Source organism: Sarcophilus harrisii, chromosome 2 (genome assembly GCF_902635505.1).
Source record: "Sarcophilus harrisii chromosome 2, mSarHar1.11, whole genome shotgun sequence".
Classification (NCBI taxonomy): domain Eukaryota; kingdom Metazoa; phylum Chordata; class Mammalia; order Dasyuromorphia; family Dasyuridae; genus Sarcophilus; species Sarcophilus harrisii.
This window is the reverse complement of record NC_045427.1, coordinates 425,720,628-425,792,716: the sequence shown is the minus strand read 5'-3', so window position 1 is coordinate 425,792,716 and position 72,089 is coordinate 425,720,628.

Here is a 72,089-nt window from a genome sequence, read left to right as displayed (position 1 = left end):
TTATTAGGTTTTTCTCCTTAATTCCTTTCTGAGAAAAAAAAAAAAACACCATAGTCCAGAGGTATAGGCATAAAGTTTGTCTAACCTTGTCCTTTCTTGATTGCTTTAGTCTCAATTAAATGTTTCTTTACAAAATACATGTTTCTTGTCACATCTCTAAGTAAGAAGAAAACTGGTTTTATATGGTTTTAGACAGTCCTAATTAAGCTGGGATAGAGACTCCAGCTAACTGAGGTATAATTATCATCCAATACACCCTGCATTGAACCTAATAGTTAATGTGAATTCAGATTTGAATAGAATGTGGCTGTTGAAGGAAATAAAGACTTCCTGTTCACTCTTCTGTGCTATTTTCCACCTAATCTTGGCTATTATGAGGATTGGGAAAGGTTTCTAAATGAGTAATCACATCCTTCTCCCCTCCATCTTCCAAAAAAAGTATTTCTGATGAATATTATGGGATGTAGAACAAAATCAAAGAATATGGAGCCTAGAAGGGACCTTAGAGGTCAGCTAATCAAATCTTTTCATTTTGTGTTGTTAACTAAAACAAGGTAGGGAGATTCTTTTCCTCTCTTTTTCTGTCCTCTCCTTTCTTCATTTTCCCTTCTCCTTTCTGTTTTTCTCTCAATTGAATATTGAAGAGCATATTTGGAGTTAGGGAATAGATAATGTTTTGAGCTAGCATCAAAGAATCAGTGTGAGAAAAGATCTTAGAAATGACTAGTCTATTTCTCTGTTCAGTGTAGGAATTTCCTCTGTGGCATCACCTACAAATAGTCAATTTAGACAATTTTTAGAGACAATATTGGTATATTAAAAAGAATATTAGCCTTGGAATCAAAAACCCTAGATTACTAAATGTGCAACTTTGGGCAAGTTATCTCCCTTCTCTGGGCCTCAATTTATTTATCTGTCCTAAAAGGTAAAGGTGGCTTAGGTTGCTAAGATCCTTTAAAAATTCTAATATTTTATAATTCTTTTGAAATTGGAATAGGTTGATGGAATAAAGATGGTGGAGCAGCAGGAAAAAAAAATTTCCGCTCCTCCCAACATCTCCAAATTGATCTGAAAAAAAGGAACTTATTGAGTCCTGATTGAGAATTTTTAAAATTACAGTCATTTTCCAGCCCAGGTTGATATAAGGATGACAGAGAGGACCATGGAACTTAGAAATGGGGAGCTAGTCAATAATAGCTGAGAGGAGAAAAAGAGAGGTGGGGAGGGAAGGTGGAAGAGACAGAAGGAGAATGAGAATGAGTACATGATAGTAAAAATAGGTTCAAAATCCATTAAAGAGGGCTTCACTGTTAATGCAGGGTGCAGGAATAGACAACAATCAGCAATTCTGTTGCTAACTACCTAATTATGAGGCATTAATCTAGGTTTTACTGAAGAAGGAACTGCCTAGGTAAAGTATTGTGGAATAAGAATATTCATAAGGCCTAGACTCTGTACTGAGCAAGAAGCAAGTTCAGAAACAAATAATAGCTGTGTAAGACTAACTCCAAGAGCAAAGCAGGATTCCAGTTTCAACCTTCAGGCCAGTCTGAAATCTGCAGTATAATAAGTAGGACAGGATTCCTTAAACAAAGGGAACCATCTTTCCAATTTGCTGCTAATACAAGAGTTCATTGGTAGTCTATTGGTATTTCAATTGGGGCAAGCCCATCGGTGAGTTGCTCAAACTCAAACAGGTGTAGAATTTGCAGAACTAAATATATGGGAATCTACCTACTAAGAAAAACCTATCAACCATATGAAAATAATTGCAAAACATTTTTTCACAGAAGACATCTTCACAACTAGAGAGATATTAATTGCTCATTGGTAGGGTGAAATAATATAAAAATAATAACAATTCTATTTAAATTACTCTACTTATTCAATGTTATACCAATCAAATCATCCAAGAATTATAGATTTGGGAAAAATTAACAAAATTCAACTGGAAGAAGAAAAAATCAAGAATATCAAGGGAATCTATTTAAAATGTAAAAAACGTTGTAATTTTTCATCGAGTCCTTTGGAATTTTCTTGATCATTGTATTACTGAGAAGTTGTCATTCATAGTTGATCATTATGTTGTATTGATTTTACTGTGTACAGTGTTCTCCTGGTTCTGCTCACTTCATTTTGCCTCAATTTATGTAAGTCTTTTCATATTTTTCTGAAATCACCCTACCTGTAATTTCTAATGGCATAATAGCAATACATTACAATTATATACCACAGTTTATTCAACTATCCAATTGATGGGTATCCCCTCATTTCTAGTTCTTTATCACCACAAAAAGAATTGCAATAAATATTTTGATACAAATAGATCCTTTTCTCTCTTAAAAAAATCTCTTTAGGATAAAGATTTAGTAGTGGTATTCCTGTATCAAAAGGCATACAGAGTTTTATAGACCTTTGGGCATAGTTCCAAAATGCTCTCCAGAATGGAGATAATTCATTCCACCAACAATGCAATAGTATTCCAATTTTCCCACACCTTCTCCAACATTTATCATTTTTCTTTTCTGTCACATTAGCCAATCTGATAAGGGTAAGATAATACTCTGAGGAATTGTTTTCATCTGTATTCCTTTAATCAGTACTGATTATTTTCCCACATGATTGTAGATAGTTTAGATTTCTTCATCTGAAAATTGTCTGTTCATAGCTTTTGATCCTTTAGCAATGGAAGAATGACTTGAATTCTTATAGATTTGACACAGTTCTCTATATATTTGAAAAATAAAGCTTTTATCAAGAACACTTGCTGTAAAATCCCCCACCCCAGCTTTCTGCTTTTTTAAAAATCTTGGTTACATTGATTTTGTTTGTATAAAAACCTTTAAATTTAATATACTCAAATTACCTATTTCCCTTATTGTTATTTTTTATTTTTACTATTAATCAGAGTATTGTAGATAGATAAAAATAAATGTTTTTATTTTTGTAATTTAATGAAAGCATTAGGCTGTAAACCCCTTTTTAGTAGGTTTACTGAAAGCTTTCCCATGGAAGACAGGATGAATGTGATCATCTGTACTTATCCTAATCTTATTTAATTGTGAGATTTCCCTCCACCCATTTTTTAAATTAAATTAATATTTTGTTACATTTTACATTCTGAACTTTCTCTTTCCCTCCCCAACCTGCATTAAAAAAAGACAAGATTATCTACTTTAGATCTTGTAATGCTCTCTCTTGTTTGATCATAAATCTTTCCCTTATTCATAGATCTGACAGATTGGATGCTCCCCTAATTTGCTTATGGCATCACCCTTAATGTTTAAATCATATTTTCATTTTGACCTTATCTTGGTATAGGATGTAAGATATTGGTCTATATCCCATTTCCTCCATGATATTTTCCAATTTTCCCAGCATAGGACTCTTATGTGTCCCTAGCCTGAGCTGTCCCTGTGATGCTGCAATAACATAATGCTCAATATCTCAAGAAAGCAATACAAGTTCTAGGTCATGCATTCTTTCTAGAAGTGTATAGAACCTATCCCTACCATCAACTCTAAAGTCAGGAAATAGACTAGAAGACTATGTAAACAAAAAAAAATCCTTCCAGTAAAAAAAACAACCCTCAATTTTCCTTCCCCCACTTTTGAGTAACTTGATAGGGACTTTCAAGACACAAATACAAAAGAAATTATTTCAAAAGCCTTGAAAAAAAAATAAAAGTATAGCTTGGGTACATATCCAAACAAAATTCCTAGAAAAGATAAAGAAAAATTTAAATGCTTTAAAAATAGAGTGCTAGAAGAAAAAAATAGAATTAAGAATTATGAAACAAAGAATTAGAAAGGGAGTTAGCATTTTGGCACACGATTTATAAAACCTTTATCATCAATAAAATCTCTGAAAATTAAGATGGACCAAAAATAAGAGCCAATGATTCTATGAACCAACAAGAAATATTAAAACAAAGATATGACACTGAAAAATAGGAGTAAATGTGGGGTATCGCTGCAAAAACAATTGACCTGAAAAACAGATCAAGGAGACATAATTTAAAAATCATTGAACTACTTGTAATCCATGAAGAAGGAAATCTAGATATCCTATTTCAAGAACTCATAAAATAAGGCTGCCTGGATCTCTCAGAACCAGATATCAAAGTGGAAATAGAAAGAAACCACAAGTTACCTCAGTCAGACAGTTGGGCAGACAATAAACACTTATATATCTGTCTATTCTGTGTCAGGTACTTTGATAAATATTGGGGATACAAAGAAAGGGAAAAGTCTCTATTCTTGAAGAGCTCACAGTTTAAAGGGAGAAAGGACATGCAAAAAAAAAAAAACTATGTGCAAATAAGTTATAGATTAGATAATCAACAAAGTTAAGGCACTGGTTTTAAGGGAGAAAGTTTCCTTTAAGGATTTTGATTGGAATTTGAAGGAAGCCAGGGAAGCCAGGAAGTGGAGAAGAAATGGAAAACAATTTCAGGTGTGAAGAATAGCTAGTGAAAATGTCCAGAGTCTGGAAATGGAGTATCTTGTTCAAGAAACAGCAAATTTCCTGAAGGCTGAAAATTAAAACTCCAAGGAATATGATAGCCAAATCCAAATTCCTGATCAAAGGAAAAAAAATGCTGTAAAACAGCCAGAAAATAATTCAAGAAGCTATAGGCAGAAGCATACATGATTTAGTAGCCACTATTATGAAGAAGTTGAGAGCTTAAAGACTATGATATTCCTGAAAGCAAATTACATAGGTTTAAAACAAGCATAACTTGCTTAACAAAACTGAGTTTAATCCTACAAGTGAAAATGAACCTTTAATGAAAAAAGGACTTGCAGGTATTCCTAATGAAAGGACAAGAACTGCATAGAATCTAAAAGGCAAACATAGGGACCAAAAGAGGCACAAACAGGTAAAAATAAATGAATAATGATAAAGGAATAAACGGAGATAAATTATTTTCATTCTAATATGGGTAGTTGATACATGTGTTCCATCAGAGCTTATTATCAGATGTCATAGAAGAAGTCCAATTAAACAGAAGATTGGAGTGGTTCTGTTATAATTTGGTGATTTTAAAAGAATGGAAAGATAGAAATACACACACACACACACACACACACACACACACACATATATATATATATATATATATATATATGGAGAGAGGTGTGGGGTAATGCTGGTGAATCTGCCAACCTCAAGTCTCTGTAATCCATAGTAGACTTCAATCCATCTTCTCTTAAACCCCTAAAGTGATTATTCTAAAGTGAAGATCTGACCTCACACTCTTCTAAATCTCCAAACTTCTTAAACCTTGTTCCTAGCCACATGCAATTTCATCCAGTGACATAGTCTCTTGGTTCTTTCAATGAATAAGATACTTTTTCTCTCAGGTCCAGGCATTTTCTCTTACTGTCCCCAATTCACTCCTTTGCTCAAACTACTCTATTTTCCTGGTTTCTTCTAAGTACCAATTAAAACTTTCTTTTACCAAAAATCTTCCTCAACCCCCCTTAATTCTAGTGATCCTCTTTTTAAATTACATCCTATTCTGCATAAATTGCTTTATATATATTTGTATATTGTTTTTCCTATTAGATTGTAAGCTCCTTGAATGAAGGAATTCTCTTTGATCTCTTTTTATATATTCAGCAATTTAAACCAATTTGCAAAGTGTTGCTGTCTCCTCCTCTCTAGTAACTGTGATAGGATTTAAGTTAGCTCTTCTTAACACTAAATTCAGTGCCCCATCCGCTACACTATGCTATCCAAGTCCTTTCTAAAACATAAACCCTGGTATTTGGTATTATGTCTATAATTTTCACAGTGTGTGTGTGTATGACAGAGTTAACCCCATTGAAGTTTAAGAACAAAGCATCTGTACCCTCTATATAGCTCACATTCTAATTTCACTGTCTTCACAGAAACTCTTCTCCTCTTCATACCCAAGCATTTATCATCCTTCAGTTCCTGGAAAAGCAAGGAAGCTGATCTATAAGAAAGAAACCACTAATAGAAATCTGTTATTCAATGTCTAAAACCTCAACCTTGAAATCTAGGCTGCATTATCTAACATCCTCCACACACCAGGGAGAAGGCACAACAGATGCTGATAAGGACAACAAAGATCTGGGATACAATGCCAGTTCAAGTATTCTAGGTAATTGTTTATATTGGGTCATTACCTCCCAGGTATGATAGATCTTTGACCTCTTTCTTAAAGGAAAATTTAATTAGTTCACGTTCATTCTTGTTAATTAGAATCTGTGATCATTTAGAGGGAGACTGTGATGAAAATTACTCTTGTTAAACTAAAGAGTTAATACATATTTGGTATTCCTTCCATAGGATCAGACACTGTGTTGGGCACATAAAGACAATAATAGGTTCTGCCTAGAGAAATTCAGTAAAGAATTAGGATGACCTTCTGTTTGATATTGGTGTTAGAGGCCAACAGGAACCTATGTGGGTCTCATCTTTTTTTGAATTTAACCTTTGGAAATGACAGTACTAATAATTTCATCATGATCCCATCACCACCATTTCAGAATTGGCAGCATCACACATTTTCTGCCCATACTATTTTATTATTGTTCACTTCTTTTTAGTTGGTCTGACTCCTCATGAACCCATTTGGGTTTTTCTTGGTAAAAATACTGCAGTGCTTTGCTATTTCCTTTTCCAAGCTCATTTTATTAATGAGAAAACTGAGGCAACCAGGGCTAAATGATTTGCTCAGGCTCACACAGCTAGTAAGTGTCTGAGGTCAGATTCGAACTCCTGACTTCAGGTTTGGTACTCTATCCATTGTGCCACTTAGCTGCCTTGCATATATGTTATATCTAAAGCAAAGTTATTCAGTTCTAAGAGCTAACAGGAATCTTGTGATTGTACAGTAATAACAGCACATTGTAGGTACATAGCACAGTCACAAAATAAAACTATCTAGTTTTGTCCTCAAGAAAATTTTATTTCATTGTATTTTTTCATTTTCATTTTTATTTTGTAATTTACCTTTATTTTTATTTTATTTTTATTTTTTGGTGGGGTTGGACTTTATTTTTATTTTATTTGTTATTATAGCTTTTTATTTACAAGACATATGCATGAGTAATTTTTCAGCACTGATTTTGCAAAACCTTCTGTTCCAACTTTTCCCCTCTTTCTCCCCATCCCCTCCCCTAGATGGCAGATAGTCTAATACATGTTAAATATGTTAAAATATATGTTAAATACAATATATGTATACATATTTATACAGTTATCTTGCCACACAAGAAAAATCGGATTTAGAAATAAGGTAAAAATAACCTGACAAGGAAAACAAAAATGCAAGTAGACAATAATAGAAGGAATGGAAATGCTATGTTATGGTCCACACTTATTTCCTATAGTTCTTTCACTGGGTGTAGCTGGTTCTCTTCATTACTGAACAATTGGAACTTATTTAGATTATTTCATTGTTGAAGAGAGCCACGTCCATCAGGATTGAACATCATATAGTACTGTTGCTGAAGTATATAATGATCTCCTGGTTCTGCTTATTTCACTTTGCATCAGTTCATGTAAGTCTCTCCAGTTCTCTCTGAAATCATCCTGCTGGTCATTTCTTACAGAACAGTAATATTCCATAACATTCATATACCACAATTTATTCAGTCATTCTCCAATTGATGGACATCCATTCAATTTCCAGTTTCTAGCCACTACAAAAAGGGCTGCCACAAACATTGTTGCACATGTGGATCCCTTTCCCTCCTTTAAGATCTCTTTGGGACATAAGCCCAGTAGTAATACTGCTGGATCAAAGGGTATGCACAATTTGACAACTTTTTGAACATAGTTCCAAATTGCTCTCCAGAATGGTTGGATGCATTCACAATTCCACCAACAATGTATCAATGTCCCAGTTTTCCCACATCCCCTCCAACATTCAGCATTATGTTTTCCTGTCATCCTAGCCAATCTGAGAAATGTGTAATGGTATCTTAGAATTGTCTTAATTTGCATTTCTCTGATCAATAATGATTTGGAGCACCTTTTCATATGACTAGAAATAGTTTTAATTTCTTCATCCAAAAATTGTCTGTTCATATCCTTTGACCATTTGTCAATTGGATAATGGCTTAATTTCTTATAAATTTGAATCAATTCTATATATATTTTGGAAATGAGGTTTTTATCAGAACCTTTGACTGTAAAAATGTTTTCCCAGTTTATTGCTTCCCTTTTAATCTTGTCTGCATTAGTTTTGTTTGTACAAAAACTTTTTAATAATATAATCAAAATTTTCTATTTTGTGATCAATAATTATCTCTTAGTTCTTTGGTCACAAATTCCTTCCTCCTCTACAGGTCTGAGAGGTAAACTATCCCATGTTCTTCTAATTTATTTATAATCTCATTCTTTATGGCTAGATCATGAACCCATTTTGACCTTATCTTGGTGTATGGGGTTAAATGTGGGTCAATGCCTAGTTTCAAGAGAATTTTATTATTTCATTTACTTATTTATACCAAGCGTTCAAGTGCCCCATATACCATTCCATGCTATAGAGATCCCTTTTAAAACATAAAAACTAGTAATAAGTATTATATGAGAGCCAGGGCATTGAAAAGAGAAACAATATCTTTCCTTTAATTCTTTGAACTTTGGGGAAACAATCCTCTTTATTTCTGGCGTCCAAATGCATCCACTAGGTTCATCTCTAAAACAGCAACTTCTGGTGCTTAAAACCTGATTCTGATATGTGCTAGCTGGGTTATCTTTTTAGACTTCAGTTTCCTTTTCTGTAAAATGATAGAGTTTATTTTGATGTAAGGTAAGACTAAAAGTCGTTTAGAGTAGATGTCCTATAAGGCTTCTTATAGCTTTAAATCAGAGGTTCTGAACTATATACATAGTAATGACAATAATGTGCATGAAAACAATATTATGAGGGATATAGTGATTAACTATCACTAATTATGGTTCTAGAGAAGTCATGATGAAATGAAACTTCCTCCTATTACTGGAGAGATGGGAGTCCATGGAGTTGTAAAATGATATATACCATCTGATGTAGTTGTTGCATTATTTTGTTTTGCTTTACTTGTTTTTCTTTGTTTCAAGGGAGATTCGAATGGTGGGAGAATGGGCCAGGAAATAAGGATAAATAACTGTGTGGTTTATGAAGTTGGGTTTATGAACTTGCTTTGAAAACCACCTACCATTTTGATATCTATATTTTAATATAATTGTCTTCCTTTATAATCCTTTGTATGCATTTAAGAACTTTGTTTTTAAAAAAACCATTGTTGTGAAGTTGGGCCCCAAGATTTCAACAGAATGTCAAATCCATGGCACAAGAAAAGATTAAGAACTACTAATCTAGAGCTATGATTCTGTGACCCTATTCTCTTTCCAAGTTAACTTCATATGGGGAGTAATTAGATTAAATTGATGATGTTTTATAAAGATTGTTCTCCCTTGTTGGAATCTTTACAAAGTGTTAAGCCATTGGAGTTGATTTAATCTTAGAAAGAGTTATTTTGGGCCAGAACTTGAACTAGGTACTAAGTACAACTGATGGAAAACAATGCTTGTGTTCACACCTTTAGAGAGCTCATAAGTATCTAAGAACTCAATGGAGTTCACATGTTTGGGAGATTTCAGAGAGCATGCTGGGAGATATCCCACAATCCCACTCTCAGAAGTAACATAAATAGAGCACTCTGGGAGATACAGAAGGGTACTTGCCTCAGTTGGAGACTGAGAAGCCAGGAGTCGGAGTTGGGCTGGAGGCTGAAGAAAGCAGAGGCAGGAGCCAAGGACAAAGCTGCAAGAGCTCAAGCAGAGAGATAGGTCTCTGGGCTAACCGGGCTAATTTGGAAGGAGAAATAAACGTTTGCATTTTTACCAGCTGGCTGCGATTTTGGAGTAATTATTTATTTCAACTGAGACTAAGGTTGCCTCCAGGAAAACCTTCACACTCCCTTTCACAAGTTTCAAAGAACTTTAGAGTTGGAACTTGCCCAAAAGTTGCACAAAAACATAGATAATAAGTAGGGAAGCCAAGAATTAAACTTTATTAGAATGAGAGAGAGAGAGAGAGAGAGAGAGAGAGAGAGAGAGAGAGAGGCAGGCAGGCAGAAATATTTATTATTACCTTAAAAAACTTCCATTAAGTTATTTCTCCTTACCTCCTGGTTCATTCTCCTACCATTTGAATCTCCCTTGAAACAAAGAAAAATAAGTAAAGCAAAATAAAATAATGCAACAACTACATCCAATGGTATATGTCATTTTACAACCCCATGGAGTGGGAGTTTCATTTCATCATGACTTCTCTAGAACCATAATTAGTTAACCACTATATCCCTGATAGTGTTGTTTTCATGATCATTATTGTCATTACTATGTATATTATTCTGCTGGTTTTGTCTTTCATGCTAGAGCTCTTTCTAACATGCCATGCTTCTCTTCCCTTCCCTCCATTATGTACACTCCTATTCTTAGATAGAAGAGCAATTCAGGTGATAGAAATCTGGAAGATGGTGGTGGTATTAGGGAAGGCAGCTAGATAGTACACTGGATAGAGTTCTGGGGCTAGAATCAAGAAGACTCATATTCTTGAGTTCAGATCCATGTGCAGTTCACTGTGTAAACCTGAGAAGTCACTTAACCCTTATTCCCTCAATTTCCTCATGTGTAAAATGAGCTGAAGAAGGAAATAGCAAACTAATGTCTTTGCCATGAAAACCCATATAGGGTAATGAAATATCTGAATGTTGATTAGGGATGGAAAGGAAGGGGGTGAATCTTAGAGGTATTTATCAATTTAATTAACATAAATAAGTTAATTGATTTAATTAATATATTAAGAATTTAATTTAGATGACAAAGTCAAATAAACAGCCACATACAATTACATCTACTTAAAAAGAATGCCTAAATATACTATGCACACAGTTATTTATTGGTTACATTTAACTTGCTCCTTCTCTATGTGCTCATTCATTTCTGAATATGTGCCTCTATTTTTCCTTTTCCATCATGACAGTGTATATACTACTCTTTTGGCTCTGTTTTTCTCTTCCCATTACTTCATAGAAGTCTTTTAAAAATCTCTTTATAGTCTTCATAGTTATCATTTTTAATGGTATTGCGACATTTCATTACTTTAATATACCACTGTGCAACCATGTGAAAGATTAGGAAAATGCTACAAGATTTGGAGTCATCTTTGACTTCTCCCCTTTCTCCTTTGTTCCCAGTGTCCTCCTTATTCCTAAATTCCTTCCAGTATGAAAGTTTTAAAGCCCTGAGGGAATGGGAAAAAGGAAGTGTCCTTGACAAAGATTGGAACTGAGGAGAGAGAACAGTTAATCTCTTCCTTAAATAAAGGAAGAGATAGTGTTGTATATCTGAGAGCAAGATTCAGAGTAAGAAGGACCTGGGTTTGTCATATAAATAGTGCATGAATGGTTCTGGAAAAGTCCCTTAATCTCTCAATTCCTCCTTCTTTGGGCAGCTAAGTGAAACAATGGAAAGATTATTAGTTGTGTAACCCTGGCAAGTCACTTAACTTAAAGTTGCCTCAATTTCCTCATTGGTAAAATGACCTGGACATGCATATGGCAAACCACTCTAGTATCTTTGTCAAGAAAACTCTATAGTTGTTTAGTGACTGAAACAACTGGATAACAACAACCTGGTTTTTCACCCATTCCCAAACTTCTAAGAATCCAAGTTCACTGAACAGTCACAGGTTTGCATACCTAAATATTATTTCCTTGCCAGGAAGTTTCCTCACTAGAAAGTCATGATATGGACCCAAAAAAGTGTCTTTTTACAAAATACATGTACACATATAGGTAGATAGGTATAGGTATATCTATATCTATATCTGTATTTATGTATGTACATACACACATATATATGTATATTTATACACATATATACATATAGATATATAATTTTTTTTATATGTGTCCCCATGCTCAGTGCTGGAAAGACAAAAATGAAAAGGGATACATCTTTCTATTAGAAATTATATATCTCTATCAAGAATTTATGAAGTTCCTTATATGCAACAGATTTTATGAAGTGCCTATTGTGTGCAAAATTGTACATTTTCTTCCTTATAACTGATCCTATGGGAAATTTTGCATAGATCTAAAAGAACCTTTTCAGTATCTTAATCAATTAATCAGTGGCATTTCTTATGCATTTTGTGCGAGGTATAGAACTGGGCACTGGGGATATAAAGCCCTCAAGAGGCTTACTATAAGCAATGAAAAGAGCACCAATTAGACAAGGAGACAAGCGATCTGGATTTCCAGGAATATCTGGCCCAGACTCTTCATTTTATAGATGAGGAAGCTGTAGCCCCTTCCAGCTCTGACAGAGGTATAGAATCAGATGATCTACTCTGCCAGCTCTATTTGCAAATAGTGATATGCAATCATAGGAGAAAAATAGGAGAAACGACATTGAATGGTAAATTGAAAATGTGTCAACAGTACAGCTAGTATTAAGAAAGCAGACTTCTTGGGGATGACTCTAGCTTCCTTGTTGTCACTATCATCATCCAAATGAGGGTTTGCTAAGAGAAAAGAACAAGGAGACACAGGGCACAATAAAAGATTGAGAAGAATTTAGGACCAAAACCAATTTCTTGGTCTTTCCAACTTTGGCTTGGAGCTGGGGGGGTGGGGGGAGGTGGTGGCAATCTTTAAGGAACTAGGGCTGGGCTTCAAATTAAAAGGCCTAAGTTTGAATCCTGATTTTTCCACTTGCTGGAAGAATAACATTGGGCAAAAGCACTGTAGCTTTCTGAGTCTCAGTTTCATATCTGTAAATGGGAATGATAGTAGCTGTTGCTTATATAACACCTTGAGGTTTGCAAAGAATTCTGTATATAACATCTCCTTTGAGTCTTATAGCATGCTATAAATTAGGAACTGCAAGCATTATTATCTGCCTTTTACATGTAAGGAACTAGGGTTCAGTGACTTTTTTAACCTTGTAAATGCCAGAGGAAAGATTTGAACTTCATGTCCAGTGCTTCATTCAGAATACTCATACCACATCATGCTTCAGTGACTTTTTAATCTTGTAAATGCCAGAAGAAGGATTTGAACTTTACATCCAGTGCTTCACTCAGCACACTCACACTACATCATGCCTCAATTTCCTAGGCTTTGCAAAATCTAACAAAATACAAAGACAAACTCACAAGACTGTGGTGAAGAACAAATGAAATGATATATGTTGAAGTTGGTCATGAGCCATAAAATCTATATCCTTATCAGTGAAAGAGATCAGAGCAAAAGTTTTATCTTTCCTATGACTTCAGTCCTGAAAATGGTGACTTTCTACCTATCTCACCTCAGGGTTCAGTAAAAGAGTGCTGGACTTAGAATCTGGGGACCTGGCTTCAAATCCTGGTTCATTTACTACTACCTTTAGAATTTTCTAAATTAAAAAAAAGAATTTTCTAAATTATTGGGGCCTGAGAGCATTTGTGTAGCTCTTTAATCTTTTTAAAGACTGCAAAGCACTTTAAAAATATAATTTCATTCTATTTTTATAATAATCCTAGGAAACAGGTGCTATTATTATCCTTATTTTATATATGAGATTAGAAAGTTGAGTGAATCACATAGCTTTTATCTTGGGCCATAATTTGAATACAAATCTTCCTGACTCTATGGCCAGTGTTCCATCTACAATGTTACCCACCTGAGACCTTTTTGTATTTGAAATAATGGACTATAAGAAATGGCTAGATATTTCCATATACCTCTTCATTATAAATAAGTCCATTTCCCCCAGGAAAACAGTCAAAAGAGCACATTGACTCCAACTGATGGAGTGTAATAGAATAGTGTAATAGGGAGTTTGCAGCTGTAGACATGGGAGGAGGGAGGAGAGCAGCAGAGAGTACTAGATCTGCCTCCACTCCACCCTCAGAGGATTCTGTCCTGGGAGTTGTGGGTATTTGGATTTTTCCCTCACTCTCAGATAATGCTTGGCTACACAGGGAAAGAGATAGGACCCTCTGACTGATGAAGAGGGTGGGTATTTATGGCAGTACTAAATTCCACCTTAGCTTAGGTCATCTTTGACCTTTAGGTCATCTCAAATAAGCATTTTTTCCTAGATCTCAATTGCCACTTATCAAATAAAGTGGTTGGATGAAATGACCTTGAAGATTTCATCCATCCCTAAATCTATGATCCCATGACAATGAACGTGGCAAATTATTATTTTTTTATTGTATGTTCAGGATTTGTGCTTTAAAAATATGACAAATCCTTACTTTTTGCTTGAATAAAATATTAGGAAAGAAAATTTCTTGTGCAGATTGTTGGGCCTTGACAATGGTTTTTATGAAAAAATGTTTGGAAACCACTGGAGCAAATTACTGACAAGTATGCCTACAACGGACTGCCCTGACAGTGTGATAAAAATGAGAGTAAACCATTTTGTGTTGACCAGATCAAAACCTTTTGCTACAGACTGGAAACCACAAAGTCAGTGTAAACATAGGATCAAATCCTTCCTTGGTTAGCCATCCTATCTGTATGGGCTTTGTCTGTTCCTGACTCAAAGCCTTCTCTCTCCTACTCATATCTCTCCTCTGAAAAGTCTGTATTCTCTGCCAACTTACCTTCCACTACTCACCCCTTAAAGCTATTCAAGTAGAATAGGCTAAGTTGGGATATATAGGTTCTCCATTATTGAAGGTTATAAAACTAAGTTTATATAATAAATTATCAGAGGGTACATAAAATGTGGGAGAAGGGAAGGTTTTTTATAACAGAAAAGATTGGACCAGGTGACCTCTGAGTTTCCATTTAATTTTGTGATTTAGTGATTTAGTGAGGGGGATAGATCAGAGGGGAGTTATACATCTTACAGAGAATTGACTAGATCTATGATGTCAAACTCAAATACAAATGGAGTGCATTAGTAAATGCAACTGGATCCCTTTGAGCCACATATTGATTTAATTTTAAAATGTAATCTTATATAAGTTTTGTTAAATATTTTTTAATCTAGTTTGGGTAACATTACTGAGTATTGTAGGCTTGCCCTCTCTCATCCCTCACCCCCACTGGTTTATGTTTGACATCTCTGGGCTGAGATCATCTTTAAGGTCTCTTATAATTTTGAGATTCTATTGTTCCAGATTCCATGCTGAACTTTCTCTGAGTTTCCCTATTTCCCCAAGGAAACAGAAGCTCAGTGGGTTCCCAGTCAGTCCCTCTTCATAGCCTAAACTGTTTAGTCCTCCAACTCTTGAACTAAATTCCTGCTTTCCTCTTCAGTTTACTCAGATCTCTCCCCGCTTATTCCCCACTTTCTTTCATATTTATCATTCCAACCATCCTGTCTCTACAGAGACATAGTTCACCCATTACTAGTGCTGGGAAAGAGTGCTAGATGTGGAGCTAGAACATCTAGGTTCAAGTACTGTCTTTGCCACTTATTAGCCATGGTCTCTCTGTAAAATGAGGATAATCTAATTACTAAAACCTACTCCATAGTATGTTTGTGAGGAATGCTTCTTAAATATGATATTATTAGTAGACAATTATTCATTTTGCCTAAAAGGAGTCACAAGGGCATCCTTAGAGAGGTTCAGAGCTTTTGCCAACTCTTCTCTTCCTTCTCTTCCTTTCTTCCTTTCTTTTTTCTTTCTTTTTTGCTTCTTTTTTCTCTCATTCATTCATTCTTTCTTTCTTCATATCTATTTAACTATATATTTATCTAATAACACATACACATATACATACCTATATATCCATATATCTACATATTCACATACCTATATATGCATATTTATACAGACACGCATACACATGACCACACACAAAGAGATATAAATGACCATATGACCATATAAAGGAAGGGATTTGGAATAAAGGATCCAGGTGGAAACTAATGCTATAAAACAATTCTACTCTTGAGGTTCCTTTGCCTTTCCCTCTTATCTTCTTGTTGTGGCAGCTCTAAAAGCTCTTGGTTGATAAGAAGCCATAGATGTCAAAAAGGAAATCCCTAAGATATTTCTGAAGGAATACAGCTTGTCATTAGACATTAAAAAGAAGTTATAAGGATTTTCTAACATCAATTCAAAAAGATCCTGTCCTTGGTGAGAAGGAGGTCAAGGTTAAAAATAGACTTAATAAACTTACTTAGTGGGCTGACGGCTCTCAGTTCCAAGAGAGTTTGGCTGCCAACATCAAGGCTCTCCACCTACCTCCAAAAACCTGAGAACTGACATGCTCTGTAGGGAAGAAGGAAAAAAAATCCATTAAAGATTTTCCCTATAAACTGATGACTGGGTATGTGAGAATGCTATATTTATGAAAGACTTGAGACTTTGGTCTCTGGGATGTGGACTCAGAGAAATGTCAAAGTCCAATTGTCCTTTTATGAGGAATAAAACAAGTGCTTATTGATGGGAGAAGAAGCAATTTATTTGTGGACTCCACCTGAGGCCAGAAGCTGGAAGCAGAGATAGGGAGCTATTTGCTGTGTGCCCAGGAGAGTGACAGTTGCCAGGGATAAAAATACTCACTGGATTTGGAGTATGGGGCAAAGATTTCAAATTCTGTATGTGTTACATCTTACCTGACTGATTTCAGGCAAGTTCCTTCCCTCTTTGGGCTTCAGTTTTCTCCGTTGTAAAGAGAAAAACTCCTTTTAGGCAGGAGCACACTGGAGCCAGCTCCAATTACTCACAAGAAATAATTGTAAAAATTTTCCTTCTGAGTATTTTTGTCTCAGAAATAAGCCAAGATTACAAATTAGGGCTTAGTTTATTGTTATATTGATTGTCTAGTCTTAAGAGTATTAATGATGCAGATTAAACTTAAAAGTGTATTGTTTGTACATCTTCCCTACCCCCAGAGAGACGGTTGTTAAACATTTACTAGCACATTCCCAATACCATAGGATCAGTAGAGCACAGTTTAGCAGGACTCACTCTAATGAACATGGAGCAATGCCAGGTTAAGGTGGCACATTGGGCAGAGAGACTGTATACCACCCCAGACTAGTAGGAAACATAGCCCATAGAATCAGCATGAAGACTAGAAGAGAAAGTGCTCTTGCAGTATCTGAGACAAAAGTTGTGTCCCTTCATGTGTTTGTCCCTCCATGTGTTCCTCTCCTTGAGTATTCCCTACATGTGTGCATTCTTTTCATTAAAGCACTGTATTAACTTCACTCCCTGACATCTTTCCAGTATTCTTACACCTTGCTTTCCAGCACATACTCTGTGATCCAGAAACATTGACCTCTATGCTATCCCCCACATAAGACACTGTCTCTCAGAACCAGACGTTTTCTCTCATTATCCTCTCTCCCTGGAATGCTGCTCTGACCATTGATCTCCCTGAATTTCTTAAGTCCCAACTAAAATTCTATCTTCTAAAGGAAGCCTTCTCCAACCACTCTTAATTCCACTGAATCTTTTATTTTCTATTTATCCTATATGTAGCTTGCTTTGTATATATTTATTTCTATTGTTGTCTACTCCATTAGATTGTAAACTCTCCAAAGGAACATAGTATCTTTTGCTTCTTTTTGTATCACCAGTCTTAGTTCCTGGCATATAGTAGGTGCTTAATGAATGTTTCTTGATCGACTTTTATGTATCTATCTGGGGAATGTGTCCCAGATTTTTGAGAGAAATATTCTGTGGTTACTTTCTATAATATTTCAGAAAAATGCTTTTGTTTTTAATTAATTTCATCCTCTGGCCAACTAGCAACAGTACTTGTGTGACAGGGGCTAGTGAGCTATGGTTATTTTAGGGAGTTAGGTCAATAAAGTACTTTAACAGTAGTTTCTCTCTAGGGACTCATGGGAAAAGGGAGATTAGATGGACCCTCTGATGATATTTCTCTGCTAAATGACTTGCTTGATATTCTCACAGATATGTTACACATTAGGAAGCAGATACCAAGCATTAGAAAAGAGTATTCTGAGTGAACATAAAGGTGGTTTTCTGGTTATTTACCCACTGGTTCTTTAATTCTGTAATCCTTTTCTGGGTCAGTGTATCATTTAGTAGATAGAGCCCTGATCTTTTAGCCAGTGGCAAAGCCAGAACTCAAAGCCAGGTCTTAAAACTAGTATGATCAACAAACCACTTCCTCTTCCTAAGCCTTCATTTCCACATCTATCAAAAGGGTGATTCTCTATCAGGGTTATTGGAAGGAAGGTACTTTGTAAACCGGAAGGCATAGAAGTCATGATTATTATTTGGTAATAAAACCTAGGGCATTTTGTCAGGCAGGAAAACAATTCAATTGTCCATCTCTCTCAGTTTGTGCCTATCTTTCTCCAGATAGCAGTAAATTCTTCTTGAACCAGGCAACTGAAAAACCCACTCCATGATGAGACTCTGAGAGTGACTCTAGAACTGAGAACCCTCAAGGACCATTCAAAGACATCAAGAGCAATATTTAAGCATTCTTTTCAGAGCACTTGGTTCTGCTCTCTAATGAGAGCCATTAGTACTTAGGCAGGAAAGGTTGGGAAAGCTGATTATTTTAGAAACTAAACTAACCTGGCCTCATGCTTGATGTATCTGTGCATGGGTGTGTGTGGTGTGTAGTTGTATGTGTATGTGTGCATCAGTTTTTATGTTGTACCTTTGAACCTCCTGTTTTCTCTCTGACATCTAGATTCCTGGGCATGAAAATGGGAGTAATAACACATTACTTTAGATGTAACATAGCATGGTAGATAATAAGGTAGTGTTGACATCACGAAGACCTGGGGTTAGGTCCTGCCTAAGGTGTCTACTAGCTGTGTGACCATTAGCAAATCAGCTCCCCTCCATGTGCCTGCAGGAAATCCTGTAAATCTCCAAGTAATGGAAGACCTGCTGAATTGCATTGGTGGAGGAAGTTTTCAAATTGAGAATTCTCTACATTGAAGAAATCACAGCTATTGATCAAAAAATAAAACATAAAGACTTTCCTTCTAAAAAATTATCTATTTTATTTTTCTACTTACCCAAACATTTTCATTGTGGCTCCAGTCTACAACCATCTCCCTTTGGAAACTCATTGAAAACTTGGAAACTCCATCCCTAACTCTGTCTCTAATTTTTGCTCTATTTCTCTGTCTCTGTCTCTTTTTCTCCTCTCTCTTTCTGTCTCTGTCTCTTTCTCTCTTCTTTCTCTTGCTCTGTTTTGCTATGTGCCTCTTTTTCTTCTCTGTCTGTGTCTCTTATCTCTCTCCATGTCTTTCTTCCTGTGCTTCTATGTCCCTATTCTTCTGCCTATCTCTGTCTGCTTTATCGCTTTGTTTCTGTCTCAATCTCCCAGTATCCTCATCAGTAAAATGAGGGGGTTGGACTAGCTGGCCTGGAGTTTCATAGCTCCACAATGGGGCCCGGCCAGTCTTCTTTAACAGTGGCAGGATGCACAGTGTGTGGTCTTCTTTTTAAAAAGTCCAGCTAAATGACTTGTAATTAAGGATCTTTCTTTTCCTTCTCTCATAAAACTGATATTGTGTAGTGAGTCCAAGCTCCCATGATTCTCAGAGTCATGTGTGTGATGGTAACAGAGCAACATAATGGATGTGCTGAAAGGAGGAACAGCAAGTGGTAAGTGTAGGTGTTTGAAACTGAAAAATCTATTTTAAAAAGACAACTAATAGGGTTAGAAAATACATTTCATACTGAAAAACACAGAACCCCGGGCTGTGGAAAATAAGTACGTGCATTCATTAAATACATTTTTTTTTAAATGTTCCAAACAGGTTGTTTTTCTTCAGACTTTGAATCTAACATTCACCAAGTAAGATTCTCAGAGCTGGCAGGAATTTCAGAGGTTATATGATCCAGACCTCTGCTCAAGGCAGGAAAGAATCCCTTTATCAATATTATAGGTAGTTTGAAGCAAGGAGAAAAAGAGAATGGGAAAAGAAAAAGATTCAGGCTCTTTTTAAAGTGCCTTGTTTGAGCTCAAAGTTCTGGGGGGATCAGCTGCCGGACTACAAGGGGTCAGAGAACCATTCTTTGGCCATGTCAGAGAGGCAGGAGGTGAGATATGTGCCCCAGGCTTGGTCACAGGGCTATGACCAGGATCGACCCAAAGTCAAACTGCAGATTTACCAGTTTATCTTTGCATCCTGTTCGCTTTTCCCACTATTTTGGTCTTCAGGCTGACACATCCCTAGTTTAGCATCTATAGTCACATTCTTTTGGAGCTGGAAAGGATCCTGGGGACTGTTTAAATGTACCCTTCAGTTATAGAGGAGGAAGCTGAAACCCCTTAAGGAAGAGCAGTTGTCAAAGATTAAATAGAGTTTAGTGATAAAGGTAGGACTAGAATAATAGCTAACATTTAAATAACTCACTTACAGTGCCAGGCATTGTGCTGAGCTCTTTACAAATCTAATCTCATTCAATCTTCACAATTTTTGGAGATGCCATTGTTATCCCCATTTTAAAGATAATAATAATGATAATAACATTTATATGTGATAGGCATTGTGTTAAGTGCTTTACAATTATTATTTCATTTGATACTCACAACTTAGAGAGAGGATAGATGCTATTATTATCCCAATTTTACAGATGAAGAAACTGAGGCAAACAGAGGTTAAATATTTGCTCAAGTTCACACAACTAATACCTGTCTGAGGCAAGATTTGAAATCAGATCTTCTTGACTTTAGATCTGGCAATCTATCCATTGCACCACCTTGATACCCATCCAATCCCCTTGTTTCCACTCCGGGATACTTTCTCCCATATTACTCTCTTTCCTTTATAGTCACTCAATGGCCTATCTCCCTTTCCTCTGGGACTACCTTCCAAAGTAACAAATAAGCCCATAAACTAATCTATATAATTGAGTGGGTCAATAGTTCACTTACAAGAAACTCCTAAATGTAAGGGCCTTGAGGACAGGTACAGCTTTGTTTTTGTCTTTGTGACTTCAAGGCTAAGTATAGTTCTTGGCATATCATAAGCATTTAATAAACCGCTTGTTGGTTTGATTTTGACATAGGTCTTCCAGTGATACTGCTCCTTTTGAAGCTGTCACTTCTAATCAGAGGGAATTTAAATGGTTATTGACTCAGACAACTGTGTAGGACTTGGTATATTGTATGCCTACACCAGCAACTGCACCATAAAGTACCACCACTACCATTGTCATCATCATCATCATTCATCACTAACATTTATATAGTGCTTTTTGAAATACTGTATGTCAGACAAGGCAAGAAGCATTTGCTAAGCCCTTGTGAGGTCTAGACACTGCCCTAAACTCTGGGGATACAAATACACACAGAAAGAAAGATAGTGTCTGTTCTCAAGGAGCTTACATTCTATTGTAGGAGGATAAAAGGAAAAAAATGCTAAAAATGGATTCTTCAAGAGGAACCCCTCACTCACCAAAGGGGAATGGCATAGCAGTGGGAGATTCCAGGATGAAAAAGCAGCAGAAAAGAAATCAGTATTCTAAGATGAAGAGACTCTGGGTGTTGAGGAAGGTTCCAGAGTGTGAAGTTGGGGCTTTACATGTATGATCTCATTTTATACAAATCTATATGCATATATACACACACATACATATATGTGTATATACATTTGCATATACACAAATATACATATATGTATAGTGTATATGTGTGTGTTGTGTGTTTGTGTGTACATTGTACTGCATCAACATGATTTCCACCCTTAAGAAACATACCAGGATGCTTCTTGCATTTCCATATCCCCTATATCATCAAACATTGGGTCATCACAGAGTAAGTGTTTGGGAAATATATATTAATTCACTCAATCATTCAAGTGAAACAGATGGTATAGTAGAAAAAAATGCTGGATGTGGACTTATGTATAGTGGAAAACCTTGGTTGGAAACTAGGCTAGGGTCTTTATTAAGTATGTAACCCTAGGAAAGTCACTTAAGTTCAGTTTCCTTGTCTGTAAAATGGAGATAATTCTTACCCAAAAAATGCTGTGAGGAAAGCACTTTGTAGATCTTAAAGTGCTCCATCAATGTGAATTCATTCATTCATCATCCACCATCCATCTATCCATCTATCCAATCATCCCTCTAAAAATGAACTGACAAATAAATGGTTCAGGCAATGGCTGCTATTGCTTGCTGTCTTTGACATGTCCTGTATCATGAAACCAAAACTGTTATTTATTTCTGACATGATCTTTTTTAAGAGCAATACAAGGCTCAAATATGTAATAATGCAGTAATAGCTGACATTTATATAGTGTAGTGGTCCTACTGAGTAGCATGTGGGACTGGTAGAACATGAAGTACGTGAAGAACCTGGGACACCTCTAAGGTTGCCTCATCCTGCAATTACAACTCCAGTGACTAGTATTTTACATATTTTGTAAATGAAGAAGCTGCAGTACTGAGGTTGCAACTAGTCCATGGTCAACCATGTAGCAAACAGAGGACTTCCTATTATTTCTAGAGTCAAATACAAACTCCCATTTGGCACTTAAGGTCCCTTTCAATCTTAGTTCTCCTTCTCTTTCCAGATTTATCATAGATTCCCTTCATATACTCTATGGTTCAGTCATGTTAGCTTTTTTGCTGTTCCTCACAGATGACATTCATTTTTTCCCTTCTTGCTTTTGCACAAACTGTCCCTCTTCTCATCTTTGCATTTTAAAATCCATAGTTTCCTTAAAAGTGCAGTATAGGCGCTGTCTCTTACATGAGTTTTTTTTAATTGCTCCTAAAATGACCTCATATGTTCATTATAGATAGTCATAGATGCTTATGTTGGTTCCCCAATTAAATGGAAACTTGAGGACAAGGATTATTTTATTCTTGTTTCCGTATACCTAATACTGAGGACAGTACCTAGAATATAATAGATGCTTAATAAATGCTTGTTGAATAAAGTAGCAACAATCAAATTCATACTTAAATCCATGGATCTTGCTGGAGCCAGACCTATTGGCTCACCAGGACCAATTATTAAATTTTCAATTGGAGCATTTGTACCTTGAAAATCAGCAACTACACCAAATCAAAGCTTGATTTATCATTTTTTTTAATTTGTGTAGACTTAAGAAAATGATGAAGGTTAAATGAAAATTGGTAAAGTAGATTAAACTTCTATTTGCTGTGTGTGGGCATTTTATTTTTTCCAAAGAGCTGGTTGTTAAATATTTACTAGCACCTCACTGTACAAGTATCTCCTGACTTTAGCTCCAGAAATTCTTTCCAGTATACCATGACACCTCAAACAGATGAGATGTCTAAGACAAAGTTTCTGCCTCCATGGAATTTATAGTCTATCTCTTTCAAAGATCCAGACCTAGGGACTGATGTTCAGTAAATATTTGACTGCTGATTACTGCCATGGAGGGCAGCCAAAGTTCTGGCTTTCATTGGTCCCATGCCAGAATTGAGGAAGGTGTGAAAAGCTTGACTAAATAGTGAGTCCCAATAGGAAGGAACCATCCTTGTCATCACCCCTTGGTTCTGGTCTGGGCACAATATCAGAAGTGAGGGACAGTTCCAAAGTGACCTACACCTCACTACCGAGTTCTAAACCCAGGGTTTGTAGAGCTGTGTTCTGGCCCGGCTGGGGGTGTTTTATCTGGGCCACTTCCCCCATCCCTGCATGATGATATAAAAGCCAGCGCTTCAGTGAGTTCTCTAATAGCCAGGACATATTTCCCTTGCAACCCTGGTGCTCCCTCTCACTCCGAGCTTTCTCCTGAGCAGCGGGACACAACATATTGTGAAGGGAAAATGGTAATTAGAACGAACATTTGAGCAGAAGAACTTGTCTGGAAAAATGCTTTAGTTAAATGAAGCGAAAAAGATTGTTTTTAACTTAATCTGTTAAACACACACACACACACATCTATCTGTCCCTTCCTTTTTGAAATGAGAAGGCAGAGGAAAGGACAGGATGGATTATTGTGCCCATGGTGTTATCCTACCTGGCCCTCTGGGTAAGTATAGTCAGGATGGCAGTGGCCACAGAGGAACAAATAACCATTGAGATGTTGGGATTCGTTGCTGAGATGAAAAGAGTTTAGAGAAAGAATTAGTTAAGCCAGTTAAGACTGAAAGCCACAGGCCTCTTAATCTTCTGAGTTTTAGGGGCTAAAATGGATCCCGAAAAAGCAGCATTGAGGGAGTCAAAAGCAACAAGGTAAAGGGTTTGGGGTGGAGCCTTCTGATATTTACCTTGGGGTAAGAAATGACACATCCATATCATACAACCTTGTCTGCCATCCTAAATGAGAGCTCCAAAGGGATTCTTGCTTCCAGAATGGAATTAGGGAAGCCAGTGGGGGAAAGAGGGCGCTAAAACTGGAGATATACTCAGAGATCCTCAGACAGGATCCTTTTCAGATCTTGGGAGGAGGCAAAGAGAAATCTACCATGGTGTTAGGAAAGACTGCTGTTAGGATTTGGTAAATCATTATACTAGAAACTTCATAGGAAAATTAAAAAAGCAAAGACATGGTGATAGGAAGGTATAGGACTGAATTCTGGTGGTTTGGAATACAGGGTATGGGAAGAGGAAGATAAAATAAGACTGGGAAGAGATCACTGACTTCTCTTTCATGGTTCTTTTAATCTCAATGTACCATAGGTCTTATGGAAGTGTGGATGGCTCAGGACAAACATTATCATCCTTTACTATTGCTAAAAGGACACCTCCTAATACTTAGGAAAACTTGAGCTTTAAGAGACTAAGAAACTTGACCAAAGTCACACAACTATTAAATGTTAGCTAGGATTTTACTGGAATTTTCTGGTCCTCTGAAAGTCAGATCCTTTGCAAATTTAGTCTTCTTTCCACTGAAATATCATGCATTTTCTTATATTCTCCTACAGTGTCTGGGTGATAGCAGGTCTTTGAGTTGCTTAGGTAGGCCATAGCTATTGTCTTAGATATGATTTGGCTTTAGTGGTATCTGGAACTATGGAGCCAGCCTTATGGAGGATTGTGGAATTTGATCAGCACCTCTCCAACTTTATACATCACTTTTATTTTTTAATAGCTTTTTATTTTTTCAAATACATGCAAGATAATTATCAATTTCACCTTTGCAAAATCTTATGTTCCAAATTTTTTTCTCTCTTTCTTCTTCAAACACTTTCCTATAGATAGCAAGCAATTTAATATAGGTTAAGCATATGCAGTTCTTCTAACCATATTTCCATGTTCATCATGCTGCACAAGAAAAAGCAAATCAAAAGATAAAAGAAAAAAAAGCAAATAACAAAAAAGTAAAAATACTATGCTTTTGTCCACATTCAGTCTCCATAGTTCTTTCTCTGGATGTGGGTGGCTCTTTCCATCCCAAGTCTATTGGAATTGCCTTGAATCATCTCATTATTGAAAAGAACCAAATCTATCACAGTTGATTATCTCATAATCTTGTTGTTACTGTGCACAATGTTCTCTTGGTTCTACTTAGCATCAATTCATGCAAATTTTTACAAACTTTTCTAAAATCAGCCTGTCATGTCTTACAGAACAATAATATTCCATTACATTTATGTATCATAACTTATTTAGCTGTACACCAACTGATGGACACCCCCTCAATTTCCAGTTCCTTGCCCCTAGAAAAAAGCTACTATAAACATTTTTGCATATACACATCACTTTTCTTAACATCTGGGAGGCTAGAGTAAGTGGTGAGGATTTGTCATTGTAACAGTGCCCCAGTTCTATAGTGAACTCTTCTCTGTAACTTGTAGCATTCATGTTACCTCGCAATTAAATTTCAGATGGGAGATGCAGTAAATGATATATAGTAACAAAGTTAGTTCTTTTGGACTATAAGGAATGTGCAAGAAAGATAGTAATGTATAAGACTGGATGGGTAAATTGAGATGAAATTATGCGGGGCTATTCATACCTAGAATAACAGGAAACCTCTGGAATTAATTGAGTCTGAGGATGTGGTGGGGCAACCAGGTGGTACAGTGGATAAAGCACTGAACATGGAGTCAGGAAGATCCGAATTCCAATTTTGCTTCAGAGACTATCTGTATGATTCTGGGCAAGTCATTTAACCTTGTTTGCCTTGGTTTCCTCAACTGTAAAATGAACTGGAAAAGGAAATGGCAAACCACTCCAGTATCTTTGCCACCCCCCCCAAAAAAAACCCCAACCCAAATGGGATCATGAGTCAGACCCAATTAAAATGATTGAACAACAATGTTAAATAGTTCAAATTCAGACCCAGTTCTTCTAATATTGAAACTTACTAGCTATGTGATCTTATGCAAGTTATTCACTTCTCTTAGACTTAGTTTTCTCATCTACAAAATGGGAATAATCATTCTGCCCTGTCTATAACATGGGGCAATTATAAGGGAAAATGGGTTTTACACTTTCAAAACACTGTAAGATTATAAACTCCTCCCATGCTTCTTTGTGTCTAGTACAGTGCTGGGCACATACTCTGTACTTAAGAAAGATTTGTTGAGTAAAAGAAAGAATGAATAAAGATCACCTTTGGCTTAGAGATATGATTGTAACTAAATAAATAGAAAAAATATATATGTTATTAGGTTTAATGTATATTGGATTACTTGCCATCTAAGGGAGGGGATGAGGGAAAGGGGGAAAATTGGAATAAAATTCTTGCATAGTTTTGAAAATTAAAAAAAAACTTCAATTAAAAAATAAAATGAAAAAATAAACTATAGAACAATAAAATATATATAAAAATAAAGTTTGAAAAACAAAACATATATATATATATATATATGTTCTTAGAAAATACATGGTACCAGATAAGTGATAATGAAGCATATTTCCCTCTTCTCAATAACAGAAGCAAGGAACTGTGGCAGAAATGTGGTATAGAGTGTCAGAAATGGTCATATACTGGGCATTTTGGCTTTATCATTTTCCTTTGTTATAGGGGAGGATTTAATGGGAAATATCACTAGATATGACTGTAATATCAAACCAAAAAGCATCCATAAAATATACTTAAATAAAAAAAGGTGTCTAAAGAAGTATCCCATGTGCACTACTTATTCTAGCCAGTGAGGAATCCTCTGCTCAGCTTGGTTCTTAATTCTGACTTTTAAAAGTTTCTTACTGTGCCTCAGTTTCTTCATTTGAAAAAATTAAAAGTCTTGGGCAATATGATCAGCCAGGTGTCTTCTAGAGCTAAATTATACAAAAAATTCTTAGGAGATGTCTCCTTGGCCATTCTGTAAATCTAAATAGCTTTCAAGGAGATAAAATGGTGACTATTTGTAGAGAGCAATGGGATCTCAGTGAGTGAGCTGATCCAATGAATGCTCTGTAATTATAACTGGTGCATTATTAATAAGGAAACGTTCCATCTCCGTACCCAGGCTATCAGCACTACCCCAGCGTTGGATGCCACCTGCCTTGCACTCTGAGCACTGAGTGGGTTGGCCTGTCACGTTGGCTAATGAAAGGGTTTAGGACACAGCCAGAGACCTGTTACACAGAGGCATGCAATTATTTCTGAAATCAAGAGAACCCCAGAGATCTTTTGAGAGTGTGTGCTTGTGACAATAGCATGGGGGAGCTTGATAGCCCCAGCAGAGGCTGAGCCCCTGCCCAGGTTTTCAGGTGGTGGGGCTGCAGGGCTAGGAAAAATTTAGCAAGATTTGCAGAGGGCCGGTGTTGATTCCCACCTCCTGGGAGAATATGCTTGAAATCCCGAGGGAGGAAGTTCTTCCAGTTACTTTCCTTCATTATCTATTTTTCCCGTCTCTGTGATTTGCTTTTGGCTTTTCAAGGGTAGAATGCAACATCAACCACTCTAGACAGAGTACTTTCCATGTGATACATTCAGCACATTAACCCGACACATAACACACCTATTAATAAATGGCACCGAGATTATAGAAAACAGAGATGATCTACAGGGAGCTTCTTCACAGAAAGAACCAACAGCTGCAGACATGCAGAAATCTGCTACTTTGAAAACACCTGTCGATGTGCAAATGACCAGGTGGGCCCCTGCTCGAGTTCAAGAATAATGTGGTATCACTCAAAAACATTAGGACTGTGAGCTCTGAGTTGAGATAAACAGAATAGGCATAATTCTAATGCTATTTAGAGTGTTCTTATGGCCTTAGTTTTTCCAAGCAAGAATCTCCAAATCAGAATGTCTCAGGTGGGCTTCCTAATGGGTCCATTGTTTTATTTATTGTGTTTATGTAGTGGGAAGTAATTTAATATTTGCATTGCTAATAGCTGTCTTTTCAAGTGTATTAAGTCTGTCTTAAAAAGCTCTAATAATAACAGTCTGCATTTATAATGCCCTCAGAAAGTTTACAAAATGCTTTCCCCAAAATTAATCTGTGAGATGATAGTCCCAAAAATATAAGGTCCATTTTGCAGATGACACTGTCTTCTACAAAGTTAACAATCATCTCTTGGGGTCCCTCATTTAATGGCCTTTTTAAAAGTCTGTATCTTTCTTGACCTCTCAGTAACATTGGATGCTATCGATTATCCTCCTCTTTTGAATACTCTCTCTAGTCTTTTTAAACTTGGCTCTCAATATCCCACCTACCTGTCTACCTATCTGATGGCTGTTTCTCAATTTCCTTTGCTAGACTTGTAGTAGCAGCACTCTGCCTAATTCTGGGTGTTCCCCAATACTTTGTACTGGGTCCTCTTTTTTCTTTCTATATTTGCTGTCTTGGTGACTTCATCAATTATCACGTTATAACTGTACACAAATCATGCACAGATCTATACATATAGCCCTAGTCTCTCTCCTGTATACCAATCCTGAATTATCAACTATCAATTCAATAGAACATTTCTAACTGTACATCCTGGAGATTTCTCAAACTCAGTATATCCAAAACAGAACTCATTATCTTTCCTTTTAAAGCAGTCTTTCTTTCTTTCTTATTTCTATTGAGGGCATCACTATGCTTTCAGTCATCCATCCTAGGCTCATCATCCTCAATCATTCTACATAATTATTCAATCAAGAAGTCTTGCCTTTATTATTTTTTATCTCCACAAAAATCTCTTGCATATGTCCCCTTCACTCCATTTATGTAGTCATCATTTTAGCTTAGGCTTATTATCTCTTACTTAGATTATTGCAATAGTTTCCTAATTGCTCTTCCTGCCTCAAGTTTCTTCCCTTGTAATAGAATGCATCCTTCATAACTATAACAAAATAACCTAAGTTATTTTGCCTACAGCCTATTTCCCTGCCCCTGTTCAATATTCAGAAAAATCCAGTGACTCCCTATTACTTCCAAAGTCAAATATAAAGTCCTCTGGAATTTAAAGATCTTTGAAATCTGGACCTATTCTATCTTGGTAGTCTTATTTCACATTATTCCTTTCATCATTGTATAATCTTGCCAAAGGGGCCTTCTTGTTGTTTCTTACATGTGATGTTTAACCTCCCATCTCCTTATATTTTATTGGCTATTCCCACGTGTAGAATGCTCTTCCTTACCTCTGTTTCCTAGAATCTTTGGCCTGCTTCAAAACTGAGTTAACATATCACTTTATCTCAAACAACTTTTCTTGTCCCAGAACTTCCCAAAGCCTTCCCTTTAAATTTATTTTTAATCTAATCTGTATGTATGTTATATATACTTTTTGATGTAAGTGATATCAACTCCCACCCCACATTAGAATGTAAGCTCCTTGAAGATAGGAAATATACTTTCTTTTTCTTTTTATCTCTAGTACCTAGCATAGTAAAGTATCTAGGAGGCACAATATATAGAGTGTCATGAGGGGGGTCAGGAAAACCTGAGTTCAAATCCAGCCTCAAGCACTTACTAGTTATGTGATTCTGGACAAGCTGTGTTGCCCTGTTTGCCTCAGTTTTCTTATCTGTAAAATAAATTGGAGAAGGAAATGTCAAATTACTCCAGTATTTTTGCCAAGTAAATCTTAAATGGGTTCACAAAGAGTGGGACACAACTGAAAATGAACAACCTCGCATAGTGCTGCAATGTAATGGGTACTTAATATGTTTTTTGACAGAAGTAGCCCTACAATCATACAGTTCTGGACACAGGACTAGGACCTAGGCCATTTGACTCTATTTGGAGAGAGTTAAGAAATATATCTTCATTAGCTGCATTTCTAATTAGGGACCCTAATAGGGATCCTAAAAATAGAACTTTTTTGTCATTCAATGCTTTATTTTGAATAAGACTTACCTCACTGTTTAAAACGTTGCCATTGAATGAATTATTTTACTTGTAGAAGTAAAGCTGAATGATAGATTGAGCCAATATTATTTTTCTTAGTATTACTATAAGTACTATTCTTATCTTATTTTTACCCATTCAATTATTGTTACTTAGTTGTTATTATATATTTCTTATTATCCCCATTCAATTATTATTATTTAATAGTTATTTTGTATCTATTCTAATTCTTCTCACCTTTTTAACGGGTTACACATAGAAATGATCTTGAGTCAAGTTGATATCCTGCTATTATTCTTTTTATATCTAATAATCTATAGTCTCTTGCACAGATGGATAATATAACTGATTTTTATACTTGAACAAAAGTTCTGGGATATAAGTTCATCTTCTCTAGGCTCATTGAAAGCCTTTTAGGACAGGATGATTTGTTGTTTATTTAAAGTACAAGTATCTCCTACCCTCTACTTCTATTTTGGGAAAATCCTTTCTTACTGGAAGAAATACTTATATTTAGCATGGTTTGTTCTAATCACTTCCTTTTATATGTTGAGTTAATAGTTTTCTTTAAAACATAGCTGTTTGTCATCATAAAACTTTAAGTTCCAAAAGGTCAATAGGCTCTTTTAAAAAAAATTACAAATGCCTTTGTCTTCACCTAAGATAATAGTAGCTTTCACAAGGTTATTCTCAGAGTAATTGCTATTACTTAAACTCAACTTAATGCCCAACCTAGGATAATCAATCATTTCTTAATGTCATTGGCTATATATCATCTTTGAGTTATATATGAAAACTAGTATATTACAGAGTTCAGAGCAGGCAATAGGCACTTATATCTTCAAGTGTCTTAAACATGGGTCAAAAATGAATTTCCTTCAGACTAGTCAAGTATGCAGAAAAGACTGTCCCCAAGCTCAGATCTATGTGCCTTGGCAAATTAGCACTCAGAAATGACATCATGATGTTCTGATCAGTTAATGCTCTTAAATTTTTTAGGATACTGGAAAAGTAGTCCCTTATTGGGAAGGAATTATGTCCAAAGCTGTGCATCTTCTCTATGTAAGTGAAAATCCATTCTCAGATGATATTGGGATGAAAAACTCATCTGGCAATGCTAACATAGATATTAATTCCCATACCAATGTTGAGAAGGCTGGCAGAAAAATAGGAAATCTTCAGTGCTGGAACATTATGCACCTCATCTGCAAATGCTTAAGGATATCTTGACAGATTTCTGGATCCTTGCTCTTGCTGTCAGTTAACCAATAAGCATTTATTAATACTTACTATGTGCTTGGGACTGTGATTGTCCACCTTTTGTTTTTGAAAAGGACCCATGATATCATGGGTGAGGTCTTGACTTATCTTGCACATGAGTGGCATTTAAGTGAAGCAGAGTTATACAAATAGTCAGCCTTTGCCTCTCTTCCTAAACCATCAAGCTTTAAGCACTCTGCAATATCTGCTCTGTCTTCATGGTCATTGAAAGAAATTTTTCTTTCCAAGTGCCAAGAATATAAATATAAGCAGAAAGAAAGCCCTTGACCCTCTGAGGAGCTTATATTCAAATGGAGGAAGACAACATATAGAGGAAATTGAAGTGAAGAGGGGTGTGCAAAGATGCCTGATGGGACTATGATAGTGATAATCTAGAGTGTTGTGTATCTTGTAGAGAAGTGGGTAGAGTGGGTGTAGAGTACTTCCAAAGAGTAAATTCTAAACCTGGAACAAGTTTCCAGAATGAAGAGATTACTGGAACATTGTAGAGAAAGTTCTGCAGAGAGACAGAGGTACAGCCTGGAGAGGAATGGGACATGGCTGGCCTGGACACTCTCTTTAAATGGAAATTCTGAGAACAGTTATTCAATAAGAGAGCAAGGCCATAGGAATACAGAAGTACTTCCAAAGTGTGAATTACAGGGCTGGAGAGATCTTCTAGTATGAGTACTGAAGCTCAGCTATCAATGACCCCCTTCAATAGATTCTGCTAAAGTATATCTATGAGTTCTGTGTTGAGATTGCTTTTACCTTTTAGTGGTATGAAGGTAACATTTTCCATATAATTGTCTCTTTTGTTTACATTTACTACTAAATGTAGGGGAATGAGTAGGAAAGCCTCATCGCTTTTTCAACCCTTGAAATTAGCCCATGAATCTTGCATAATTTTTCACATGCAGACTGAACCATTTGGGCTGTTATGATGACTAAAACTACTGGCTCCTGAATAAATGCCTAGTTTCTCTGTAACAGCAGAAAAGACAATCCATTTACTTATTTAAGACTTAGTATAAAGCTAGCCCATGATGTCCAAATCAAGTTATATGGTTTTGTATAGGTACAAAGATGCTAGGTTATTCGATAATCAAAAAGACTTATGATTTGTGTATATAAAATGATTTTCTCATTTGAATAGACTTTGGACTCAGGGTATTTGAGTTCAGCTCTCAGGTCTGAGATTTATGAGAATTTGGACAAGTATCTTAATTTCTTCACCTCAGTTTCATAATTTGGAAAATGAAGAGGTTGCACTATATAACTTTTCAATACTCTTGCAACTCTTATCTATGATCCCATTATTGCCTTCACTTAGACATCTGCTTAGACACTTAACCTAAGCATCACCTGATAGTACTTATCCCATATTAGAGTCAATGACCTTGTCCTCTGAATAGCCAAGGTTCCCCAAAGTATGGTTAAGTAAATCAGAGTGAATACAGTATTTTCCATTGCTTCTCTTCCCTCTCACAACTGTATTTTCACAAATCAAATTAAAAAAAATCCAGATCTCGTTAGTAATTCTAATAAATGTTATGCTTTGCTATTTTAATTATTGCTATATTTAACTTACATTCTACTCAAGCTCAAGATAAAACCAAGTTAGGTAAAATAGTAATAAAAAAAGGTTTTGTTCTAAATATCTGTATCTAAATTTAATACATAAAGAAATATAATTTGATAGTAGCTAAAGATTAGATTAGAAAAGTAAATCATCTGGAACTTTTTTTTTTTTGTGGAATTATCTCCTCTAGGGACTGATCTACAATCTAGAATTTCCAAGTTTCATGGGGTATCAAAAATCCATGCAGACTTTTTTCCAGAAAAAAAGAGAATTTGAATTTGAAGGTGGAGAATGTGCTGCTGTTTGTTATCTATGGGGTCTTAGTCATTGGTCTTAGTCATTAGTTCAGTTCTTTAAGAGCCTCAGTTTCCTTGTTACTAAAATGAAAGGACCAGATTAGATGATCTTCTGACTTTAGATTCTAGGACCTCTAATCAAAAATTGTGACTCTTAAAGAAAACAAAGATGGTCTCTGATTGTTTTGAGTTACTTCCAGGAGAGATTTTAAGTCACCTCTCTCTCTGTGGCTGTCTGAGTTATTTGACTATCTCCATCGTCTTTTCCTCTCTTGGCCCTTGCCCCCTTTCTTTATGAAGAAGAAGGTGGTAAAAGTTAATGGGAGTTTATTTAATAACAGTGATTACAACTGAAGATATTCATTTTTTCTCTATTACCCCCCTTCTCTTCTCCTTATGCCATACCCAATTGCTACTTAGGTGGCACAGGGAATATATTGTATTCTGGACTTGAAGTTCAGAAGACCCAAATTCAAATCCTACTTCAGATGTTTATGAGTTCTGTATCCTCAATCAAGAAACTAAATCTCTCAGCCTCAGTTTCCTCATTTGTAAAATGGAGATGATAAGAACATTGCCCTTACAGGATTGATATGAGGGATAAATGAGATCATATTTGTAGAGAGCTTTGGAAAGTTCTTTATTTCTGATTTTATATTACCTTAAAGTGATACATAAATGTTAGCTATTATTTTCTTTCTTTTTAAATAACCTTTTACTCTTCTCTTCCAATACTGTAGTTTGTGACCTCTTCTCTCTTTCCTTGCCTATTTCCCTGTTGAATTTAATTTATACACCATTTACATTGTGTGTATTTATGCATGTGTCTCTTACAGAGGGAGAGGGAGAAGAGGAGCGGAGAAGAGAGGGGGAGAAAGAGGGGGGGAAAGAAAGAGAGAGAGACAGAGAGACAGAGAGACAGAGACAGAGACAGAGAGAGACAGAGACAGACAGAGAAATAGAAGAAAAGAAGACAGAATGAAATACAGAGTTAGGGATTATAACTGTGAATATGAATGTTATGAACTCACCCATAAAATAGAAGCAAATAGCATAAGGGATTACAGAGTATAACAATATGATGTTTTAAGACACATATTTGAAACAGAAAGAAAAACAGTTAAAATAAAGGGGTGAAGTAGAATCTAAATATGATTCAGCTGAAGTTTTTAAAAAAGATAGCAATCATGATCTCAAACAAAACACAAGTAAAAATAGATTGAATTAAAAGAGATAATCAGAGTAACTACAATATGCTAAAAAGTACCATAGACAATGAAGTAATAACAAAAATTTTTACAGCAAATTTCTCTAATAAAAGCCTCACTTTTCAAATATATGCTGATTAGAAAACTGAATCAAAATTATAAAAATAAGAGCCATTTCTCAATTGATAAATGGTTAAAGGATATAAACAAGCAGTTTTCAGAAAAAAAATATAAACTATAGTCATATAAAAAAGGCTCTACACATTATAGGTTAGAGAAAGGCAAATTAAGACAACTCTCAGGAACAATCTCACACCTCTCAGAAATGACAAATGCTGTAGGGGATGAGGGGGAAATAGGTACACTAATAAATTGCTGGTAGACTAGTAAACTGGGTCAACTATTCTGGAGAACAAATGAAACCATAACCATAGGACTATAAAACTGTCCATATGCTTGCATATTCAGGAATACTAGGTCTGTATCTCAGAGACATCAAATAAAAAGAAAAAGGATTTATATATTTTTATAACAGTTTTTTTATTTTTCAAAATACATGCAAAAATAGTTTTCAATATTCATCCTTGCAAAACTTTGTGTTCCATATTTTTCTCCCTTTTTTCTTCCCCTGCTATATATTTCCATATTTGTCATGCTACACAAGAAAAATCAGATCAAAAAGGAAAAAAATGACAGGAAGAAAACAAGCAGCAAACAACAACGCAAAAGGTGGAAATATGATGTTGTGATCTTTATTCAGTCACCATAGTCCTCTCTCTGAATGCAGATGTATCAAAAGGACCTATATATACAAAAAATATTTGTAGCAGCTCTTTCTGTGATGGCAAAGAATTGGAAATTAACATTTATTTCCCTTTTGGTTAACTAAAGTTTTTTTTTTCCCCTTTAAGTTAGAAACTGTAAATTTTGATTATGACATTCCTTGGAGTTTTCATTTTGGGCTTTCTTTCAGGGGGTAGCTGATATATTCTTTCTATTTTTACTTTTTTCTCTAGTTTTAAGAAATCTGGACTTTTTGTGATTCCTGAAAATATATCTAACTTTCTTCTTTTTTAATTATAACTTTGTTTTTATGATGCCAAGAAAATGATTTATCTAGTGTGCCCCACATTTGCCAGTATGACTCCATAAGCAAGAAAATGCTTATCTTAGCTGTTTGCATATTGGTGCTAAGGCTTATATTGTTTCCAGTTTGCATTGAATGATTATAGTTATTTACAGAATATCTTTACATGGATTGCTTTGGCAGTATATAGACACAAGTGGTACTTACCTTAGGGAAGCAAATTTGTAAATGTCCTAAAAGGTAAACCAATAAGAACTTCAGTTATTTGTTATCATATAGACAAAATGGATTTTATAAAACCCATACATTCTATTTTTTCTTGTATTCTTTCTTAGCATCTAGTACAGTCTTCAGTCTGTACACAATAGGTGCTCAGTAAATGCTGTTTTATTATTGGTCACCATCAGTCATCAGCAAAATTGTAAAACCAATTTATGCCATGAGTACAATTTACATATACATACATTTATAACTATACAATATAAAAAATATATATGCATGCCTATATATACATATGTGTATACTAATAGGTACAACATTTTTAGGCTTTGCTATATCGGGGCAATTAGGTGACACAGTGGATAGAATACCTGACCTTAGACATTTACCAGCTGAGTGATCCTTGGCAAATTACTTAACCCAATTTGCTGTGCTTTCCTCATCTGTAAATTAATCTGGAGAAGGAAATGGAAAACCACCCCAGTATCTTTGGATATCTTTTGGATCCCACAAAAGGGGTCAGATATGACTGAAAAAAAAAATAGGACACTTTCCCACCAGCAGCTTCATTTTTCTAGAAGATCTGTGTATACTAAATTCTTAGTATACTTCACCTCTATGTGTCTCAGTTCCCTCATTTTAAAATGAGTGGGTTAAACTTATGATAATTATCTCAGTGTTTTCTAAAGCCCTTTCTGGCTCTAAAAACGAGGTAGCCCAATGAAAAGAGCATTGGGCCTGCAGTTACAAAGACCTGAGTTTAAATACAGCCTCAGAGATTTACTAGCCATGTGTTTCAGGACAAGTTTAATTTCCCAAACTATCTGATTCCTCATTTGTAAAATGAGGATCACAATGATTGAATGAACTAAAGAATTATATAATTCCTATTATTAGTTAACTAGATTACCCTGTAAGGAATAATTTATTCTTAGGTAATAGGAACCAACAGACTCAGACACTGAGAAACTTCAAAAGTATCATTCCAATTTAACATTAAGTACCTACTGTGTGCTGGCTTCTCTCATATGCTCCCCAGAAGAGATATATGCCCTATACCCTATTTTCAAGAACTTACTTCTATATGCAACTATAATTTTAAAAAAGAGTGATATCGGTACCAAGAACAGATCCTGACAAAGTATTTGGAGAGGCTTAAGGAGGGAAAATTGATTTTCATTTTAAGAGAAGGAAAATCCTTCCTAGAAGAGGTAGATCCTAAGTTGGCCCATGAAGGATTCAAAGAGGGATGATAGGAACATTTTCCAGTAATGGAAGATGCTGTAAGCAAAGACTCAGACATTGTATTCTATATTTGGATCCAGAAAAGATTCTAGTGGCTACTCATGTTTTTGAATGGCTTTTTCTGGGTCACACAGCTAATTTATCCTTAGGCATCAGGGATCAGCTGAACCAGATGCTGAGAAACCTTCAAGGATATCATTCCAATTTAGAATTCATTGAGAACCCAGTTTTATGTCACTCGGATGCCAATCTGCCTCTGATGGGTGACAGCAGCACAAGACTAGGAGAAGAATGGTCATATTGTCTCTACTTCTGGACAATGCACTACCTAAGATCACCAGTATTCCTGGGATCCTATACTCATTTCAGATAAAAAGTTTATAGAATCACAAAATCTCAGAGATGGAAGTGACTTGAGAGATCATACTTGCTGCTTCCTGTACTGTTGCCTAGTACAGCTAACTCATTGGCTAAACCATATGAGATTGGTCACTGATCATTGCTTACTCATCACTATTGGAACATTGGAGACAGATTCAAGAACAAGCCTAGAATAGTGGCCTTCCTGTGCTAGAAATACTGCTTCTTTCTGATCCATCATTATTTCTACATCTTGAAAAGCTAATATCTTAATAGCTCCTTTCCTTTCTTCTCATCAAAACTTCACAAGTGAGCCCAATTTACCTTGTTTCTATCTTCTCTTATCCCAATGGAGCAGGATAAAGAGGAAACTATATTGAATTTCATTTAACAGTACTACATATACTTGAAAAGAATACTTATAGTTTCTTTGGGTCTTCTCTTAAGTTAAACATTTCAGTAGGGTGTCAACTCCTTGAAAGCCGGAATTACTTTATTTTCTGTCTTTGTATCTCTGTGCCTAACATAGTATCCGACATATATAGTTGGCAGTTGTGTGTGACTCTCCACGACCTCTTTTTAGATCTTTTTTTAAACTGTGGTTTGCCATTCCATTCTCCAGCTAATTTTACAAATAAGGAAGCAAACAGGATTAAGTAACTTGCCCAGTCACATCACTAGTATGTGTCACAGGCCAGATTTGAACTCACGAAGTCTTCCTGATACCAGGGTAAGCACTCTATTTACTGTATCCCTTAGCTGCCCCGTAATTAGTACTTGTTGAGTGGCTGATTCAGCTGGTCTACATATAGCATGGATTCTGTATCCTTGCCTTTTTAATTGCCCTCTTGTGTGGTTGATTTGGATTAGTGAGCAACTCTTTCACCCATTTTCTTGTATTTATCCACATACCAAATCACATTAGAAAGTCTGACTGCTGGCAATTCAGAAGGAAGCATAGATTTCAAGAAGAACAGTTTTGAAAGTAAGGTGTAGAATTTATTATTTTAATATTCTAATATTATTTATGTATAAAATATATTAAAATTTAATTATAAAAATATTATTTATAAAGCAAGCTGTATAAAATGGTCTTACTTTGAATTATATTATATAAATGGAAATGTTCTTTTTTGTGGTTTAAATTCAAGATAAAATTTTTTTAATGAAATGTATTTATGTGATAAATACAAAGATCCAAGATTTTGTTTTTTATATTAAAGCTTTTTATTTTCAAAACATAAGTGTAGATAATTTTCAATATTGCCATTGCAAAACCTTGTATTCCAAAATTTTATTCCCTCTCTTCTTCCCACCCACTCCCCTAGATGACGAGTAATCCAATATATGTTAAACATGTTTAATTCTTCTATACATATTTCCACAATTATCATGCTGTACAAGAAAAATCAGATCAAAAAGAAAAAAAATGAGAAAGAAAACAAAATGCAAATGAACAATAACAAAAAGAGTGAAAATGCTATGTTGTCATACTCAGTCCTCCAGTCCTCTTTCTGAGTACAGATGGCTTTCTCCATCACAAGACCATTGGAAATGGCCTCAATTACCTCGCTATTGAAAAGAGCCACATTCATCAGAATTGATCATCATATAATCTTGAGGTTGCTGTGTTCAGTGTTCTCTTAGTTTTACTTACTTCACTTAGCATCAGTTCATGCAAGTCTCTCTAGGTCTCTCTGAAATCATCTTGATGATCATTTCTTATAGAACAATAATATCCCATAATATTCATATACCATAACTTATTCATCAATTCCTCAATTGATGGGCATACATTCAGTTTCTAGTTTCTTACCACTACAAAAAGGGCTGCTACAAACATTTTTGCCCATATAGGTCCTTTTCCCTTTTTTATAAAGATCCAAGATTTTGAAAGAAAAACTCATTATTTGACAAAAACTGTTGGAAAAACTGGAAAAAATATGGCAGAAACTATGTATATTATACTATCTTATAATGTATTATACCAAAATAAAATCAAAATAGGTAAATGTGTAAATCACATAAAGGTTGGTACCAGAAGCAAATTAAGAGAGCATGGAATAATTTATCTGTCAGATTTATGAATAAGGGAAAATTGGGGACCAAAGAAGATATGGAGAGCATTACACAATTTTAAATAAATAATTTTGATTATAAAAAATTAAAAAGTTTTTGCACAAACAAAACTAATACAACCACAATTTTAAGGGAAGCAGAAAACTGGGGGAAATTTTTGCCACATTCACTTATGGCAAATATATTCTCAAATACATAGAGAATTAATTTAAAATTTTAAGAATACAAGCCATTCCTCAATTGATAAACAGTCAATAGGTCGTTTTCATATAAAGAAATTTAAACTACAGTTATATAAAAATACTTCTAAATCATTGGTTTGAGAAATAAAATTAAAACAATTCTGAGGTCCCACCTCATACTTCTCAGATTGGCTAATATGACGGAAAAGAAAAATATTGGATGTTGGAGGGGATATAAACTAGGACTGTAATGCATTGTCAGTAAGGTTGTGAATTGATCCAACCATTCTGGAAAGCAATTTGTAACTATGTCCAACAGGTTAAAAAAGTTTTCATACCCTTTGATTCAACAATACAGCTGCTAGATCTTTATCCCAAAGATATCAAAAAAAGGGGAAAGAATGCATTTATACAAAAAATATTTACAGCAGCTCTTTTTGTGTTGGCTAAAAATCAAAAATCAAAGAAATGCCCATCAATTGGAAAATGACTAAATAATCAGTGATATATGACCAATAGAATATTATTGTGCTATAAGACATAACAAGAGGATGGTTTTAGAAAAATCTTGAAAGACTTACATGAACTGATTTATAGTGCAGTGAATGGAACCAGGACAGCTTTGTATACAGTAACAGCAATATGGTTGGATAAAAAACTGTGAATGACTTACTTATTCTCAGAAATACAATGATCCAAAGTAATCTCAAATGACTAATGAAGAAGCATACTACCTGCTTCCAGCTGGGAGGTGGGGGAGCTGATATTGATTGAGTACAGGCTGAAGCATGCTATTTTTCACTTTCTTTCTTTTTTTCTTTTATTCTAGTCTTCTTGTATGAAATTACTGATATAAAAATGTTATACATTAAAAAAAAAAGAATGGAAGTTTGGGTACTGAAATTCTGGATACATATCTGTGTACCAAGGTGGGGTGCAAGCTGATTGAGCTTAGATTTTTGTTTCTACCTACTCTAAAGGCCACTTTCTAAAGGAAAGTAGCTGCCTCCATAGAGACTTTAGACTAGTGACAACATGAAGGAACAGGAGAGGAATATATTTCAGTAATGCTCAGAACCTGGTGTCCCTCTATGTGTCCACAATTACAGCATCTTTTCCTGCCACTTAGATATGGCGAAGAGTCTCCTTCTTAATCAAGGGCCTTCAGAAACTGTCAGCAGGCCATCCCTCAGGAGACATTGATTAATGCTCCTCTTGCTATAATGACATCTGCATCCTGTAATCAGAATTGTAATCATTAATGGGACAATTATTCCACCCCACTTGTAGCTTTGGGTAATGACTCAGAAATGCAAACTAGAAATGATGAGCCTCAGTGCTGGGAATTCACAACATGAGGGGAGGGTATTCAAGCATCTTTGTCTCTATAAGCATCTCTTTCTATTTTCAGCCATTCTGTTCCAGCAGGTAAAGCACCCTCATTTTTACTATTCCACAGGCTGGTTCCTTTTCCTCTTAAGTACAAAGAGGTTTCGAAAATGGGAACTGAAGCCTTAATTTTGGAGAATTGTGATCAATCAATCAAAGGAAAAATTGAGATACAGAGGGAGGGTCATATCTCATTATCCATCCACCCAAAGTCAATTTTATCTTGTAGACTTGATATCCTCTCCCTCATTTTCCTCTTCCTTCAGTATGCAAACTTCTAACTTACTGACCCTTTGGGGGGAGTTATACTCAAACAGCTTCCCAGAGTAGTAGTTGCTTAGGTACTACTGGGAAATTCCCACCTTCTCCCCAGGATTTTCAACCCTTGCCTCTTAGAATATTTCCTGAAAGTGGGGTCTGTCTCTTGAAGGATAGGCTCTGTGATTTGACCCTAGCTTCATAAATTGTGAGTCACAACCTCATATGGGGTATCATAACTATATGTGGGGATTGCAAAATGATGATTTATTATCAATAAGTGTTTGATTTATATATCTATTTTATATGTCTATATTCCTGGGGCCATATAAAAATTTCTCAGGTGAAAAGGGATTGTGAGTGGAAAAAATTTAAGAATCGTTGAGAGTAGCCCAAAGTTCTTGATAGTAACAGATAAATAAGAATTTCACCTTCCCCCTTTTCATTTTGTACAGCACAAAGTGAGCAACTGAGGATAAGCAAATTTGGATAGACTGTAAGATCATTGTAGGTCTCATCACATTATTTTCCCACAAAACTCAAACCTCTTCCAAACATTTCCCAGAGCACTACTATCTTTCTAGTCACTCAGGCTCATAACCTCAATGCTGTATTCAATCCCTCACTCTCGCTCACTTTCCATATCCTATCTATTGCCAGATCTCATCTATAGATCACCTTCTTTCCATTCACAGAATGAGTTGGTGAATGACCACTCTAATTTAGTTCCTTATCACCAATTGCTGTATTTTTGCAAAAACCTATTAATTCATATCTCTGCCTCAATTCTCTCCTCACTCCAATTCATCCTTTATATTGCTGCCAACAGGTTAATCTAAAGCATAGATCTGATTATGTCATTCAGTAAACCACACAAGCTCCCTATAACCTCTAACACCTACCTGGTTTTTAAAGGTTTTCACTATCTGGTTCTCCCTCTCATGTCCCTCTCCTGAGGGCTCCTTATTACCTCTGAATCAAACATTTTGTTTTTGTTCTTTTAAAACTTTGGTGGAAGTATGCAAAAGTACATAATTATTAATATAGTACATATACAAAATTTAAAAATAAATACATTAGAAATATCAATTTTTTTCCTGAGGGGGTTTGTGATAAAAAAAAATTGGAAATTGCTGCCCTAAAGCACACACACACACAAAGAAATATTTTCACATTTTGCATAGCTATTTGACTTGAACATTAACATATTCTAATTTTATTTCTTCCTACATCTGCTTCTAGCACAATTAAGAATGGAAAGCTGTTGGACTTGGAGCTGAAGAAACCAAGTTCAAAGTCAGGCTTTAGTACTTATTGACAGTATAATTCTGGGTGTGTTTCTTTACTCCCGTGGCCCTCAGTTTTCTTATCTATACCATGAGAATCAATTAATGTCTAAGGTCTTTCTCTTCCAGCTTAAATTCTAAGTCTGTCTAAACCTAACTTTTCATTCTTGGAATGAGAGAAGGTCACTCTTTGATCCATCATTGTCTCTACTGGGTCTGTATTTCAAAGAGATAATGAAAGAGGGAAAAGGACCCACATGTGCAAAAATGTTTGTAATAGCCCTTTTGGTAATGGCAAGAAACTGGACACTGAATGGATTCCTATCAGTTGAGAAGGTGATGAATAAGGTATGGTATATGAATGTTATAGAATATTGTTTTATAAGAAATTATCAGCAGGATGATTTCAGAAAGGCCTGGAGAGATATACATGAAATTGATTGATGCTAAATGAAGTGAGTAAAATCACGAGAACATTGTACACAGCAACAACAAAATAGTGATGATCAATTCTGATGGATGTGGCTCTTTTCAACAATGAGATGATTCAAATCAGTTCCAATGGTCTTGTGAAGACGAGAGCCATCTGTACCCAGAGAAAGGACTGTGAGGACTGAATGTGGATCACAACATAGTATCGTCACTCTTTTTGTTATTGTTTGCTTGCATTTTTTTTCTTTCTCACTTTTTCCCTTTTTGATATGATTTTTCTTATGCAACATAATAATTGTGGAAATATGTATAGAAGAATTACACGTTTAATACATATTGTATTACTTGTCGTCTAGGGGAGGGAATGGGGGGGAAGAGAGGGAATAAAAATTTGGAACACAAGGTTTTGCAAGGATAATGTTTAAAATTATCTATGCATATGTTTTGAAAATAAAAAGTTTTAATAATAATAAAAAGAATGCAAAACAATGCCTTGCACATGAAAGATGCTTAATAAATATTTGTGGAATTTAACTATAAAAATGTGTTCATTTCAAAGGAATTAATGAAGAGAAAAGCAAATGAAAGTGGTCTAGTTGTACCAGATCTATAACTATATCATAAAGCAGCAGTCATCAAAACCATTTGGTACTAGCTAAGAAGTAGAAAAGTTGATCAGTGGAATAGGTTATGTTCACAGAACAAAATAGTCAATGATTATAGCAATCTAATGTTTGACAAACCCAAAGGCCCCAACTTTTGGGATAAGAATTCAATTTGACAAAAACTGCTGGGAAAATTGGAAACAAGTATAGCAGAAACTAGGCATGGACCTACACCTAACACCATATACCAAGTTAAGGTCAAAATGGGTTCATGATCTAGACATAAAGAATAATATAAACAAATTAGAAGAACATAGGATAGTTTACCTCTCAGATTTGTGGAGGAGAAAAGAATTTATGACCAAAGAAGAACTAGAGATCATTATTGATCACAAAATAGATAATTTTAATTATATTAAGTTTAAAAATTTTTGTACAAACAAAACTAATGCAGACAAGATTAGAAGGGAAGCAATAAACTGGAAAAACATTTTTACTTCCAAAGGATCTGATAAAGGCCTCATTTCTAAAATATATAGAGAACTGACTCAAATTTATAATAGTTCAAGCCATTCTCCAATTGATAAATGGTCAAAGGATATAAACAGACAATTTTCAGATGAAGAAATTAAAACTATTTGTAGCCACATGAAAAGGTCCTCCAAATCACCATTGATCAGAGAAATGTAAATTAAGACAATTCTGAGATATTACTACATACCTGTCAGATTGGCTAAGATGACAGGGAAAAGATAATGATGAATGTTGGAGGGGATGTGGAAAAACTGGGACATTGATACATTATTAGTGGAACTGTGAATGGATCCAACCATTCTGGAAAGCATTTTGGAATTATGCTCAAAAAGTTATCAAACTGTGCATACCCTTTGATACAGCAATGTTTCTACTGGGATTATGTCCCAAAGAGATCTTAAAAGAGGGAAAGGGACCTACATGTGCAAAAATGTTTGTGGCAGCCCTCTTTGTAGAGGCAAAAAACTGGAAACTGAGTGGATGCCCATCAGCTGGAGAATAGCTGAATAAATTGTGGTATATAAATGCTATGAAATACGACTGTTCTATAAGAAATGACCAGCAGGACGATTTCAGAGAGGCTTGGAGAGACCTACATGAACTAATGCTAAGTGAAATGAGCAGAAATCATTATACATGGCAACAACAATACTATCTGACGATCAGTTCTAATGGACGTGGCTCTTTTCAACAATGAGATGATTCAAACCAGTTCTACTTGTTCAGTGATGAAGAGAACCATCTACACCCAGAAAGAGAACCATGGGAACAGAGGGTGGAACGCAGCATAGCATTCTCACCCTCTCTGTTGTTATTTGCTTGCATTTTTTTTCTTTCTCAGTTTTTCTTTTTCTTCCTTCTTGATCTGATTTTTCTTGTGCAGCAAGATAACTGTATAAATATGTATACATATATTGGATTTAACATATATTTGAACATATTTAACATGCATTGGACTACATGTCAGCTAGGGGAGGGAGTGGGCGAAAGAAGAGAAAATATGGACCAAAAGGTTTTGCAAAGGTCAATGTTAGAAAAATTACCCATGCATATGCTTTGTAAATAAAAATCCTTAAAAAAATAAAGTGTTCAGCCATTCTCTGATAAATACTATTTCCTTAGCACATGAGGATATTTTGAACACTGATCATTAAACTAGACATTTATATGAGCCTCCTGGTGATATTTTTAAAAGTGAAGGGTTTATTCCCTAGAAGTGTCATCAGAAACCCTCCATTACTGTTTCTAACATATAAGTAGGACTCATGCCTTAACATGACACTTTCATTTAAAGTTTTTTTTAATAGAATAAATAGGCTTAAGTCTATCCAGAGTGAGAATATGGAGATTCTGTAAAGGGAATCATTCCTTTAATCCCTGAGATATTTTCCATTTGACCGACTAAGGGTGATGAAAAGCTATGAAACAACAATAATAACAATAAAAACAACAATAGTAATGAAATCAATCAGAAATCAAACAAAGAAATGTCATACAAATGGTGGAATATTGTAGATTTATTTTTGGAAACAGTTTTATTATGGTAGTTCAGCACCAGGTTCAGGACATTTCAAAATTATAAATAGATTTATAGGTAGACTGAACTCCTTCAGGAGCTAAGACTTATTAATGTGGGTTATGCTAGGAAACACTAGATATGATAAAAACACATCATTGCAGAATGGAGAAATTTTAGTTCCTATTAAATAACTAGCAAGACAAGAGTTCATGACTAGATTTATGCTTAAGGAGTTCACTGTCTTTTATAAGTGAGTCAGCATTGGATAAAAGACAAAAAGCTGGCTTTGCTACCAAGGACATCTGGGTTCAAATCCTGCTTCTGATATATGTCAGCTATGTAATCCTGCTCATGTTATTTAACATGTTATCTAAATGCTCTAAGGCAATTTCCTAACAGGAAATTATAGAAATGGTGTTGACCTGAATTGGTAGAAGATGTCTCCCATTTGGGAATTCCTGGACTAATGCAATTATAGCTTTAAACCCTCTCCTTATATTTCACAAACTAATAAACAATGAAGCTTAGGACTACAGATACAGATCTCAAGATATTTTTGGGAATTTGACAAATAAACCACACTAGAAACAGACTGTTCTCAGACAGAACTGCCCATGATTATTTGGACATAGTGTTGATTCATAAAAGTCTGAGAATCTTTTAAATTGATGTCAACATAATAAATGTTCAAAGCTTCCATATCACATATAGTGAAGATCTTTCAAAATCTAGAGACCTAGGTGAGGAAATAAAAAGTCGAGTGAGAGCAGGATGAGATGCATATCATTTCCATTGTCCAGTCTACAGTTGAAATGGTCCTGGTTCCAATGCTATTTTATTCAGTTACAAAAAGGAATTATGTTATCTGCTTGTCCTATATATAGAACATTACATTTAAAAGAATAAGTAGATGATTAACTTGTCCCAGGACCTTGTCTTATCTGAACACCATTAGAAAAAAAAGAAAAGAATTAGATGTTGCTACTGCTCCTGATACTTCAATAGAGCTGTGAAGTTGCCAACGTGGGTATTCCTTGTCCTGGAATCTAAAGCATTCTCTCCATGCCATCTTACCTTGTGTAATATATGTCCACATCTTCCCACAAATCCCCCATAGAGACATTCTCCAATATGTAAAAGGTTTTATTTTAATATTTGGTTACAATCTGTAGCCATAATATTAATAGCTCACATTCCTATAGAGCTTTAAAGGTTACAGAATACTTTGTTATCTCCTGAATTAGGTAGCTCTCTAGTGTTATTCTCCCCATCTTATACTGAATGCTTCCAGACATCATCTGATATACTCAAGAATAACGATCGGATTTTCTATAGTACTTTAAGATTTGCAAAATGCTTTCTCTGCCTCAGTCCTGTGAGGCAGGTGGTGCTAAGATAATTACCCTCATTTTACAGGGAAGAGTGAGGGGTCTAAGGCAAAAGGTCAAGTTTAAGGTAAACCAAAAGATGGAAACTGGTGCCTCTTTGGGCTTGGAGTAAGTCTTCCTTTCTGTGTGGCACTCAATTGTTGAATTGTAACACTCATATGGGTTGGGCTGGATACTCAGAGAATAAGTGGGTACTATACAACGTTCTCTACAGGACATTATTAACCTGAAAGCTCTGTCTGTATCCATCAGGCTCAGTGGGTCCCACCCACATCCACATTCCGCTAACTAGCTCCTCAGTGAAGCTCCTCTAATTGTCTCCTGAGGTAGCTAATAGCATGATTCATAACCATTATGGCAGAGAAGATTATTCAACTGCTTCTCCCCCACTAAACAACACCCCTTATTCTTCCCTATTTTTTAGTTAATGCAATTATACTCCCCATCTCCTTCCCTGTAGGTGACAAAAACAGAATGTCCCAATAGACACGTGGTGAATGTTGTTTTCTGGCATGTGTACTAACTTGGCTTCTTGAAGAATACTGGAAGAGATAAACAAGCAAAAGTTCTTTGTGACCTTCCCATTTTTGTTAGGGTATGTCCCTTCATTTCTCCTTAGAGACATTTATTACAAAGTTCCACAGGAGCAAAAAAATTCCAGTTTAAGCTTTCTCCTTATGGTTCTAATTTTCTCTTTGTAACTGAAGGCAATTATAGTGTATAAGATATGGGCTCACTCTCTCAACCCTCAAAGACACTGGGAGATCAGATTCCCAGAGGGCAGCTAATTACATCTCTTCTCAGAATTGTAAGGGTAACCTTAAGGGGTTTGTGTGTATGGGGGGAAGGGGGGTATGTGTATTACTTTTGCTCATGAGCCCTGTCAGGTGTGCTACCATCTTATATCAGTTATCAGTTAATATTGTCCCAATTGTAACTAATTAGTTTTTATAAAGAGATATTTACTGAAAAGATATAACAAAACACAAGAGCCCCTCCACACTCTTGGGTATTCTCCACTATCACTTTGGTTTCTGGGGAAGAACAGATTCGACTTGGTTGTTCCAAAACATTCTCCCCACCAAATTCATTAATGGTTGTAGTACAGCCATAACAAGTTGGCCAAGCCCATATTTGTAAGACATGGGATTTACACTGCAGCGTTGATTCACTGCTAGACTAGATCAAGCAGATTGTTCTTTAGGACTGATTCTTCCCCAGACTTGGCTTTTGCCACTATCAGCTTTCGCTGCCAAAGGGATAATTAGTGACTTTTCTGACTTTTCAAAACTTTCTGTCACAAACTGGCGCACTAAGTTTCTGATAATCATTTGCCTAAAATCAGGAAAGAATTTTAAGTACAACAGAAACAGTGGTTCCATGAATTCATGTCCACAAGGAAGCCAGATAGAGTCCACAGCAGCACAGCAGTTCTAGCCTTGCTGGTCACCAAGAAAAAGAGTTTCTGACTGCTTGAGTATACCCAGCTTCAGTTCACCATTCAGTTATAAGGTAGTTTTTTGTTTGTTTTTGTCACCAAAAGCTAGAGGATACCTATTTTATATCCTGTGAATTGAGGAAGAAACAGGCTCATCAAGCTACCAAGGGCATATTTGTGGACAGCAAAGCATACTTCATATGCTGAAAGAACTATGTCCTTACTGGGTCCCCACAGTATGCAATCATTTATGATCAAGCTCCTTTGTGAAGGCAATGAATTTAGTCAGAAAACCCAAGTTTGAATCCCAGTTTTGATACTTATTCCCCATGTGACCTTGGATAAACCACTTTGCTGCCCTAAGCTCCACTTTCCTATTTTGTAAAATGAGAGAGTTGGCTTAAATGACCTCTAAGATTCTCTTCCTCTCTAAGTCTATAAGCCTGTCTTATCATGAGTCATAACTTCCTGAGTCACTAAAATTACTAGCATTTGCAGTGGTGACCTTTGTTTCAGCAAAAACATAATTTTTCTTTCTAAAGAAAAAGGAGGATTTTTTTTTTTGAAGAAAAAGACCAAACACTTTTATTCCAAAATGGCCATTAGAATTTGTTTGCTTGTTAAAGGAACCTCCTGACCTTTCCATAATTGTTTCAACTGAGGGTTGCTATGGCCTACATGGGCATTTGTGATCTCTTATTGAAGTAAACACACAAACAACAACAACTATTTCAGCATCCTTATTGGAAATGATTCCATTGTGAATCACAAACCTTTTGAATTCAGCTGTCACTACTTTGGACAGAACCTACACTTTACTGTATTATACAATGTAGTATTGTATTGCACAATTGTAGTAGTGTACAAAAAACAATGCAATCATCAACACTGGAAAGAGTGCAGCAATTGGGCTATGAATGAACTCACTTTCTCTGTGACTTTTTAGACACCCCATTCCCTAGTCACCATTTCCTTATAAACATTGTTTCCCCCTGTCACAATTGGTTCCTTGAGGACCATTTCATTTTTATGTATGAATCCCTAGTACTTAGCATAATACCTCTCATAAAATAAAAATTTAAATTTTTTAGGGGGGTCATTCATTCAGTAATGTCCTCCTAGCCAAATCTAGTGGTCTTTTTCTTGATCCTCATTTTCCCCACTTTAAACCATATTTGCCATATCTAGCTTCCCCTCTTTCCCAACATGCTCCCTACTCAGACCAACAATTATTTTATCACTATCTTCCTCATGCCCAGTGCAGTGTTAGGCACCATGAGGGCTGTCAGTGACATAGATGCTTGCTTTTCAGGAACTTTTAGGAAATGCTGAATTTTTTTTCCTCATTGAAATATAAGGTCTCCTTTGTACAAAGCACTGTGACAAGGCTCCCACACATGAAAAACTCAGAGAAGAAAGCAAGACAGCATATATAATCATTATTAGACCATGTGGGGCAGACAGTAAGCCCCGTGGGAGTGCAGGGAAGGGAGAGATCAGAGAAAGTGACAAGGGAAGGCTTTTGGGAAGAGGGAGGGCATGAACTGGGCTTTGAAGGGTGGGCTAGGTGTGTGACTGACAGAGGGGGAAGGAGAGAGGTGAAGATTTGCAGAGCTGGGAATGATCATGGAATCAGAGTGGAATGTGTAAGTAGAACTGAGGGGAGTACCAAAATGAGAAATCATAGAAAAGAATACAAGAGAGAAAATGGTGGGCCTTGGTTTCTGTGACACCTTATTCTGGTTTTCTTTCTTTCTCTGTTGCTTCCTTTGTCTCATAGAATCATGGAAATATTGGGAAGGCCTTTAGAGGTCACTTAGTCCTACCTACATCTGAGTCCTATCTACAAGATTTCTCACAGGTGAGCATTCATCTTTTGTTTGGGGAGCTCTGCTTTATGGAATTCCTTCCCTCCTATGACAGTTTATTCGGTAATTGACCATATTTTTTCTTATATTGAATCCAAATCTGCCTCTAGATAGCTTCTACCAACTGGCTGTCATTTCATCGTTGAAACCAAATAGGATCAATTTAATCCCTCTTTTAAATTGCTATCTTTCAAATATTTGAAGACAGCAATCATTATGTCCCTTCTAGATCTTCCTTATCCCCAAACTATTTTTTCCTTGTTCTCTCCCCTAGAATTCATTTACTACTCCCACACATTTAAATATAAATTCTATATAAAAAGAGGACTCATGGAGAGAGAAAAGAGATCTAATTATGAAATCAGAAGATCTGAGTTCAAATTGTCCCTCTCCCACTTACCTCCTGTATGACCCTAGGTCTCTATGGTCCTCCTTCCTCTTCTGTAAAGTGCTAGAATCCTATGCTCTGTGCTCCCCAAATTTATATCTCCAATCCTAACTTCTCATCCTCTTTTCCATCTGCTTGTTGAATGTCTTCACTAAGATATTCTGTCTTACTTGAAAAGTTATATGGAAGGGATTTTTAGAAGTCCCACAAGGCTGTAGAAACATTCTCATTTTAAATATGAGAGTGGAGGGAGGGAAGAGAAAACTGAAAAAATGATGCTCAGTGAAGTGTTTCACCTTACATAATTTTATTCTGAAACTAAAAAAAATCTTTTTATTCAATTTTGCTTTTGTCAGTGTTAATTAATTTTATTACAATACTGTTGTTTCAACTATTTTTCTTTTTAAAAATACTGGTTACTGTTATTTTTACCTTACTTTCATTTCTAAATATATCTCTTCTCTACTCAATGAGCCATTTCTTATGACAAAAAAAATTTAAAAATTTTTAAAAAGAGAGAAACAAGTTCAGGAACATTAATCAAAACTTCAACTGCCTCTGACAGCACATATATGGTATTGTACACTCAAAGTCACATCTTCCAAGAAGAGCAGAAAGCACATTTTTTCAACTTTTCTCTCAGGAAGAGCTTGATTATCATAATTATACTTTGATATGGCCATCACCCTCATACAAGCCTTCATCACCCACTTCTGAATTATAGCAAAAAAAATCTTCTGACTGCTTTCCTTTCCTGAAGTCTTAGCTTAATTCAATCTATCCTACATTCAACTGTCAAACTGATCTTCTTAAAGCATAAATCTGATCAGATCATCCATTCCCCATTCTAAACCTCATAGTCCTATTAATAAACTCCAGTGGCTCCCTGCTTTCAGGATCAAATATAAAATCTTCTATTTGACTTTTAAAGGCTTCCATAACTTGCTCCCTTGCTACCTAGTCTTCTTACATCTTATATGCTTCTCGCTACTACCCCATATTTTCCCAACTGAGGATTTTCACTTGCTATTCCCCATACTTGGAATTAATTTCCTTAATTTCCCTACTTCCTTATATAAACTAAAGTCTCACTTTCTGCATGAAGCCTTTCCTACCCTCCACGTTAGTGCTTCCCTTTGAAGATCATATTCAAGTTATTCTATTTATATCTTATTTCTATATAGATTGGGGTTTTTTGCATGTTGTCTCTCTCATTAGATTATTAAGTCCTGAAAGACCAGGACTGTCTTTTACCTTTCTCAGTATCTTCATTGATTAGCACAATATCTGCCACATAATTGTTGGTCCTTCAAGTGTTGTCTTGACTTGCCCAAAGGGGAAAATCAGAGCCATTTAATGGAAGTTACCTAGAGGCAGAATTGGGCTCAATATAAGAAAGAACTTTCTGATATACAGTCATGCTCAATAACAGAACAGACAGTCACAGTAACAGGAAGATCTGTATGGTGATCAACTATAATAGACTTAGCTCTTCTCAGCAACACAGGGATCCAAGACAATTCCAATAGACTTGTGATAGAAAATGTCATCCACATCCAGAGAAAGAACTATGGAGATTGAATGCAGAACAAAGCATACTATTTTCACTTTTTTTGTTTTTCATAGTTTTCCCCTTTTGTTCTGATTCTTCTTTCACAACATGAATAATGTGGAAATATATTTAACATGATTGTACATGTATCACCTATATCAGATTGCTTGCTGTCTTGGGGAGGAAGGAGGGAAGAAAAGGAGAGAGAAAAATTTGGAACTCAAAATCTTAGAAAAATGAATGTTGAGAACTGTCTTTACATATAATTGGAAAAATAAAGTTACTACAATGATAAGGGAGAGATAGAGAGAAAGAGAGAGGTGGAGGAGAAAGGGAGAGAGGGAAAAAAGAGGAAGAGGAGAGAGGGAGAGAGAGAGAAAGGGAAAGAGAGAGAAGGAGAGAAAGAAGATTGGCCATCGCTTGGGATTCAGTGGTTGATCTTGGCATCTTGGAGGTCTGACCAAGCTCTAAGAGATCCACAGAGCTTACTTCAGCTGCTTTCATGCCTATTGAAACAAACTGGAAAATCTTTACACTCTCAGGATAGACAACCCCCTAACTTCCTGACAGGTTTGGGGTCAGTTACTCTCAGACTGGTTTAATCTCTCTGCTAAGACAGTTAACCAGGATGTAGCCACTGTACATGTGACAGCTTGTAGCCACAGGATAGTGGGCTTACAGATAGATACCAAAGGTGAATGAGCAGCTTTGAGAAGGACTAGGCAAGCCCTAAAACTGGAGGTGCCAGCCTTTCCTGAATACCCCATGCACCCCATTTCATGGATAGAGAGCTACTATGTGAGTCAGGGAGACCTGGTTCAAGTGTCATCTATGATATATACTAGCTCTGTGGTACTGACCAATTCACTGCCTCTCAGTGCCACCCTAATACTATACATCCCAAAGTATTGCTTATATTCATTGATTAAGGGGCCATCCAAAAGTAATGAAATCAAAGCTCCAAAAAAACAAACAACAGTATCAAAAAACAGCAAACAAAAGCATCACAATCAGGATCCACTCTTTCCAAATCTCTACCCACAGCAATATAATGATCCACTATTACTCTGAAGGACTTTTGAAGAAAAATGCTATCTATAACCAGAGAAAGAACTGTTTGGATGTGAATACAAATTGAAACATACTCTTTTTTAAAATCTTATTTTCTTGAAGGGACTTTTTTGGAAAGGGAAAATTATGTTTTCTTTCATAACATGATTCTTATGGAAATATTTTGTATAATTTCACATGTGCTTTCTAAATGGTGAGGTAGGAAGACAGCAAGGGAGAGAATCTGGAACTCAAAGTTTTCCAAATCCCTACAGAAGATTGTGAAAGGCCACAAAAAATTGATGTCCTTAAGACATGTAATAGCTATGAAGTATCCATCACTATGATAATTAACAGGTATATTTCTGTAGTGTTATATAGTTCTCAGTGGAACAGCTAAGTGGTACAGTGTATAGTGAGCCAGGTCTGATATCAAAAAGATTCATCTTCATGAGTTCAAATCCTGCATAAGACACTTACAAGGTATTATAACTTTGGGAAAGTCACTTAGCTCTGTTTGCCTCAATTTTCTTATTTATGAAATGAGCTGAAGGAAATACCAAATGTCTTTGCCAAAACATCCCCAAATGGGATCACAAAGAATCAATAGCTTTCTATATTTCTACTAATAACTGTACATATTAGTTGTCTGGCACGTAGTAGGCACTTAATAAATGCTTGCTACTTTGACTTACACAGTGATTGGTTTGTTGTTGTTCTTTTCCTTTTTTGGAAGGAAGATTAGGCAAAATATCTTGCTCAGGGTCACCCAGCTAGTAAGGGTCAAGTGTCTGAAGCCAGTTTTGAACTCAGGTGCTCCTGATGCCAAGACTAATGTTCTATCCATTCTGCCACCTAGCTACTCCAGTTTGTTCTTATTATCTTACTAATTAAGTTTCTACCTTCTGCAATATTAATGAAAGTCTTCATTGATAAGCTATAGGTTCTAAAAGCTAAATTGTGACTTGTAATTTTTGTACCAGGGTCAAACAAACAAAAAAAATGCTCCTCAAAACAAGTGTAGTTTGTGAAATAAAATTAATATAATAGATATAGTTTTGATAAATTCAAACAATCATGAGAGGACATAACTAGCTGCCAAAGTAGTACATGCCATATATTTTTGATGCCCTGGGGTCAATGACTTGATTATTCCACTTAGTTATCATTCATGTAAGGATTCAAAGAGTTTTTTCTCAAAGACTCATTTTAAAAAATTAATAAGCATTTATTTTCTCTTTTTCCTACATTCTTCTCATTAAACAAAAAGGGAAAACCAAACTTTTTTAACAAAAATGCATAAATAATCAAACAAATTATTTCATTTGGGCATGTCCAAAAATGTATCTCATTCTGTCTCTTGAGTCCATCATCTCTGTGTTAGGAGATTGGAAGGTTTATGATCAAAGGCATAAGGAAAAGAACTAAAAGGAACCCAAGTAGAGGAAATCTTGGGAATGCAGGAGCAATGATTTCAATTCACCCCATTTCTCAATAGCGACATGCTAAAGGTGAAAAGACATTTCATTTTGAAATCCAGTCAGTTCTGCCTCAGAGGTGGGGAGCACCAGAACAAAGTATTGTTTCATTCATTTGTTTAACATTTATTGAGGGTGCACTCTTTGCAGTAATGGGAAGCAAGATGTCATTTATTCAGCTGGCTGAGGGCCTCTGGGAAGCTACAGTCCCAGGTCATGAATGAGTCACCAGGTGGATAGTTGGTCCAAAGAAGTACAAGCTCTTTTCATCTCTTTGCTGGTAGACATATTTCCAGAAAAAAGGGGGGTTGTTTTTTTATTCCCCAAACTCATGCTGTCATTTTTAAGACTTTGGCCTGATGAAGTGGGACATAGGAATAGAAAAGCAAAATGAATCTGACAAGGAGAGGAAGAGAATGAAAAGGAGTGGTAGGCAGCAGGGATGTCTTCCTGGGGTCTTCTGGGGCTGCAAGCCTGAGGGACATATAGGGCTGGTAGGCTACTGTTTAGGAAAGCTGGAGCAAAGGATGGGTGCTGAACAAATCTCTTTCTTTTCTTTTCTTTAAAAAATGTGTCTTGGTTTGTTGACATATTAGTCTCTGAACACAGTCACCCAGGAGAGCAAGAAACATACACTAATGGAGTTAGAGATCAAGCACAGAATACAGCTGCCCAGGGGAGAGACAGGGATGGATACATTAATGGAGAAAGATCATGTCCTAGCCTGGCCTCCCAGAGAGGTGGTAGAGAGAAAACTACACTAATGGAGAGTGAACACAGACATAGGGGAACCGCCTGGGAGTCAAGAGCTGTGGACAGTGAAGAGATAAAGCACAGAGAGACATTCACCTATGAGGAGGGCATAGAGCCCATAGTGGGTAGCTTGGCAGGGATGGAAGGGTTGGGGGGAGAAGAAGGGGGTTAGGAAAGAAGGTCTGGTCTGATTCCCTGAGAGCCGAGAGAGTAGCAAGGCTTGCATACACCCAGGTCATCAACAATGTAGCTACCTTCCATAAAAGTACAGAGACTCCAAAATATATTATTTTCCTTGACTTCTAACCATCCCTGCCTTGGGTGACAGCTGCACACTTCTAAAATGGGGTTGCCTCTCAAATAAAGTCCAAAAACTTAAACGTAGTTTTGGTGGATTTCTGCAAATTGTCTCCGCACAGAGAATCTAACTTTGATCCTCATATCAACCCTGAAAAAGATATATGATTTTATTTCCATTTAAAATATGAGTAAATTGAGGCTGGGAGTAAATGAGTTGCCCAGCATATTAAATGTGAAGTCAAAATTAGAGCTGCAAGTCCAGCATTCTATCCTTATACCACTTAGTTGCTCTATAAGACCTATTCTCATTGCTTATACTTTGCTGTGGAAGGTGAAGGAGGGAAAGAGAAACAGAGAACTGGAATAGATCTTTTTCACTCATTTTCAGTGATATACAATTCTGTGACATATTTGTGGTTTTCTTGGCAGAGATACTGGAGCAGTTTTTCTACAGTTCATTTTAAAAATGAGGAAACTAAGGCAAACATGGTTAAATGACTTGCCCAAGGTCACACAGCTAGTAAATGTATGTAATCAGATTTTAACTCAGGAAACCCTTTGAAATAGAGTTTACAGGTATTATTCTCCCCACTTTATAGATGGGCAAATTGGGGCTCAGTGAGGTTAAATGACTTGCAGTTGAGGTCCATAGCCAAGTCCCTGTTGATTAACCTTTCTACCACATCATGATATCTTTGAGAAGGTACAAAAAGGAAAGACTGTGTGCCTGGGGAAACACATGCATGAACATGGGAATTGGTAGCTTAAGTTCAGATAACAGTGAATCATCTAGTTTACCTATGAACAAAAAGTCTGTGAAGGAAAATGACATGAATCATTAAATCATGGAGTTGGAAAGACACAAAATTGGGGCATTTATTTTAACCTCCTACTTCTTATAGGAATCTCTTCTTTAATATCCTTAATAGCTGGCCAATCATCCTGGGCTCAAACACTTCCAATTTAATGAGGGCTCCCTCCCTCAAAAGACATCTCTGAGGAGGATTTTTTTTTCTTTAGATTGAACAGTAATCTATCTTTTAGAAGCTTCTATTTATTACTCCTCATTCTGCCTTTTGGAGCCACATGCTTTTATTCTAATGGGAGAAAGCAATACAATAAAGTTTAAAAGTGGAAGGTAAGGAGGTATCCAGGTATGGCACTTGGTGGCAAAATCTTGAGAGTCAGAAGCAGAGTGAAATGAAAGATGGCTGACTTGGACCCTTCCTCAAAGGGCCCTCTTGGAGGTTCCAGGAGGAACTCACTAATAGAAGAAGAGACAGAGGGATATTCCAGGGTGAGAAAGAAGATGAGATATGGTGACCAGAAAGACAATTGAGAGCAGTGTGTGTACTGTAATTAGGGTGACAAATTGGGAGTGCCAACAGCAAGGACAGACATGACCAGAGTAAATCAATCACATTTTACTCAAAATGACCAAGCAAGAGCATTTTTTAGTTAAACACTTAATAGGCATTCAGCTTTGACCTGTTCTAAGACCATATACCCCTCATTATCACAGCCTTTCTAACACGCAAAGGGCTTCCATATCTTTGTGTGAAGCCTATGGACTCCTTCTTGGAATCATATTTTTAAGTGCATTTAACATAGTACATGGAATTACAGGTGAAACCAATTATATTGAAATGCAGTGTGTATATATGTGTGTATGTACATATATATATATATATATATATATATATACACAAGATCCTTGACCAAAAAGGGAACATTTTATCTTCACTAGAAAATCTTAATTAAACAAAAACATGCAATAAATATATTTCAATGAATATTATTGATATCTCTTATTGTTACATTAGCTTTATTTCTAAATACATCCCTTTACTTCTCTTCCCTAGTGTGCTATTCCTATAATAAGAATAGAAAAGAAAGTTATTTGAAAAAGAAAGGTAATTCAGCAAAACTAACAATATTTTAAGCCAGGTCTGATAGTTATTCCACATGCATAGATTCATGTATCTGCAAAGAAAGGTTAGAAGCTGTTTTTCTCATCTCTTTTGTAGGAGGACCAAACTTGGTTATTATATAATTATGCAATTATTGGATATTCTTTCGTCCCTCCCTTCCTTCCTTCTTTCCTTTCTCCCTCCCTCCCTCTCTCCCTCCCTTCCTTCCTTCCTTTCTCCTTCCTTCCCTCCTTCCCACCTTCCCTCCCTCCTTCCCTCCTTCTTTCCCTCCCTTCCTTCCTTCCTTCCTCCCTTCCTTCCGTCCTTCCTTCCTTCCTTCCCCCCTCCCTCCCATCCTTTCTTCTTCCATAACCATTTTTAAATGTCAAGCATGCTAGGCACTGGGAAAGCAAAGTCCTTGCCTTCAATGACCTTACATTTTTACATTACCTGGCTCATCTTCTTGAATTTGTGACTCCCTAGAAACTTATCATCTTGTAAAAATGACATCAATTTTGAAACTTACCCAGTCCCTCTGCCTCTAGAGCTCCACCCTCTCTTCCTCAAATTGCAAGAGGTGGAAGGGGGACCTTGGAGAGCTCCCTCCTCCCAGATCCTCCACTGTCTAAGGGGAAAACCCAAGGCAGTCTCTTCATTATATCTCACCCAGGCTATAGGACATCACCATATTCTTGCACTGAATACCCTGTCCTTGCCTTCCCCTTGACTTCATTTTATGTATTTTCTTCCTTCATTAGATTATGAGCCTCTTGAGGGAACACTCTCTTTTTCCTTCCCTTGATCCCCAATTCTTAACGTGATTCCTGGAACATAGTAGGTACTTAATAAATATTTATTGACTATTGATATGCTCCTAGGGGATACAACTGGTACAGAGATAAGCTATTTAAGAAAATTCACGTACAGAAAGAGCATTAAAAATTGCAGAGTGGAAAGGATCAAGGAAGGTTTCACAAAAGAGGTAGCACCACAGCTAAGGGAAGAATTTGGAGAGATAAGAGATGAGGAGGCATTCCTTCCAGGCACTGATATCTATGCCATTCTAATTCCCAAAGTGTGGTCACTTTCTTGAAGCTATATCTAAGTGCCAGGGACACATCCAACTGTAGGAACATCTCCTGCCAATGACCTCTTTTGGCTGCTAGGATTATAGATTCCAGAGTTCTCTCTAAAACCTTACCCAGGACAGAGATATGATATAAGGGGAAAAGCTTTCAACTTAGTGCCATTCTGAGTCTACCACTTGAATAGCTGTTTGACTTTAGCTTGCTCTTCTGTAAAATGGTCATGATATTTAAACAACCTTGCAAGATTATGATGAGGCTCAAAGAAAATAATGGCTGTAAAGCACTTTGTAAAGAACTACAAATGTCAGCTATTGATTATTCTTAAAAATAAGTCATTTTAGTCATCATTAATAGCCATTAACCATTGATGGATAGTAAAAATTAACAGCCAACATTTGCATAGTACTTTTATAATTTAAAAAGTATTTTATACCCATCAAAGCAGTTTTTTTGCCACATCACTGTAAAGTTGTTGGTGCTTTTATTACTATTCCCATTTTACAGATGAGATGACTAAGGTTCTGAGAAATCAGATGGCTTGTCTGTGGTCACACACTGTGTGAAACACAGTGTTTCAAGCAGGATTCAAACCCAGGTTTCTTGACCCCAGTCAAGATAATGGCTCTTACTGGTATTCTAATGTAACATAAGCTTCTTAGAGGCAGAATCCTTATGGATGTGCTTTTCTATCTCTAGATAGAAATTGTACAGTGCCAAGCAAATAGTGAATGCTTAATAAATTGTTTTTCTTTATTTCATTCATTCATTCATTATGATTTGGGGTATTAAAAAATTCTAGGGAGGGAAGTCACGCATGGCTATCTCATTCTTTCTTCTGAGACTTCATTCTATCACACTTTTCTTGGTAGCCTACACAAATGTCCTCTTTCCCATACCAAGGGAATGCTGGAGTTCACTTCCATAATTGAAGAGAACTGATTGTTCAATTTTCAGTGTGAACATTTACACCTTAGAAATCAGCAAATACTATAAATCAGGGCTTGATTTATTGTTTTGTTGATTGTCTAGACTTCAGAACGTGAGGAATAAAATGTGAACAAGGCAGATTAAAGTTAAAAAGTGTGTCCTAGGGCATTTTGGTGGAGAGAGTCATTTGTTGTCCACCTGCCAACATATCTCTGTCTCTACCTATCTAAACCCCACCCATTCTTCAAGGACCAGTTCAAGTCCTTTCCCCATGAATCCTTTCCTGGTTATTTTTGCCCTCACTGTCCTTTTCTTCCCCTAAGTTGGTCCATCTTTTCTACCCTGCACCACACAGAAAAAAAAATCTATTGAATGCATACTGTACATGTTAATGGGAGGTAAACAGAGTCTAGTTAAGATGTGATCCCTGTCCTCATGAGGCTCACAATCTAGTAGCAGACTAAGATACTAATACATGTAACTACATACATGCAATATCACACGATAAGCGCATGGGACACAGGCAAAATTCTATGGGAAGTCTAAGGATAAAGGTACATAAGATGGTAGGATGCTGCTCTTTCAATACAGTTGAGGAAACTGAGACTTAGAAAGATTGTTACTGATCTGGGAATAGTGGTGGGGTAGATGAACTCTGTATGGTTATATTGTCTGTATATGTGTGTATTTATGTCTATGTGTGTTTGTGTGTTGGGATGGGAGTTGCCCAGAAATCAAGGAAGCATATGCTTTTATTGTTTCTTCTTGTTTTCATGGGTCAGATTTGTGTTTACCTAGGTTATTGTTAAATTCTTCATATACAGAAATCCTTTTTTATTCCCCTTTTATACTCACCAGAATTTAGCACATGGTGGAATATGCATTAAGTGCTTAATAAAACCTTATTGATTCTTTAGGAAAATGACCCAAGATAATTGTTTGTTTCTCCACTAGTCTGTATACACACTTTCCCTCAGCCCTCACCTGTAGCGCTGATTCAAATTTGGAAGATAGCTTGGAGAACATTCAGGAATTCTTAACTTGGGGTCTATGAATTTTTTAAAAATATTTTTCATACTATATTTCAATTTAGGATTCAAATTAAGTTTTCCCTCGAAATCCTATATATTTGATTTTATGCTTTTTAAACATGATTCTCAGAGGGAGGTCCAATAGGCTATTCATTAGACAGGCAAGTGGGTCCAATTCAAGCAAAAAAGTTAAGAATACTTGAATTAGTCTAACCTTTCTATTTTACATGGGGGAAACTGAGGCATAAGGAGATTAAGGGCCTTGCCAAAGATTATAGAGGTAAAAAGTAGTAGCACCAGGATTCCAACCCAAATATTCTAACTCCAGTGTTTCTTTGAAAGTCCTAAGTGTAAATCATTTCTTCTCTATCTTATCAGCTTGGTAAGAAATGTTGGCAGGATCCTGAAACTCTGAGCAGAGCTGTCTGTGCTGTTATGCATAGCCATATTTAGGAATTCTGGTGCCCAGTGTAAATTAAGTTTAGTAAGGGCAGAGGGAACTTGAGAAAAGGAGCAACATATCCCCTAAAGAACCTGACACACACCAACCATTTCAGCTCCATCTGACAGAGAAAAAGGGACAGATGCTGAGGTGTAGAGGTGGGGAAGGTGAACCCCAAAATGATGGCAAGATTATTGAGGATAATGACTTTGAACCAGAAGAATGTTGTAGGAGAAAATGCCCTGTCCTTTCCTCCTTGGGACAAAGTCCTGGTTGCTCCATGCTTATTAATGGCTATCTCTGCCTCAATGACCCATATATGGACATAGTTAGAATGGTATCCAAGAAAATCTTATTAAATCTGAGACAAGAATATGTGGAGGGTGGATTGGAAGGAAGGAAAAGCATCTTCGGTGCCCTGGGGAAACCCCAGGGGAAAAACAGGCTTCCATAATAATTAACAACAAATGATCATGCAGGCAGTTCTTCTTGTCTTCCAAGTTCTAAACAAACATTAACTAATTAATCCTAATGAGAAGCTGATGCTTCATTGTGGCACAGTGGGTTTGCCTGAGCCTGGCCTTTCTCCCTAGGAGGCCTTCCTCCCTAGGAGGAATTTTTCCTGACAAGTTAATTAATGAAAACAAGCCTAGGGGCCCTGTGCCAGGTTGCATAAAACCCCTCCTTGGATGCTGCCAAAATTGGTATCAATTGGGAATGAAGGGCTGTGGGCTATGAAGCAGTCACTCCCAAGAGAAGGATCTGAAGAGAGAATGTCTTCACATGTAGTGGGGTCTAGTGCATGTTTGGGATATGTGTACCCACCTACACACATATAAAAACATTAATCTCCCCTTGCAGGAGAGTTGTAGGGAAAATCTCAGCACCATGGATTTAGAGCTGGAAGGGGCCTCTCATTTTATGAATGGAGGGTCATATTTTACCCAAGCTCACATAGTAGGTGCTTTGTAAATATTTGTTGACTTAATGAACCAAGCTTCAAGCCCAGATTCTCTGACTCCAAGTTCAGCATTTTTTTACACTGTATGGTGCTGAATTTTAAGGTAAGAGGCTAAATGGATAAAACTTTGAAGTTACTGATGGAGAAGGTTTATGTGAGGGAGTGTGTGTATGTGTGTGCTATAAATGAATTTATTATCTGATCGAATCTTGGAGGTCTTTTAAAAAAGGTTCTTGACTAAATTATGAAAACCTCGAATAATTACATGCCAGCCACCATTCTGAAGTTCCTAAGTTTCTAATGGCACTCTGAAATGATCCTGGCTACTTAGGTCCTCCTTATAAAATACTAGAACTCTATAATCATAACATTGGAAGGATTCAGTGGTTTATCTAAATCAGTGGTCAGCAAACTATGCTGCCCCTGAGCCAGATCTCACTCTCTCTTTATACACAGCCCATGCAAAGAACTGTTTTTACACTGAAAATGATCAATAGACCAACCTTCCATCCCAAAGGTAGATTTCCTTTCTACATCCCTCCATGTTCAGCTGTGAATGACTTTGTTATCCTTATGAATACAATGATCCAAGACTATTCTGATGACTTATGGTGAAAAATGCTATCCCCATCCAGAGAAAGAACTGATTCTGTTGGAATACAGAATGAAGCATACTTTAAAAAAAAAACCAAAAAACTTTTTTCTTGAGGCTTTTTTTTTTCAGCGAGGGATGGGGAGATCTATGCTTTCTTTCACAACATGACTTTTATGGAAATGTTTTGCATAATTTCACATGTACTTTCTCAGTGTGGGGGTAGTGGGTAGGAAGGAAGAGAATCTGGAACTCAAAGTTTTAAAAACAAATGTAAAAAATGTTTTACATTTAACTGGGGAAAATAAAAATATTAAAACATATAAATGTGTTAAATAAATGCTTCCTTGGGATTTACTTCTGAAAGAGATTGTTTTTGAACACCTCTGGCTATGGAGCTCATGGTTTCAAGAAGCAGCTTGTTCTGCTACTAGACAGCTATTATTAACAAGATCTTTGTATTGAACCAAAAATCTGCATTTGCTCTGTGTGACTCCAGATGGAAAAACCGGTGCCAAATCTATTTTGATCCCCAATTGCTAGTGCCCTCTTCCTGCAATGATTCTTTATATCCACCATTTTGTATATATTGGTATTTAATTTTCTATGTACACATTATATTGTTTTCTCTCCCTCTTCTTACCCTCCCCCCCAAAAAAAAAAGAATGTCAGCCCCTTGAGGACAGAACTTTCTTTAACTTTGTAGCTGTGGCCCCTACTACAGTGTCAGGAATATGTGTTGTATTGTGTCAGTTTTTCCAACTCTTTGTGACCCCATCGATCATACTGTTTGTAAGTTTTTCTTGGCAAAGATATCAGAGTGGTTTTACCATTTCCTTCTCCAGTGGATTAAGGCAAACAGAGGTTAAGGAACTTTTCCAGGTTCACACAAGTAGGAAGTATCTGAGGCTGACTTTGAATTCAGGTTTTTCTGAATCCAGGTTAAACTTGCTCTATCCTTTGAGCCACCCAGCTACCTCACATATAGTAGATGTTTAATATTTGTTAACTTAATGAATGGCCCCTAAGCCCAACATATCATTTGTATGACATTTTTCAGTAAAACATAAGCTTTTTGTGCCCCTGGCATTCCCCCCCCCCCCATAATGCCTAGAATAGAGGGACTTTAAAAAGCAGTCAGAGCGGGAAGGGATTTTAAAACACAGACTATAAGAGCTGGGAGGAATCTTAGAACACAAAGTGCCACAGTTACAGGCACCTTGGAAGCTAGAATGCTAGCTATAAAGGACTTTAGAACATGGAACAGTAGATCAGAAAAGGGCTAAATCACATGAGACAACTTTCTCATTCTACAAAGGAGGAAACTGAGGCCCCAGATGAAATAAGTAATAAATAATAAAGTCAGGACTAGAATTTGGGTCCTCTGACTTCAAATAAGAGTTCATAATTTAGAAAGTAGGTGCAAAATTTATATACCTAATGGGGACCCAGAAGTAACTAAAGTGAACATAACAGCAGGATAATAGGGTTGGATGGAAAGGGAATGGCATAGACCTTTCAGGAGGACATGAGCATTCTCAGAGTGGTTACTATTTTGCCATCCTATGAAGGAATAGTCCTTGTGACCAGAGTTAGGGTCCTTTGTGGCTCTTCCTTTGATATTCCCCAATTCTTGGACAGTGGTGAAATACTCTGAGTACATTTGGAAAGCTACAAATCAAGGTGTTTTAGCAAGGAGGTGTATCAGGAGAAAAACAGGAGTATCTCAGGTACTTGTCTCCAGGAAACATGCTGAGAGCTGTCTAAATTTGGAGTTCCTCTGCCACCCTCACTGATCTCAATTCCCATTATAAGGTTCATTCTTTGAGTTAAAATAGTGTCTCCTATCCCTGCAATTGCCATTAATTTTTTAAATTGTCCCCCGGAGAGCATTCCACCTGCATTCATATAATTTATCAGATTAGTCCTTACTGAGATCAGAGCATGAGGAAAATGGGTTCATTTCATTGATGAGAGATGGAAGAGATAACAATAAATGGGATGGATGGAAGCCTTGAACATCGAGAGATCCAGTTTTCAAGTTCAAATCTATTACTACTTTGCTTTATGATCATTGAACAAGTTCAAGAAAGCATAAATGAAATCACAAATGGTTTTCATGAAATGGCTAATAATAATCCCCAGCCCAAGCCTCTGTGGTTCATTGTTTGGGTTTTGATTGCTTAGAGTGAATATAAATAGTAAATATTGTCTGTTCTGGCCAGAAACTCTCAATATTTTTACCTCCCAGATTAATATTTTTGTGATGGTAAATTAGTTCATCTTTTACCTTAATTCTTACTTAGTCCTTAGTCATTGAATAGAGGTTGCCTCAGACAAACTGAGACTTAGGGAAGATCTTAATTTAGAAAGGCTAAGATTTCCCACTGTATCCCAGACCATTGCAGGTCATCTTGACTTTTGTCTTGCCCCTGGAATTCCAGGACTTCAGAAGAGAAAGCAAGGCCAATGACTCTGCAACTCTGTCCCACTTTAATCTAATTCATGCAGCAATTAAGGCATCACTCTTGTGATGATATTGGTCCTCTTCAGGGAAGAGGTTCAGCAATAATAACAACAAAAAGCAACTAGACAAGACCCTTATCCTTTCAGCCTCATGTATAAAATGAAGGGGTTGAATGATTTCTATAAGTGTCCCCTTCAGCTTGACTCTATGATCCCTCTCTCAGCTTCATTTTCTTCTGTAAGGTGATAGAGTAAGTCAAGATGTTCTCCAATTTCCCTTTCTGACCTTCATAAAAATATAGATCTACATAAAAGATCTATATAAAAAAGGAACCATGTGTGCAAAAATGTTTATAACAGCCTTTTGGTAAAGGCAAGGAACTGGAAACTGAGTAGATGCCCATCAGTTGGGGAATGGTTGAATAAATTGTGGTATATGGATGTTATGGAATATCCTTGTTCTATAAGAAACAATCAGCAGGATGATTTCAGAAAGGCCTGGGGAGACTTACATGAACTGTTGCTGAATGAAATGAGTAGAACCAAGAGAGCAATGTGCACAGCAACAACAAGATTATGTGATAATAAACTGTGATAGATTTGGCTCCTTTCAACAATGAGGTGATTCATAGCAATTCCAATAGGCTTGGGATGGAAAAATGACATCCACATACAGAGAATTATGGAGAATGAATGTGGATCAAAATATAGTGTTTTCCCCTTATTGTTGTTATTGTTTATTTGCTTGTTTTTTTTTCTCATGGCAGTTCCCCTTTTCATCTGATTTTTCTTACACAGCATGACAAATATGAAAGTCTGTTTAAAAGAATTGCACATATTTCATTTAGATTACTTACTCTCTTGGGGAGAGGGAAGGTAAAGGAGGGAGGAAGAAAAATTTGGAACACAAAGTTTTACAAAAATGAATGTGGAAATTATCTTTACATGTATTTGGAAAAAAATATTATTAAAAATAAAAATGTAAATCTACAGCTGAAAGGGTCCTTGAAGGTCATTAAATCCAGGCCCTTTATTTGACAAATGATAATGACTGTGATGATGATGACAATAGTTGTCCTCACTTTATAGATGAAGAAATTGAGGCAAGCAGAAGTCAAGTGACTTGGCTAAAATCACATAGGAAATAAATGGCAATGCTGGAATGTCCATCTCAGGTCCAGTGACCATTTCAAGGTCAGTACTCTCTCCATTGTACCACACTATCTCTCATTATGTGAAGCTTGGGCATTGCCTAATATAGTCCTGGGATGTATGGGGGTATGTGTGTGTGTAAGGGGGATTCGGTTGGTGGAGTAGAAGATTTATGGAGGAATTCATAAGATTCTGTGGGCATTAAGAAATGAAGGTGCAGTCAAAGAAATCTCAATTCCTTGACAGGATCTTTTAGGATTAATCCTTCTTCCATACTTAAGCATTTAAGTATGTGTCAGCCACCCTAATTTTTCATTGCCACCCCCACCTCAGTGTGACTGGCTGCCCTTTAGGTCCCGGCTGTAATTGAGGAATCCCAATTTAGATCTAGAAAAGCAGCTCTGACACTGACCCAGGACTCTGCTATCTCTATTCCTCCTGCATCTGGAGTTCCTGAGACCAGAGCAAGCCACAAGGCCTATAGAAAGTGAACACAAAGGAAGTTCAGTTAGAATATATCTTTACTTCAGTACTGACCAGTTTCACAGTTTTTTACTACTCAGATCTCTTACTGTCTCCTGTGGACAATTACAGGCATAAGGCAGACCCCGGAATGTGGTGAGCAGACCAGTTGAGTGTCTCATGCTCAGCTTGACAGAATTTGACAGAGGAACAAGAGGATTTTCATGAACAATTAAATGAAGTAGTTACCATGAAAATCTACATGCCATTTAAAAAACAAAACAAAACATTACTGAAATGGTTGAGTGAAGAATCCACAGGAGAAAGGAGAGATGTATGCATGGGGGGCCAATTCTGAAAGTAACATTTTAAACCTCCTTTTAGCTTTATAGGTAGAGAAATTACTCACTATAGTATTTTATAAGTCAATAAGTTTGAATAATGGTGAGCAGTAGAGAACACATTAGATTTGGAGCCCAAAGACCTGAATTTGAATCCTGACTTTAACTTATTAGTGGTGAGTCCCAAGTGATTCAATTTCCCATTTGTATAAAGGAGTTGAACCAGATGATTTCCAAAGTCTGTTTCTGTATAATCTCTGCTTGAGATATTATCAGTATTGATTCTGTTTCCAGTGGTAAAGAATGGAACTCATCCATGTTTTCTAATCCAATGCAATTCTTGACCATATCTTTCTGTAAATTAAGCACAATGATTTATGGGCCTTCCCAGGACACTTTCTGGGTTCTTTCCTCTGGGTTCCTAACATTAACTCTGCATCTGTTTGTAATCTTTGGATCAAAGACTGTCATATGATATGAGGGATCTTGGTATATTTCTCTAAATCTTATGGCATAGTTTCATTCAAGTTAAGGTACCAGTTTCATGAGCTTCTATTTTCTTTCCAAAGACCATTTTGACATATATGGCATCTTTATAGCTTTGATTTTCTTGGCACATATATTTAACAATGGGGTCTCTGGATCAAAAGGGGCATAGATATTATATTCGCTCTATTTGCATATAATTCCAAATTGTTTTCCGTAATGGTTGAACCAAATCATTGCTTCACCAATAATATATTTGTGTACCAAATTTCTATAACCCATATAATATTTACTCTTCCCATTTTTTGGTACTACTGCTAATTTTCTGAATATGAAATGGAATTTCAAAGTTGTTTTGGTTCAGATCCTTCTTATTATGGTTATTTGGAACCATTTTTTATAGGTTTGTTAATAGTTTGCAATTTCTTTTTTCATTTCTGTTTGTCTAAATCTCCTTCTTCCTCATTTCTTAGGAACTGGCCTTTGATTTTATATATTTGTGTCATTATTCAATCATTTCAATTGTATGCAACCTTTTATGACCACACTTGGGATTTTCATGGAAAAGATACCAAAATGGTTTGCCATTTCTTTCTCCAGCTCATTTTACAGATGAGGAAATTGAAGCAAACATGATCAAGTGACTTGACCAGGATCACACAACTTGTAAGTATCAGAGACAAGTTTTAAAATAACAGAGATGAGTCTTCATTACTTTAGGTCTGGCATTCTATTCACTGTGCCACTTAGCTATCCAGAAAAAAAGAGGATTGCCCTCATGGAGGCAATTATATAAGTAACTAATTGTTAAGTCCAATTCTTCATAACCCTATTTGGGGTTTTCTTGGCAAAGATATTGGAGGGGTTTGCCATTTCCTTCTCCAATTCATTTTACATTTGAGGAAATTGAGGTAGACTTGCCCAGGATCACGCAGCTAATAAATGTCTGAGCCTGGATTTCAACTCACTAAAATGAGGTTTTCTGACTTCAGACCCAGAACTCTGCATTATGACACCACCTAGCTGCCCTGCAAAAATATTTGTGTTGCTTTTTAATTAGCAGATAATGGTCAGAAATACTTGATTCAAATATTTAAGATTTTACTTTTTTCTAATCGACAGTTTCCCTTGTAGTAATTTCACTCCTTTTGTTTGTGTAAAAAGGACTTTTGAACTTTGTGTAATCAAAATTACCTGTTTTGTCTTTTGGCAATCACTCCTACCTCCAGTTTGTTTAAAAATTAATTATTTAAAAAAAAAAAATTAATTATTTTGGCATTGACCCATACCTAACACCACATATCAAGGTAAGGTTGAAATGGGTTCATGATTTAGACAACAGAGTGATATTATAATCAATTATAATCAAATTAAAAGATATTATAATCAAATTAAGAGACAAAGATAATTTGCCTCTCAAATCTGTGAAGGAAGGAATTTGTGACCAAAGAAGAACTGGAGTACACTGAACACAACATATTTAATTTTTATTATATTAAATTAAATTGAACATTAAATATTAAATTTAAAAGTGTTTGTACAAATAAAACTAATGCAGACAAGATTAGAAAGGAAGCAATAAACTAGGGGGGAGAGTTTTCATTCAAGGGTTCTGATAAAGGCCTCATTTCTAAGATAAGTAGAGAATAGACACAAATTTATAAAAATTCAAGCCATTCTCCAATTGATAAATAGTCAAAGGTTATGAACAGATAATTTTCAGATGAAGAAATTTAAACCATTTTTAGTCATATGAAAAGGTAGTTTAAATCACTATTGATCAGAGAAATGCAAACTAAGACAACTCTGAGGTATCACTACGCACCTCTCAGATTGGCTAAGGTGACAGGAAAAATAATGTTGAATGTTGGAGGGAATGTGGGAAAACTGAGACTCTAATACATTGTTAATGGAGTTAACGGATCCAATCATTTTAGAGAGCAATATGCAACTATGCCCAAAGGGTTATCAAACTCACATACCCTTTGACTCAGCAGTGTTACTCCTGGGCTTAAATCCCAAAATGATATTAAAGAAAGAAAAGGGACCTATATGTGCAAAAATGTTTGTGGCAGCCCTCTTTATAGTGGCCAGAAACTGGAAACTGAGTGGATGCCCATTAGTTGGAAAATGGCTGAATAAATAATGATATATGAATGTGATGAAATTTATTTTTCTATAAGAAACAATTAGCAGGATGATGTCAGAAAGCCCTGGAGAGTCTTACATGAACTGATGCTAAGTGAAGGATATCATTGTACATGACAACAACAAGATTATACAAAGATAAATTCTGATAAGACTTGGCTCTTTTCAACAATAAAATGACTGATTCCAGTTCCAAAGATTTTGTAATGAAGAGAGCCATCTACACCCAGAGAGAGAACTGTGGGAAGTGAATGAGGATCATAAGATAGTGTTTTCATTCTTTTTATTGTTGTTTGCTTTCATTTTTGTTTTCTTTCTCATTTTTTCCTTTTTGATCTGATTTTTCTTGTGCAACATAATTGTATAAATATGCATACATATATTTAATTTAACACGTACTTTTACTATGTTTAACATATATTGGATTACTTGCCATCTAGGGAAGGGGAGGAAAATTTGAAATACAGAGTATTGCAAGGGTCATTGTTGAAAAATTATTCACACATATGTCTTGAAAATGAAAAATTGTGATAATAAAAAAGAAAAGACTAAAAAAATTTAATTATCTTCTTTAGCCATAGCTGGAAAGACAACTAACTTTTTTTTTCCTTTTGTTTAAGGTGTGACTTTTAACATCATGAATATATTTTGAGCTTATTGAGCTAAATACAAAATGCTGATCTATTTTTTCTGCCCGATTGTTTTCCAGGTTTCCCAATGGTTCTTACCAAATGAGAAGTTCTTTCCCAAGTAATTTATGATACCAGGTTTACTAAGCACTGTCTGTATTTCCATTACAGGGGAGAGTTCTAATATAAGTAGGAGTGGAGAGGAGGAAATCATACCAATGTAACAAAAAATGAGCACTAATAAAAACAGGTTAAAAAAGAGAGACAGAAGAAAAGATTACTAGGTTGAGGATTCGAAGATCTGTATAGGAATATTGGCTCTGTTAATTATGAAAAGGGACAGCTAGGTGGTGCAGTGCATAGAGCACCAACTCTGAAGTCAGGAGGACCCCCCAGTTCAAATCTGTTCTCAGACACTTAACACCTTCCTAGCTGTGTGACCCGAGGTAAGTCACTTAAGCCCAACTGTCCTAACCAAAGGAGGGGAAAAAAAAAAAAGGAAAACTGTTAATCATGAGAGCATTCAATATTTATCTGGCACTCTTCTTTATACAAATCATTTCATTTGAGCTTCATAGTAATCTCATGAGGTAGCAACTACAATCTCCATTTTACAGATCAGAAAACTGAGGCTCAGAGAGATTAAGTGACATGCTGATGATCACACTGCTGATAAATAGTAGAGGTAGTATTAAAACTTATATTTCTCTGACTTCAAGTCTAGTTGTATATATGCTATATCACCCTGCTCTCTCTTCTCAGTAGCTGGGTACTCTGGAAAAGCCAGACTCTTCTCAGGATGGAACTACATACTCTTTATTATTCCTTCCAATTCTAACACTCTACATTTCTATATTAAATCCTTTCTCCCCAATTCCCAAACCCCATCACAGCACACACAGACCAGAAGATGGGTGGATTTAAAAACAACAAATAATTTTTGGTATGGAATATTGTCTGAATACATTTTAGAAAAAAATCTATTTAAAAAATTAATAAGCATTTATTTTCTTTCTCTTCTATAGCTCTATCTCCCAGTGAAAAAAAGAGAAGAAAACCAAAAGCCTAGTAACACATATGCATAGTCAAGCAAAACTAATTCCTGCCTTGGTCATTCCTAAAAGTGTACAAATCTAATAATGAATAATGAGAATTAAAATAATATTGAATAGCTTCCCCTAAGCCATCATGTATTTTCCCCCTTTGGAGAATGCTGACAACTCAGATCTGACTTTCCTTACAGAAACTATGATAACTTTGTATCCCACAAGTGATGATGCTACTAATCTTTGTTACGAATTCATCTTTCCATCAAATATTTATTAAATGTCTGCTGCATGCAGAGCACTCACTATAGGAAGTCCTGGGGGAGAAATAAAGTTTAAAAAAGACATATATCTCTTGCCCTCCTGGAACCTGGTCTAGTAGGAGAATGATATATGCAGTTAAAAAATTATCAGAGCTGAACTGTAGCTGAGTTGCTTTGCCTATAATAATTATCTCAGTTGGCCTTTGTAACAGTCCTGAGAGGTCAGAGATATTGACTAATA